General features: G+C 39.6%; 2 protein-coding genes across 5 annotated transcripts in view; one reads left to right on the top strand and one right to left on the bottom strand.

Annotated features, from left to right (window-relative positions):
* Positions 1-8,260, top strand: part of bcap31 (B cell receptor associated protein 31) — a 17,196-nt gene extending 8,936 nt beyond the window's left edge. For all 4 annotated transcript variants that reach the window (XM_051425264.1, XM_051425263.1, XM_051425262.1 and 1 more), the window contains exons 6-8: positions 5,399-5,525; positions 5,792-5,892; positions 6,920-8,260. In XM_051425264.1, coding sequence (XP_051281224.1) covers positions 5,399-5,525; positions 5,792-5,892; positions 6,920-6,946 — 255 coding nt within the window. In that variant the 3' untranslated portion in view covers positions 6,947-8,260. The remainder of the gene's footprint in view (positions 1-5,398; positions 5,526-5,791; positions 5,893-6,919) is intronic.
* A 3,999-nt stretch (positions 8,261-12,259) lies between these two features.
* Positions 12,260-55,414, bottom strand: slc6a8 (solute carrier family 6 member 8). Its single transcript, XM_051425167.1, has 13 exons — positions 53,648-55,414; positions 40,688-40,819; positions 37,071-37,338; positions 33,940-34,072; positions 27,812-27,946; positions 26,825-26,928; positions 25,922-26,046; positions 23,957-24,069; positions 22,999-23,136; positions 22,719-22,821; positions 21,828-21,928; positions 21,022-21,192; positions 12,260-19,922 (listed from the first exon to the last, which is right to left on the bottom strand). Exons 1-13 carry the CDS (start codon positions 53,976-53,978, stop codon positions 19,788-19,790), a joined length of 1,989 nt encoding a protein of 662 aa, XP_051281127.1. The 5' UTR covers positions 53,979-55,414; the 3' UTR covers positions 12,260-19,787.
* Positions 55,415-72,089: the final 16,675 nt, after the last annotated feature.

The following is a 72,089-nucleotide window of genomic DNA, read 5'->3' as shown; positions in this document are numbered from 1 at the left end:
CCCAGTAACTGTTGATGTGTTAAATGTTGTGTACACACTACAGTTGGACAATATACTAACATTTTTCATCCGGCCACCGTTCGTCCTGTGATTGGCGATGTATTTGCTTGTGGTGGTACTACCACCCCCCGTGTTGTGGACTCTGTGTTGTGGACTCTGTGTTGTGGACTCTGTGTTGTGGACTCTGTGTTGTGGACTCTGTGTTGTGGACTCTGTGTTGTGGACTCTGTGTTGGACTCTGTGTTGGACTCTGTGTTGGACTCTGTGTTAACCTTTGACCCTCAACCCTACATAGAGACACATAGAGATCAGTCCACAGGCAGCAGAGGAACAGAGCTGCACTACAACCCGTTCACTCTCTGCTGATAAAAAGTGAAATAAATGTTTTAAATGCATCAGAATCTTAGTTATAGAACCTTTTGAAATGTTTTAGAAGTTATTTAATTTTGTAATATGACCTCACTTTGGAGGTCGATTGGCGCTTGCAGAAAGTCGTTGCACAACCACCATGGAAATTACTCCGAGGGATTAAAGCTTATGAGCAAGAAGAACAGCGTGTTATAAATGTGTGTTTTGGCGAAGTTTCAGATCACCCGAACATTTTATCTTAAAAAATTAAAGCTAAAATATGTCTGCAAGCTCTGAGAATCCACTGTTACCAGCAATGTGTCCGCAGGAAATAGTTCCTCAGCTTGAACATGCAAACCACTGTTTACACACACACACACACACACACACACACCCCACACCCTGTCTTTGTGGTTTGGATGGTGATGCAACCTGATAACATCCTTCTGTATAAACGTCAGAAATTATGCCCGCTCACTCATCCAACTGCTGTTTGTTAATATGCAGATCACATTCCTTCTGTTGGGAAAACCAGTACAGAAATACAGAAATGTGTGACTTTCAGAATAAAAGCAGTGGGGATGAGACAGTGGTAAATGCCTTTTGTCAGTTATATCCACTGAATGAAAGCTCGGATTAATAAATGTAATAAATAAAACTAACAGGAGAAATAAAAAGAGAGATTGAATCAGGGGCCGCTGTCATCCTTCTATCCAACATCGTTACTGAGCAACTAAAACCTGCAGATTACCAGCAGTAGCTTAACTGCACGATTTGTCTGGAGAAAAGAAAAAAGCGTCTTCAGCGCAGCCGACCTTTCAACTGGAGGTCGTTACATCCTGTGGAGGCGATTGGTTAACTCTTGTCACATGACCTGTGCTGCATTCTGAGGAACAACTCAACATCTGAGCAGCTCCTAATGTGCTGAGAGAAATGACCCCATTTCATCCTGTGTGTGTGTGTGTGTGTGTGTGTGTTATGAATCCGTCTGGAGCCTCGAAGGTCAGTTATGAGCATGTGGAGCTGCAGAGTTCCTGCATGAACACACACGTGACTCTGATAGTCGTCTCTATTTTTGACAGGATGGTTTAATTTCACTGGAGACACTGAAGGTGACACGTGTGTGCGTGTGTGTGTGTGTGTGTGTGTACGCGTGTGTGTACGCGTGTGTGTACGCGTGTGTGTGTACGCGTGTGTGTGTACGCGTGTGTGTCCGTTCACATGTCAACAGACTGTGTTACATGTTACTGTGAAGGCCAACATGATCCTCCTGCTGACGTCTTTCTCATAATGTACGTCACATTTTTGAGCCACAGAAGTCATAAAAATGCAACAAACTAAAACAGATTTGAACCAGAAATCAATTAATGGATTGATCCTGTAATGGTTGTCTGCCAGAAGCTGTCATACATTGACTGTTTACCATCCTCTGTTTAGATCTTGGTGCTTTTTAACTCTAGATTTGAACCGGATGAAGGATTTTAGTCATTGGAAGTTATCATATATATCTTGCAGCGGGGATCCATCCCCCCTTTAATGCATTAGCGTCAATCTAGGCAAAGATCTAACAAAAATAAAATCACCATAAATCGAGTCCAGAGAAAATTTAAGCTTTTGATATTAATATAATCTACTTCAAAATGTAATGCCTAGTACTAGTAGGAGTAGGTTTATTATTTTTCCACCTAATAGTATATGTATTTGCTTTTACACCTGTATTGTACTCATATCTAATGACATTCACAAAAACATCCGACCTAAAGGCTTCACAGCTCAATATTTCATGCAGTACCTTTTTGACGGTCGTGCTTTTATTTTGAAAATGTCACCAAACCAACCATAGATATATATATATATATATATATATATTATATAAAAAAAAAATATACTGAAACAATATCATTTCATCACCAGAAATATACTTTTGTAACATTCAATATCATAAAACACATTATCACCTGTGAAATATTATCCCTTGCTGTTTGTTTTTTTTCATTTCTTTTGTTCAAACGCCCATAAGCAGCACAAAAGTCCGCCATCTTTAGAGCTGATCTGAATGCGGGAAAACTAATTTGGCGCTTCAGATCCCCGCTCCAAGATGGCGGCGGTTTTGACGTATGCTTACAAGCCCAAGGCGACATCTAGTCAGTGTATATATCTATGGGAAGTTATAAGCTGACCTGTAATGAACCTGAGACACTTCGTTGTATAAACTGTTAAATGTGTCCGTACTGGGCCCACTGGTCAGTTATATGACTGTTTGTTTGTGCTTTCCTATTTTGTCAAGAAAAAATGGAAAATGATTTCTCAGAAACAGTAGGAACCCAGTCTCATGCATACAACCTGCATGAGACGCACACTCAGAGATCCACGTGCAGTGTCACTGATAGAGAACAAGGACTCAAATAAAAGCCCCGCGCCGCGGTTGTTATCCAAAAACAAAAATATTATTTCATTCAGATGTAGAAAAAACATTTGTGACCATTATTCAAATAGTTGATATATAATTGATTAAAGCAGCAGTGGATTATACTTATAACAAATATTTTTGTCATATTTGCTGAAACTTATCATCTGTATATACTGAAATGTATTGAAGGTTTATATTAGGGCTGTCCCAGAATAAGAGTTATAGTAATCAATAGTTAAAGCCAATAGTGGACTAGTCATCATGTTTCTGATATCACTGTATTGATTAGAACCTGTTAACCAGCAGTAATGATTGTGAATCAGAACAAGCAGTAACACAGTGTAACATCACACAGTCTGGTTGTTCAATAACTTCCAACTTCACTGAAACTGATCAGACTGATCGATACGATGGATGATGGATAACATTAACAGTTACTGATAATTAACTAGCTACAAACTGGCTCCTCTTCCTCCTCTTCCTCTCCTGTCGCTGCCTGAACCCACCGAGTCTTCATCCCCTGAGTCAGAGTCCTGGTCGGAGCCGCTGGACATCAGCCGGCCTCCGTCGGTCCGCCCCGCTCCGGTTCTGTGGCTCATTCGGGCCCCGCTCCGGTTCTGTGGCTCATTCGGGCCCCGCTCCCCGGCAGTATCCCCCCCCCGTCCTTGCAGCTTCCAGTCCGGGTACAGACAGCTAATAGGACCGCTAACTAGCTAACAGCAGCTAGTACAGTTAGCATATGTAGCAGTGCAGCGATCAGAGACTTCCTGTGTTACAAGAGAAAAGGTCCCTGTTGCAACAATCCTCTGATAACAAGTCAAATATTTGGGGAAGCCCTAGAAAAGCTTAAGGAAGCTTTAAAATACGTGGTGACGCCTCAGTAAAGTCTGTGTTGGAGACATTATTTATATTTGATACCTTGTTAATTAGTTGAGTAACTTTATATACACAGTGTGTGCTGTAATGTGACGTGTTTCATATTGCACAGCCTTATTCTGATGCATCAGTGCTCTCGCTCACATGCTCATTTGCATATACGTTACCATGGCTACAAGATCCTACTTTATACTTAATACTTTTTTAACAAATCTTACCTACCGCAGCTTTAATCATTTTCACTCTAGATACTGAACAGAGAGACGCAGAGGATAGAGATTGGATGGTCGTTTTAGGTTGACTGAAGCACTTTCTGTTAATCGACCATATTGATTAATTGTTGCATGTTCTGATCAGAGTGCACAGTAACTGACTGTGTGGGAGCAACAGATCAGAAAGCGTTGCGGAGGCATTGATGGAGCTCTGTGGTCAGTGGCTGCTGTGTTGTTCTGGCTCAGTGAGGCTCCTTGTGGCCTCTCTGAACCGAGACCTCGTGCTGCTGGATTCAGTTCAGAGCAGTAAAATCAGGTTTTATGGCCGAGCCTGCCCAGTCAAAGGTCTGGAGCTCAGCACCTGTTTCACTCCGTCACAACTCTATAGCAGCTAAAGTTAGTTTACCTGCTTCAGTCCGATGACTTCTTTTATTTTCTGACTTTGTTTCCTGATATCTGAGCGGTTTCAGCCTCATCCTGACTTCACTATGTGGATAGAGATTTAACATCATTTAATATTGGTGATTTAATAAAAAACAGGATTTTAATTTTTTCAGACCTTCAGGAAAAGTTTTTACTATAAAGCCAGAAATCTCTTTCATCTTCGGTCACACCTCAGTATGTTTCTGTTTCAGTATCTTAACTGAGCACAGAGTGATAACTGACTTTCAGATGAATTATTCCCAAAAATGTCTCCATGTTTAAACTCTCCACATCTACCTTTGCTTCATAGTGACACTGACATAGACAGGTGTGAATACCAAGCGCTCCTCCTCTCTCTCTCTCTCACACACACACTCACACACACACACACACACACACACACACACACACACACACACACACACACGTTTGGTATGAACACCTGTTGGTCTCTGAGTGGGCGGAGCCAACCCAGCCAGAAACCAACTTCAGCAGCAGCCTCACAGGAGTTTAAATGAGGGCTGCAGGATACAGTAAAAACATCATATTGTTTTTGTTTTAGTAGATATTTTGATGTGATTAATGTGGGAATGATGATTTGCATAGAGAACAAGATTTGTCACATTTTACCTTCATCACAACACCATCATTGACCAAAACCCAGCAGATAAACGTAAAACACCAGAACCGTCTCTTAGTGTTTCCAACAATCACCAACTCTGGTTTGGTGGAAATAAATCCTTAATTCACCGACGTAGATGATAAAAACAGCAGTTTCAGTCGGAGCAGACCGGCTATGGAAACAAACCACAGAGAGGCTGCGATACAACACAGGCAGAGGGAGAGAGACACCATGTGACTCTGTGTCTTTATATAGAGAATATAATGTTAGCTGATATATTAATGTTTCTATACAGCCTGTAAAGTTTTAGTGAAATATTCCATTTTTTTTTTTATGGCTGAACTGATATTTATGTTCTGCATCATTTCACACACATTGTTCTCCTGAATCCAGGAAGATTTCTTTCAGATCTATACTGAAACTTTAAATGAGTTTCTGTGGATTTAGTTTGGACAAACATGAGTTAACAAAGTGAAATATTAACACGCTGTTGTTGGTTTTCAACAGAAACTCCGTGACGCCGGTGTCGAGGTGCCAGAGGCCGGGAAGAAGGGAGCCGGACCGCAGGAGGAGAACAAGAATCTGAAAGAGGAGGTGAAGACTCTGAAGGAGGAGCTGGACACCACCAAGAAAGGTAGAGGAGGAGGAGGAGGAGGAGGAGGGGGGAGGAGGTTCAGCTCCTCTACGAGCCAGAGCCTCTGTTCCTAAATCCTGGTTCAGAACTAAAGGTGGTCTGTGTATGTAAAAGTAAAATACTCTGATAACAGTAAGTAGTCACAGTATGTTTTAGTCTCATAACAATGAATATTATAACTGTGTGTGTGTGTGTGTGTGTGTGTGCGGCCAAGCAGGAATGTAACACACTGTACAGCCGTTATATTCCCGCTCTGTGTCCTGCAGCTCTGCAGAAGTCCGACAGTGACGTTCGTGCGATGAAGAAACAGGCGGAGAATCTGACGGTGGAGTACGACAGACTGCTGGAGGAGCACAGCAAACTGCTGGTAACAGACAGACAGATACAGACAGACAGTCCCTCTGTAATACCTGTAATAAAGCAGCTGTATATGAACTGAAGCAGCCTTATAGAATGATGGCTCTGCATTAATCTGAGATCTACTCTCAGAAAAGGAGTTTGTGAGGTTTTTGGATGAAAATGAACATTTGTAGAGTCGGAATTGTTGATGGATATTAAATCATCCTTCCTTGCCTTGCTCACCCTCTAGTGTGAATAAACTGCAGGTTACATGGATGTTAAATTATCGTTAATCTTACAACCATGAGAAGCAGGTAATTGTCATATCGTGCGTCCCTAAAACTCGAGATGTCCTCCGCTGTGACTGACCACACAGAATGTGGGTTCCGCCGCTGCCCGTCTGTCGGGTCGAGCTGTGTAGTCTGAAATGTGATCAGCAGATTATATTTGTTTGGTTTGGGCCGCTTTAAAAATTTCTTTTTTAAATTCCAAAAGGATAAGGGGGGGAGAAAAGTTTATTGTAGTGAACTAAAACTAAACGAGGTGTGAAATGGAAAGAAAATGAGTCTTAAACACTAAGTGAAACAATAACGTGTACTTATACAGGAAGCGTCTTTAGTTTTTGTCCGTGTGGTCAAATTTGTCAACACGACATCAAGAGGTGATGGTTCATCTGTTCATTGAGACTGAGTCAATATGTTTGTACTGTAACATCTGCTCTACAACTAACTGAATATAACAAACTAAATTAACTTTCTCAGCTCCTGGCTAATCCACAAATGGGTAAAGAGGTGGAGCTGAATGAAGCCTGGTTACTGAAACCACCTGTCACTCAAAGCGGCGACGCCCCTAATTATTCATAACTTTAATCCTTAATATCATTTGAATTCTCCTAGAGACCAGAAGGCTGTAAACATGTTTATTTCTGCTGTAAAGACCTTTAAATATGAGGCCTTATGGAGACTCACTGCTGGAGCCTCTAGTGGCCGTTAGAGGAACTGCAGAGGTTATCAATAATATATGTGTGTGTTTCCCGCCCTGTTCTCTGTCTGCAGGCCACCAGCGACAAGAAATCCGACTAAGAATGACGAAGACTGTTTCCAGCTCATCTCCATCTTCTTCATCTTTTTCATCTTTCCCGTCCCGCTCGGCGACGGCGATGTCACTTCCTCTCTTTCAGATTAGCCGACCTCACCGGGCTGCGATTGGTTTATTTCATGTGGTTTAAAAATGTCCGACCGTTGGAGCTTCATCGGGAGGAAACTGTCAACTGAGGAGGTTTCTGTTCTCTGATCTGATCATTCCCCGTTTACTGAACCTGGACCTCGGTCCTGGTTCCTGCAGCAACAGATTCATTCCAAAATCAGAGGTCCAATGTCCTTTAAGACTCCCGCACATTATTGCACATTGTGGATTCGGATCGGTTAAAAACGTCTCGGCTTTGTTTGAGGAATCATCTTGTTAAATTTGAGGTTATAAATGTGTCTAAAACTGACTGTATTTTGAAATGAAACCGATGATGGATGAATGTGAACCGACCGAATGTGATTGATCGGCGTTGCACAGGTCACTCTGTACGAGCAAAACAAAAGCTGTTCATGTTGTTTACACTCAAATATTCGCACTCATACAGGAAGATAAAGACCTTTGTGTCTTTAATAAACTGAAGCATGTCCACATTTGTGTCAAATATCTTCTTTTCTCCTTGTTTTGGTTGCGATTTCTGCTCCGGTTCCTCGGTTAAAAGCTTTCTTTTAAAGGGTTAATGTGTGTTGTTGTTTTGTGACTTTGAGACTGAGATTTCCTCTCTGATGAAAACGTCTGCGGTGTCCAACCTGCTTCAAACTGTCGTCATATTAAGTTGTTTTAGATCAGTTGCAGAACGAGGATGGGTCGCACCGGCTGGTCTTTACTAATCCTGGTCCTAACGGAGTCAGTCTTTCTTAAGATCAGTCTGTAGAATGAACTTTGTCGGTTGCAACAACCAAACTTAAACCTTGTCTTAACTACACCGGTATTAGCGACTACGGCTATTGCTTAGCAGCGTGTGTTGCTTTGTTGATAATTTGCACCAAATCATTTGTAATTTGCAGCAACGTTATCATGGAGGATCAAAGAAAAGACAATTTCTCACACATTGAGATAATAAAATGAATAAGAATAAGTTGAATACGTTTTTTTTTTTTTAAATAAATCACACCAAATTACGACCGACTTAAGACCAGATGTAAACCCTGTTGGTGCAACCGACCCTGGATGTTTTTTCGAGGTTTGAGCGTCTGTTGTTTCCTAGAGAGTAAAAATCTCCGTCTGAAAGCGTTCACTGTGTTGTTGTCGGGTGGAAGCCATGAGTGTGAACCTGCAGCTGTGGATTAAAATGTGATTGAATGCCTTTATCTGTTGTTGTTTTTCTTGAAGTGGAGATTCTGAGTCATTTGTACCAAACTCAAGTCAGATTTTAGTAAAAAGTAGATGAGAATGAATGTAAACATGTTTTAAAAAGGGAACAGATGAAATAGTTTGTGAGGCAAACAGTAATAAAACATTAACGTTCACATGATGACTTATTATTTACTCATCATGCTGTTGTCTCGGAGGCCTTCCAGAGGCACCGAAACTTCACTCTGGGAAATTTGATCGCCTAACTTTTGGATTTCCTCCTGATTAAAGTCGACGCCAGCCCCTACGGCTCTAGCTTCCCTCTGTGACAATCAGCTTGTAGTTCTTTGATTAATTAAATTCAATGTTTTCTTTGGAAGCTGCAGCACTAAAACACTCAGACTGTCCTTCAGGCTGATCAGTTGCCACAGGTCCAGAAAGGAGTGGAAAGTTCCTTGGATAAAAACGTTCTTCCTTTCCGTCACTCTCTGCGTAGGTGTCTGGGGTATTTCTGAGTGATAATGAAGTAATAATTATGGTCGGAAAGCCCATTTTTCTTCTGAGTAAACATCCAAATGTTTCACTTTATGTGGAGTTTTTCTGCAAATATGACAAAAAGTTCTCACTTTAAATAAAAAGTCATAATCCAAGGTTTTCTTTTAATTAAGGAAAACCCTTAAAGTCTGTGTGTGCTACTGTACTGGTTAGACTGGTATATGTGAATTATTGGAATTGAAATAATTTGTCAATTTGTGGCTTAAATTGTATTATTACAAAAGAGAGGCTGACAGTCTGTATTCCTAACTGACTACTGTTCCATGAATCTGTCAATTTGTTGATTAGAAGAGTTTTTTTGGTCCAGTAGATGGTGGAAAGCGATCACGGAAACAAAGATATTCAGTTTACTGTCAGAGAGGACGAAAGAAACCAGCAATATTCACATTATAGAAGCTAAATCAGAGAATTTCTTAAACTCAATGGAGAAAAGCATCCACACTAAAATCTGTGCAAACATTTTATTTATTTTCTAAGCTTTTCCTTCTTTGCCTTGATGAATGTCTTTGAAAGCTTTCAATGTGTGTTATTCCACAGCCATTTGTAACCTTTGTAGCGCCCCCTAGTGGTCGAACTGAATGAAACTATATCTTGTGAGTTTTGTGATGATCGGCCCAATGGTTGCTAACTTACGTTTGTTTATTTGCTGAGCTAAGCCCCCTCTGAGGCTCACCGGTCAATATCTTCAATGCTGAATCAGATATTGTATAGCCGTATGCAACTATTGATCGGTTCCGTCCAAGCAGGCGGACCGACTGTTAAGGAGGAGATGGCAAAAATGGGTTTTAGGAAAAATTCTAAATGACGGAAAAAGTCTAAAAATGGAAAATGATTCTTTAAAAAGGGAAAAAATTGTATTTAAATGTTTACATCCTGACGGCTGGACGAACAGCAACAACAAGGAGTTTGGTCTAGACCTGCCCTATTTGAAAGTAAGTAGTAAATAACTTCTGTTGTGAATTGGCGCTATACAAATAAAATTGAAATTGAAATTGAAAATTGAACAACCAACTGGACCTGGAGATAAGATTGTTTAGGCTGTTAGTGACGAAAGTTCAATCAAATATTTAATTGGTTTTAAATGTATCAGTTCTGTGTGTATTTCTTAAAACTGCTGAACTGAACTTTTGTACACTACATTTATCTGACAACTTCAGTTACTTTAAAACAAAAAACCACAGCTGAAACAATACGGCGAAGATTAAATATCAGCTGGTGTATCAGTAGTTTTTACTGCAGTAAAGGATCTCAACACTTCTTCCACACTGCACATTACACACATCCGTCCGTCTGTCTGTCTTGTGTCTAAACATAGCGTCCCACCTTCGACTCCTCTCGGTCTTAATAAGGCAGCTGTCGGTCTAAACGGTCGTTTGGCATTAGAAACCGGTTTGAGCCGCACTGCCGAGCCTCTGGATCAGCTTTCACAGCCGACCCAAGTGCCTTGTGTCTAAAACCGCTGACAGGAGAACGTCTCGGGCCAGGAACTTTTTTTAAGCCTCCAGTATTTCTGTCTTTTGCTTCCTGGAAGTTCAGACCGGTTGCAGAGAGCTGCTGGACTAGCTGGACTAAAAAAAAGTCTAAGAAAAGCAGGAGTTTGGGTCCAAAGTTCCCCAACTGTAACTCTAGAACCAGGGAACATCAGATCCTGGGAACATAAGAGTGGCGTCCTGGGATCGACATACTCACATTAAGGCAAAAATACAATTTAAAATCTTCTAAAAAGTTTCATCACATTTGCTCCCTGGATCTTCCAGATACTGCCCCCTCGGTGCAACCGCTGTTTGCTGCAGATGTTTTAAGACAGGAGCCTCAAACTGCCAGCCCTCCAGCCCCCTCCCTCCGTCCCACGACATAATGTCAAAAATATAATATAATTTGGCCCACAAGATGATTATTTTTTTTTATAGTAGTTTTATTTAAATTTTTGCACAAAATAAGTCAAACAAGTTCCAAGGTGCCTGCAGGTGTTTGAAAATGGTTGATATGAAGAGAGCAAGTTTCATTCGTTGTATCTTTGAGAACAACATATATAAAATGATGATATAAAAATGTATAGAAACTGCTGCTGTATGATCTTAGTAAGCACTTTCTTCTTGTACTTGCAGTGGCCCCCAAGCCAATTTGAGTTTGAGACTCCTGTTTTAAGAGATTTAGCTCTGAACATTCACACTGTACGTGAGGCCGGATCCTGTCTGAGCTCCCGTTCAGTCTTTTAGCTCATAATGCAAACTGACTCTCTCGCTTTCAGTTCACCTGAAATTTTCCTTTGTTTAGCTGAGCTCCAGTTAAGTTTACTCAAAATAAAGATAAAGTGAGCTCACTTTATCTTTGTTTGACCCAACGAAACCAGGGTTTTCATTTTCTACAGGACCTTAAGTTTTCTCCTCAAGCTTAATTTCATTTTAGCTGAGGTTGTTGCATTCACTGCACTGAAAGAAATTTCGTCGTCGTAAACCTGCAGTTTCCATGGAGACTGTCTGTTTGCTTATGATACCTGGTGTGAAGACAACTTGTCTGATTCACAAGATGTAGAACAAATGAAAATAACTTACTTATAACTCAATAACTAACTTTTAGCTTATGTTTTTTTTATTTTTTATTTAATTATTTATTATATTTATTTGTGAGTCCTGATTTTTGTCCTTTATCGTTAATATTCAATATGTTTGAGTTGTTTGTTGTTTTTATGTCTTTTACTGCAAACCAAATCTGCCACCAGTACAAACCAAGTAACCTAACCTAATGGCTCTAAAAATTATAATTTATTGCTTTAACAGGAATTATTCCTGACTAAATGTACTCTTTATTTAATTAAATAGATTAAGATGGAGTCCGAGGTAGCTTTAGTTTTTGTCCTTACTTTGGTGGCTGAGGTCTTTTGTGCAACTCTTTAACTAACTTTGAGAATTTCCTTAAGTGTAAGACCAAATAAGTAGAAAACCTTTAATACTTAAGTAAACATCTTTAGGAAACCTTAAGGAAAAGACTTAAGGTGTTTTGTGCAACTGGCCCCAGACCTTTTTCATAAAACGTACTACAGAGTTCAAACATCAGGGAAAAGATTGCATATTTCTATATAGTTATTATTAATTCCACCAGGTCCGATTTCCATTGAAATCAATGAATGAAGGTTTTTTATTGCCTGTTTGCACCGTGGGTCCGTTTTCTTCTTATTCTTTGAATTATCGATTGCTGTTGGGAATTTCAAGAAATATAACAAAAAAAATTTTGAAATTCACAACCAATCCAAACTTTAAGAGGAGGAGGAAAAGCAGTTGATTGAAATGTTTTTTTTTTTCAGGCTACATACCGACTGCATGGACTCTGCAGTGTTAAAAATCTTAACTAGTTTTAGTAAAGATACAAATACAACTTTACCTAAAACTCCTAAAAACTTTAATTTGAATGATTAATGGAAAATTCAGAAAACAACCCAGTAACCACGGAGACAGATCAGCTGTTTGTCATGACGTTAGTTTTATTGCCGTTGGTTTAGTTGGTGGTGGATGAGCACAGTGATTACAGTGACTTACAGCATGGAGACCCTCGCAGGGGTCAAAGGTCAATGAAACACAGGTGACATCATCAGGACACAAAGTTAACTCTTTCATCATGGAGTTTTTGGCTGGTGAATCGTTAACGTCGAGCCCCGAGTGTCGTTACTACCGTTAAAACAGCTATTAAGCTACTTATCACCTAATCGATTGTCTAATCTACAGTTATGGATGGAAGACTGTGGTTTACAGGAAGTCACACAGAGACACACAGTTACAATAAAATGGCCGACACTGGGATGAATGAAGTCGCCATGTATCTCAGTTTGGGCTGGAAACAGACGGGACTGAACTTTAAAACCGACCCGAAAAAATCTTAGTTTCAGCACCAAAGTCAGAGAGGACATGAAGTCAATTATTTTTGTTTCTGGAAACTCATACAGCCTGGACAGGAAATAGATGAAATGATAAAAATAAAAACTCTCTACAGAATCTCTTTATGAGGTATTAGTTGTTGAAAATTTGGATTAGATTCATCTAGTTTTATATTTTCAGTTTTGTGAGATGGTTTTTACTTCCAGATTTAAGCGTCTTTTTTCTAATTTCTAAGAGGATTTTTGGACGTTTATTTGCAATGATCATCAACAGTAATAATATCCCTGTGAAGTGAAAGTAGCACTGAAGATAACAATATGTGAATCATGTTAATGTATTTAAATTTGAGTTTTAACTCAGAGAAGAAATGCCATTTCTGACTGTGGACTACACGTTTGCAGATGATACTGTACTTTATATTAGATATTATATTGTACTGAAAACATTTTTAGGTACATTTGCAACTAAATGTTTCAGCTGTATCTTGTTTTTTTTGGCTCTCTCATAGAAGGATGACTCTGATTGGACGATTGTTTTTCCAACTGAGTAACCACCCGTCAATGAGCACAACACCAGATGATTCACTCTACGAATCACGGAGAAAATAGTCAGAGGTCAACTGTCTGAGTTTATGAGATGCTTGTGAGAGTTTTTGTTTTATCATGACCTAATTTTTCATCCACTTATTTCAACACAAACCTCGGCTCTGTATGTTTTAGCATGCACGGTTTCCAGCCCAAACATGATGGGTTACCCACTGGAGGAGAGCGCCCCCTGCTGGTTCCACTGCTGCCACACCTGACCTCTGGTCAGCTTCCCAAAAAAACCTGAAGGTAAGAAAGTTTTTTTTATATGATGTAAGACTTTGATTGTTTTTCAGGAGCACCAGTGACCAATAAAGCCAGCCTGTTGTGTCAAGAAAAGGAAATAATTTTTCTCATGATCACAAGAAACCAAAAAACAAACGATCCCTTTAAGCTTCTGTACTTTTTGGAGGTTAAAAAATACTTTGGCAATGGGTTTGGCTATAAAAATCATTGAAATTATCTTTTTTTTAAAAAGAATCTACAGTAAAATGAAATAAACTTCAAAACGGCCAAACTTAAAAAACGCAGTTGTGAGTGAAAACCACTCTGTGCTGGTCTGAGAACAGCAGGAGGTTTTGGAGAATCAGACTTCAGATGGTTTTTGGGAAAGAGGCGCTCTCTGCTGAAGGAAACCGTCCGATGGTGAAGTTTGTTGGACAGAATTGAAGATCAGATTCTTACAGTTTTACCCGCAGACTGAACAATGTGATTGTTCATTAAATGTAATTTACAGTTCACAATTCTGAATCAAAGATTCTGTCACAACAAGAGGTTTTTTTTTGGCTGAAGAGCACAAAGACAGAATGACATGAAACAACATCAGATTTTTGTAATGTACATTTTCATTTTTTCAAGTTGTTTTTTCATATTTTCTTTTGCCTTCAGTGGCTGTAGATTTCTTTTTTCACCCTCTGACCCTCCCAGGCTCCCGTCCACAGATGAGATTAAAAAAACAATGATACGACTTTGCTTTAAAAAATAAACAATTCTACGTTTCTAATGTCATTTTGTTTGTTATAAAAAACTGCCTCAGGTTAGTTTTATTAGTGAAAATGAGTTATTAGTGGCACTTGAGTCACATGTGACCTCTACAACAACATTTGATCTCTAATCTCACTAGTTTCGATAAACAGTAGTAATAATCTCTGCATGCCAACACTTTAAATCAGAGTCTCCAGACCAGCCAATTAGCATCAGCTCCACTGCGGGGGGACCAATTAATGGCTTTAGGTTGATTTTCAAAATTTCAAAGACAGAAAAGAGTTAAATTTTTATAATAAAGGATGTTAGGTGCAATCGATCATATTTTACTGTAAAAGTGTAACTTTACTCATTCAGTTTGGGTTTAATTACCTTTAACAACTGCGGCTGACATGAGGCGTCAGATTTATCAGATTTTTTAGAAAGGTTTTCAGGATCACAATTTATATGTCGACAACGTCAGAAACCATGAAAACATCGTCCTGTGATGTTGAAATATTTTGGAGCTTTTGGCTGGTCTGGTGCTTCCTGGTGAGTGTTGATGGTTTTGGCTGGAAACCTGGATTCATGTTGAAACCAGAGAGTTTGGTTTTTTGGTCGGTTTTCATCCTCACATTTTTTCTTTAATTGACTCGAATTCCGTTTTTATTTTGCCGCTTTTGAAATAAACATTATAAGGAGACAGAATGGCTGACTGAACTGACTTGCTACTCCTTTATAGTGTCTGGAAGCTCCCACTGGCTGCTCTGATATGTAGTTCTTTCCTCCTGCTGTAATGTCTGTCCAGGTGGACCGACTCACCTTATTGAGGTAGCTGTTCTACTGCATACTGTTCAGATGGTAGTGAGCGGTTTATTCTCCACTTAACTTCCCAGACAGAGGGTGCCTGGTTAGCTCAGTCGGTAGAGCTGGTGACCCATGTACGGAGTTGCTGCAGCGGCCCAGGTTCGAGTCTGACCTGTGGCCCTTTGCTGCGTGTCATCCCCTCTCTCTCTGCCACCCTTTCTATCTTCAGCTGTCACTATACAATAAAGGCAATAAAAGGCCAAAAAAATAACTTTAAAAAAAAAAACTTCTCAGACAGAGCAGCCGTCATCACACACTCATTATTTAAAATGGCAGTCGGCAGTTATTAAGTCCTAAAATGTTTTTATCTTCACTTTTAAACATACCCATACATACATACCCATCTGCCTGAATGTAGAATATGTGGAAAATAATTCACTATCATATTTTTGTTTCTGCTTTGAAATAATATTGAGTGTTTGAGCCGTGGGGGGGTCTGAAGGAAAAACTGATATTCAGTAAATCACACAGAGAGAAAAAAAATCTAAAATCTTCTAAAGCTAAAACTCGTCAATATTCAGCACTTTGAAAATTAGAAATCAAAAGAGTAAAGAAAAAAGATTCCCTTTCGTAGTGTGTTCAGAGTCACACGAAGCCTCGACAGCCTTAACATCACTGCATCGCAGCAAACCCGCCAGAATAAAAGCCCCGCCCCTCGCTGCTCGTTCACATTAGCCGGTCAAACACCACTTAAAGGCCTTGCAGCACCAACGCATGTCAGTACATTTTAAATTCATTATCATTATCAATATAGAGCCAAACAAACTTTACTCTCTCAAACAAATCCATTACAGTTTTGGTTTTTATTTGTAGAATTTTGCCAGTTTTTTTATTGTCAGATTTTCAGTTTGTTATATTTGCATTGGTGTTGAAGAACCTTTAAAGCTGCAACACTAAACAGGCTGGGGAGGGAAATATTTCCAGAAACACTTCCCATAATCCCCCCTGCTGGCAGCCGCTGATGAGACATTTGCATAAAAAGCTAAAAGAAGTTTGTTTTGAAAGTCTGAATGAGACGTGAGGTAGCCTGAAGCTCGAGGTGGTAGCTTCATACGCTGCGTTGCTCGTGTTTGACGGCTAAACGTGAACAATCAGCCAGAAATCATCATCACATTTACATACTGCATCAAATATAGATAACACACATATTCAATATATATATCTTTCATACTGTATGTATCAGCAAAATAAAAGCCTCCACAAAATAAATCTCTGATTCATTTTACAATATGTAAAACAAAACACGATTTCTAACACGAGTCTTTTTAAAAGTGCTAGCAACATTATTGTACAACAATGTGCAAATGTATGTAGTTTTAGTATATTTTACATTCTAATCATTATGTTTCCCCGTGATAGGTGGATGGTGAGTGGTTGCTAGGAGACAGAGTTGTAGACACGCCCCCGCAGAACTCTCACTGGTGGGATATTAAACCAGAGCCGTACACAGGATGTCCTGTAGGGCTCTGGGTTTGGCTAGTCAACCGTACGGGCTCTAGAGTTAAGACAACGACGTAAGGCAACGCTTGGCAACAAGCTGAGTCCTCCGGCTCTCATCTCTCCACCGACTCATCTGAATGCCGCTAAAAATACGGATTCACTCTTAAAGTCATTTCAATGCTTTCTTAAAATCAGTCAGGCTGCTAAAAAAACTGGTGTCAGCACACTAACAGCGACTGTAGAGCCTTAAGGTTCGATTTGGCCAGAGAGCAAAAAGAATCATAATATAAATCACTGTTTATATTTAATTTTTTTGTGAAGTAAAAATACTCCTTAAATATGATTGATCTCTAATATGAAATAATTTTTTCATAATCTGACTGACACTTTGCGCAGGAAGTCAATTAAGGGAACTTGGGATCCATCTTATAATACCATTCAATAATGTTTGCTTTTGACCCACCTTTAAGTTTTAGTTTTTGCCCACCAAGGAAAACGTAAAGTTAACCTTAAAAAGATCCAGTAACCCAGTGAAGCTCTGTTGGTGGTTCTGGACTAAGGTGTGAGGCGTGAGGCCCAACCAGTACTGGGTTTTTTAGGCTGATTTCAATATCTAGATTTGAGAGTTTAGATTAAAATAAATCTTTAAAATGATTTATTGCATTTCAGTATCAGGGTTACTGATGCGTTTCTTTGTACTTCACACAAATTGGTCTATAAATGGATCCACCTGTAGGTCCAAGTTTTAGGGCCAGTTATTCAGTTAAAGATGAGTTTCATTAAGATTAATCCTTAATCCGTAATTATTATCATTATTATTATTATTCAACCCAGAAAACCAGTTCTTATTGTTTTACTGTCAGTTGACCCAATCTACATCAGCATTAGCTAGCTAATTAGTTTTACTAACATATCAGATGTATTTAGCTAGCTAATTATTAATAGCTAACTAGCCAGCCAACTTGCTAGCTAACGATTGACGTAGATTAGCTAGCGTTTTGCCAACATTAGCTAACTTAATATGCGACTATATATATGTCTCTTTTATCTTTTAACCATCTTGTGAATGTGTCTTTTCAGGAGGAAGTTGACCGAGGCTAGCTCAACTATTATTGGATGACAGAGCAAAAAGGGGCGGGACTTAGAAAGGGATAGCATGTAATTCAGTTTCTGGATAAAACGTCTGGCACAAAATATTCAGGCCTAAAACTGAGAACGTGAACGTGATTAAAACAATCAGCATTGACCATCGTTTGAGGAGAGTGCGATGTTCGGAGGGAGGACTTCAGCGTTAATGGGAGCGATGAGACGAGGCAGAGAAGAAGTAGAAGAGTGAACGGGTTGATATTGGCAGCCTGGAGCCCTGGTCTGGGATCAGCCCTGCAGGGCGAGTATATCGCTCCGTTTGGCACTTCAAGTCGAACCGCGGACACAGAACAAAGCCCGACCTTTGACCTGATTCTAACACAGACCTGAACCTCCTCACAAGGAGGTCAGATAGAGAACATGGAGGGGTTAAAGGTCAGATGTGTTTTTCAGCTTTTAATTTGATCTTTTCCCTTTTTTGTAGAGTTGTTCAGAGTACATTTTCAAACTCTGAGTTCAGTTTAATTCTGAACTTTGTCGAATCGGACTTTGATTTCGCAGACTGGAACTACCCAGTCAGTTGGATGCAACGAGGTTGTGATTAATATAGAAGTATTTATTCACTATGAATGGACAAAAAAAGAAGAACAACGACTGAATTCCCAAAACAACAGCAGAAAATAGATCGGAGGTCAGTGGGTCGAAGAACCACATGCTGCTCAGGACTCTGGACTGTTCTAGGATCAGTAGTAGGAGCTGGTGATTCACAGTAACGAGGACAGAAACGAGCTGTGCTGATATGTCGAAACATCCGTTTTCTGTTTGATACCGACTACAGGTTTTACAATTTAGATCAATAACCATCCAAGTGTCACATAAAGTGCTCACAAACAAGCTGAAAAGAAAAAAGTAAAAACTTGTTCAACTTGAGACCAGAGCAGAACCGGGAGAGTCTTACGATGCGTTCAGAGGTCAGTTCGGCCTCCTGGCAGCATGGTGCATTCGTTGACCGCTGGTTGTTCCAAAGCAAAAACTTTTTTTACACTTCAGTCCTGTGGCCAAACTCTTAGTTTGGTCACGTGATGATACAGAACAGAACTCAGACACCCTCTCAAGTGTCTTGACAACTAAACTGAAATTACTAATTCCAGGAACTGAACCCTGGGACGCCACCTTGCTTCTTTTCTTACATTTGACCAAAGGACTGAAGAAGTAGAAGACCATCTTTGGCTATTTTTAAACCCTGTTATGACGCAAATTACCTCTGGTAATTTTTTGGGGGGTCAGTCTGTCTGTCTACAACTCTGTCTTAATAAACAGCCATTACACACACACAGCCCATTAAAGTGTCTTAAAGTTTACATTTTTACCCACAGGTTTAAACTCTGAGCTCAAATATCACAAAATTGCAGCTAAAAGAAAAAGCTTGAGCAGCAAGCGACAGTCCCAGTGCTGTATGATGATGAGATAATCACAGGCAGTGCGTGCGTAATGGCAGTCTATCGGGTCTGTGTATGTTTGCTTGTCCAATTCGCCCACCACAAGACAAGATTGCATTGATACCCTTCGTCCAAGTTGGAGGAAGCTTGACGTCCAGCAGCGTCTTTGTTTTTGAACACAGTGAGACTCCATCAGGAAGAACATCTCTCCAGCTTTCTTCAGCCCCTCCAGGGTTTGACTAGTGTGAAAGATTTCTGCATTTCGTCCTTTAAATAGTCAAGGAGAATTCATATTTACATTTTCTTTATGAGAACCAGAGGAATTGAAGCCCTTTGCGGTTAAAGAACTCTGCTGGTTTTAATCACAAATTTGTGTCAGAATCTGGAAAAAAAGGAAGCATTTTGTTGTTGCCATAATTATAAAAACCCTCCTGAAGGGGCTGCCTCACTATCTGACTCCTTCAGTCCTTTACAGGTGTGAAAAATCTTCGTAGCTTTGGTCTGCCTGGTGGCGTTCGGAGGAGCTGAGGAGATCAGTGGATGCACGGTTAATCCGAGGAGACAACCAATGAATGGATCTGAGGAAGCCAGCTGATTGATCATTTCTAGAGTCCGTTCTGAGGTCTGGTACCGGGTGGAGGTAAATATGAAGGTTGGGTGTGTGGTGGTGAGGTGTCGGCCATCTTGTCATAGGTGGGACGGATGGAGATGAAGATGCTGTGATTAGTGGAGTCCCGCCTACATGACGCTCTCAAAGATGATGACCTTGTTGTCGTCAGTGCCAGGGGACAACGAGGTTAGGGACTTGATGTCAGGGGCCATGTACTCCAGGTGATGGACCCCCCACACTGGATTGGTCAGGTGGGCCCAGCGCTGTAACACATAACAGGAAACATTAAAGGACCTACAGATGAGATCCACCTGCCTTCATTAAAGCTGCCCTGTGGCTAAACGTTGAGCTACACGTCACCAAACTACCGGGTGTGAATCTTTCAGGATCTCACGACTCAATTTTGATTCTTAGATCACAATTTGATTCAAAAGCCTCACTTATTGAATGAGTCATGTCGAGTTCCTTCTTCCCCGAGAGATTGTAGAATCCAAAGTGCACCCAAACACTTCACTTCGATGGAGACCAGACTGGCTGATTTTTTTGCTGCTCCAGTTTAGCTAGGCTACTGACTATGAGAGCGAACGTTAGCAGCAACAAACTAGCCAGTAGCTACACTGCTTGCTGCAAAACTATATTTTCCCATTCCTACAAACTACTAGCAATTTTGATCTCACTGGAACAAGTTGCCCTTGATAGCATAAATAATATGAAAAAATCACACATTTAAATGCCTAAAAATATTGTAACATGCATCGCCATTTTTTAGAAAAGCTGCTGTGAAATCAGAGATTTTAGGCCGCAACTATCCCCCAAAAAAAGCCTGTCACATCCTGGATGAACTGGTTAAATACACAAGATTTTGTTCCCACCCATATTCTGCAAAGACGCGTCCAACAATACGTCTGATTGGTTGGTTGGTTGGTTTCGGCTTGAGGAGTGGTTACGTGATTAGAGTTATTCAAGTTATAAAACGAATAAAAACTACGTTTTTCTGTATATTTATGTTTTATTTTACATTTATGTATAAATGTATTTTTAGCATTTAGGCTAACACAATTCATAGCTTATCCTTAACTGTTGCTAAAATACCATATTTAGAAAGTCTTTTAAAGTCACCTTTTGTTTGCATTCATTCATTATTAAAGTTATATATTGTTGTGGCTCAAACACTGTGGCCGGTTGTCTTCCTCAGTCCATTATCATCACTGAGAAATGTTTCACCTTTATCCTAAATAAATCAAGTGTTTTCCTCATTTACTTGTATGTGTACATAAGAAGTTTGTAAAATGTTGTGTAGCTTATTTTTAAGATGTTAGTGTTTAGTTTCACTGTCTATGTCTACTGTTGGTGAGTGCTGACCTCTTTGAAGGTTCCCTTGGCTCTGAAGAGTTTGTACAGAAGGCTGACGGGGATGCAGAGCATGGAGGACAGAGCCAGACACCAGCCAATCACCTCGCCCCACCACGGGTACACGTACACGTTGTTGTAGGTCAGCGGTTTGTAGTTCACCAGGTGGAACAGGAAGATGCCCTGCAGAGGAGTAAAGAGGAGGCCAACGTCATGGAAAATGTCTTCAACGGGACTAAAACACCACAACTGGCACGTGTCCACTCCGAGTTGAGTTAATGAATAATATTGCGTCTACACTTCTTAGTATTAGTATGTTGGAGAGAGTTAAAAAATGACTTGTTGTATTAATGTTGTGATTTTTGGATGTTTCCCCACTAATGCAGCTTTCTTTGAATCACCTGTGTGACTCAGACAATCTTCATTGTACCTTTGAAACTACAAAATGTTCAAAGCATTCATGCTCTGTGTACATTTGATATATTACTACTATGTTGTTAAACTGTAATTACATTTGTTGAAGCAATATGACTTGTTAGGACTTGGAATTTGACTCAGGACTCAAGTGCAAAGACTTAAGACTTATTTGGAACTTGTAAACAATTACTTGGTTCCACCTCCAGCAGAATGTAAATGTATTAAATTAAGTGGTTAATAATGTTGTAATTCTTTCTGAATTTCTCATTAAAGATTGTGTTTGTTGAATGTTTCTTGAGGAAGCTAGCGCTGTACGCTAATTACTGAGACAATGTGATGGACAGTGAAGAGTTCAGAAAGCGGTGGTGTGTCTGAGGGTTTCAGGACTGGTGTTGTCTTACCATGCAGACACATGGAGTTATAAAGGACCAGCACCACTTCATCCAGGGGAATGGCCGGTAGCCAATCATACGAGCTATATCATCCATGAAGCGGTCAGCACCTGAGTCATCAATCAACAACAAACAGATGAAAATGCTGAAGCAACATATTTTAACTTCTACTGACGTGTATGTTCTGAAAAACATTGACATGCAAACTACTAGATTTCCCCCTGGGATTATTAAAGTATTTCTGATTATGATTCTGATTCTGATTTACTATGACTTACTATACTATTTACATTTTTTATGACATACCTTATCTATGACGCAGTTAAGTACAACAACAGTTTGTCCATAACATATGATGGCTTACTGTACTTACTACACTCTACTATGACATTTTTATGACATACTTATCTATGGCTTTTCATGCTTTGACATACTGCCTTATAGCACACTCTCCTATGACACAATATAATGACCCTTTTTCAATTGCATACCTTACTATGAAATTATATACTATGACTCATACCATGACATTTTTTCTATGACATACTGTACTATGACATATTAATTACAACATACTTTCCTATGGCATATGTTCCTGACATGTACAATACTTTGGCATACTGTACTATAACATACTTTGCTAAGATAAATGTATACTATGACACACTCTATTGTGACAAACAGTTTGTACTATGAGACAATATACTGAAACAGACTGAACTGTGACCTTCTCTACTGTAACATCATGTAACAAAAGTATTCACACACCTATTCTGAGATCGGACACTTCACTGATACACTTCACTATGTCACAGCATGCAAATACCTCGCTGTGAAACACTACACTGTGTGTGTGTGTGTGTGTGTGTGTGTGTGTGTGTGTGTGTGTGTGTGGCCTACCGTAGACCCAGGCAACTACTATGCATTCCCAGAATGCTTGCCACAACAGAGTCATTCCACTGGCCGAATAGTAGTCAAACAATTGGAAGACGTACATCCCTCCCTGCAGAGACAGAGACAGCTCAGTGTTTGACTTCCTGCAGCACAAAGTCAGTTTAACACTAAACTGATCAGTTGACCTTTATTGTTTTCTCTTCTCTTAAGTTCAGTCAGAAGTTCCATCTCAGAGAGGACAGTTTTTAAAACAGTATGATTTTTACATTTACAGTGTTGAGCTGACCTGTGTCACCATGGAGAGGTCAATAATGAAGCACAGTAAACAGCATATCGCCACCGCGATCTCCCTTTTGTAGCGATGGTGGTTATTTCCAGGAAACAGATCCAGAATTCCAGTCACAAAACCCTCCACCCCGACAAACTGCAGACACACAGAGAGACAGACAGTTAGTCTATCTGCACAATACAAAGACTGGATATTCAATTTTTCAATTCAATTCAATTTTATTTGTATAGCGCCAATTCATAACAGAAGTTATCTCAGGACACTTTTCAAATAGAGCAGGTCTAGACCGAACTCTTCAACATAATTTACAGAGACCCAACAGTACCACCATGAGCAAGCACTTGGCGACAAGGGCAAGGAAACACTGCCTGTTAAAAGGCAGAAACCTAGGACAGATCCTCCGGCTCTAGGTGGGTGGTCGTCTGTCTCGATTCACTGCAGACAGATCAGATATAACTTTATTCATGCCCTGGGTGGAGCTCCTGTCAATGTAAAGTACCTGTAGTGCACTTTAGATGATTATTGATCATTATATACATGAGATAATGAACATTAATATATCAGCAAACAGCTGTTCTGTATATACAGACAGAGTCACATGGTGTCTCTCTCCCTCTGCCTGTGTTGTATCGCAGCCTCTCTGTGGTTTGTTTCCATAGCCGGTCTGCTCCGACTGAAACTGCTGTTTTTATCATCTACGTCGGTGAATTAAGGATTTATTTCCACCAAACCAGAGTTGGTGATTGTTGGAAACACTAACAGAGACGCTTTTAATGAGTTTTATTTATTTTCTGTTACGATGTTATGATGATCTGAGGTAAAACGAGTGTTTTAACTATGGAGTCTGGTGGAGAGTGTTTCTCTCTCTGTAGTGAATCTCTTATATAACCTTAAACCCAGGCTCCCAGGAAGGAAGCAGTGCACGTAATATTACTGCATTCTATATGTTGGTCACCTGACTGTCCAGTCCCAGCAGCAGCAGCATGAAGAAGAAGAGTGCCGCCCAGAGAGGAGCAACCGGCATCAAACTGACTGCCATCGGATACGCAATGAAGGCCAGACCTGGACCTAAAACACACACACACACACACACACACACACACACACACACACACACACACACACACACACACACACACAATGCTTACTATACAACTACAACACTGCATTTTAGAATCTCTGCTCTAGTCAACAAAAGGTAACTTTTCTCATTTTTTCCCATATTTGCAGTTTTAGAAATTTTAATGACTTAATCATGTTTAAACAAAGATTGAAAGAATTAATAAAGAGGTGATTTTGACGAGGTCAAATGTTTCACAGTAAAACATCAGGAAAAGTCAGAAAAAAATAAACAATTTTAAAACCTATATATTTGTTTTTTCTTTTAAATGTCTTGTGAAAACTCAACAGTAGATTTATTTAACTGCATTAAGAAAATATTAAATATACAATCTGTGATACAAATGTATCTGGTTAAATATGTCCTTTAAAGCCTCACTGTAATATATAATTAATAGGTTTGTTTTCATTAGTGTTTAATCAGCTGAAGATGTTTTTATCTACAGAGGGAGCGGGTCCTCTTCTGGTGGAGTCAGCCATGTTGAACCGCCATGTTTCTACAGTAGCCCAGAACAGACAAACCAAACACTGACCGTAGTTTCTTCTACACACTCAGAAGGCTGAGCTGTATTCAGTTGGTTTCAATCTGCAGCTTTACCACTAGATGGCACTAAATCCTGCAAACTGGTCCTTTAATCTTTAAAGTGGTACCTTTGTCTGATCCAATCAGCTGCTTTTAGTTCAAACAGATTAAAGGTGCATTACAGACATTAACAGCAGAGCTTGGCCCCATGAAAGAAAGATGAGTCACATGTCAGGAGGTGAGAGGGCTTAAATAATCCTTCAGTTAATACCACACACACACACATTGTATACGTGTCTGACAGGATTCAGTAAATTGGATTTGCTTTTGTTCTTTTTGCAGCGAGATTAAAATAAAAAGATTCATGTCCTCAAGCTGCTGGGGCAACGGCGGCCATTTTCACACACACACACACACACACACACACACACACACACACACACACACACACACACACACACACACACACACACACACACACTCACACACACACACACACACATTTTTAATCTGCATTAGGTGCAGTCAGAAGTATGTTGATGCTATTCTTTGAAAAGTCTGTCTGATGTACAAGACGTTCTTCTTTCACCTCATCATAATAATACATCACTATCATAATAATACCTCACTATCATAATAATACCTCACTATCATAATAATACCTCAGTATCATAATAATACCTCAGTATCATAATAATACCTCACTATCATAATAATACCTCAGTGTCGTAGTAATACCTCACTATGATAGTAAATAATAATAAAACCTTCAGTGTGTGTGAATGAGAGGAGAAACAGAGAGCGTACAGTGAGACTTCCTTCTGTGGACAAACTAAATATAACTGAGTGTGTTTGTGATGTCAAGTCATGTGCTTCAGAGCTATTAATACACACACATACAGTCGGTTAGTGACTATACACACACACACACACACACACACACACACACACACACACACACACACACACACAGTCCTTCAGTCTTCATATGAAAACACAAGTAATAGTAGAAATATCACAGTGTACAAATACTCTAATAAGTATTAAAAAAAGTATTAAAAAAAGTATTAATGGCAGAATGTGATTGTAGTGTAAAGCACTTTGAGTGTTCAATTAAACACTATGGAAACATATCCATTGATATTATATCACAGTGAGCTTTAGAGGACCAGAAGAGCTTTGGATATCCAGTGTGAGTGAGTCTCTAACTGACCTGTGAAGGTATTTACTCTCTCCAGTAGCAGAATATGAGGAACAGCTGCTGTTTGTATGTTTTACCTGACTCAGCAACCTGTGAGATGTCAACGCCCTGCTCTGCAGCCATGAAGCCCAGAATAGAAAACACAACGAAACCAGCAAAGAAACTGGTCCCGCTGTTTATTAGAGCCAAGACGAAGGCGTCTCTGCAGGAGAGAGAGCAGGAAAAAGAAAAAAATCACATTTATTTCACATTATTGTGCAGATAATATGATTAATTCCCCCAACTTCTAATGATCTTAAAGCTTCCCCAACCTAGTGGGTATTATCCTCTCACCTCCACTTTATATACTCCATTGTTAATATTAATGTATGACTCATATAGTTTAGTTGCGCACTTAACAGACAGAGATAATGAGTAATCAGCCCACAGTGCCCAGTGAAGTGAATACTGGTCTCAACGGATCCTGTTGGATACCATTTCAAACCTCCACTTCTTTCTGAGCTGGCTTTTGTTTGGGTTGCTATTTTTGTGAGGCCCAGTTTCAGTTTCCAGCCACTGTAGGGAGGATGTTTTACTGCTTCGATGACAGTGTGAAGGTTAGGAAGTGGTCTAAAGGTCAAGGGTTCAGGGGTTCAGGGGTTCAGGGGTGAGAGAATGCATTATGTCACTGGTTCTCAAACTATGGTTCATGTACCACTGATGGTATGCGGAGGAATCTCTGAAACTATTGTTTGTTATTATTATTTGTCTTTGTCAAATTTACGTGAGCTGTAATGAAGGCCACACCCCCTCAGTTGGATGTGCCTAGCCATCTCGGAGCTGATCAATAGTTGCATAAGGCTAATTGATATCTCATTTAGTTTTCAGCATATTGGCCAATGAGCTTCAGAGGGGGCGTGGCTCAGCACATAAACAGCTGTTACTCACAGGATATGTCCATATAAGGACCTGTAAGTGTAAAAAAGACGTGTGTGTCGTACTTGTAGCAGTCGTTGTTGAAGCGGTTGTAGCTGCCCAGAGCGGTCAGAGCTCCCAGCCCGATGGCGTAGGAGAAGAAGATCTGCGTGCCGGCGTCGATCCACACCTGGAAGGAGGTCAGAGGTCAAAGGTCACAGGTGTTTGATGTGCGTCCGTCTACATTTTGTGTGAAACTAACCAATGGGCACTCAGGAAACAGCTGAGGACCTACCCATCACCTTTATTCTTTATTATACATTTATATAATATTTTATTCACATATTCCACCATTTCTGTGAATCTAAGACTTTAATAAACTCATTTTAAGAACCAGAACAATTGGTCTACATGTTTTCAGGAGAGATTTGAAGACTTTTTCAGCATTAGGGTCAAATTGTCTCTTCACACAGAGCTCTGGGACAGATAGTAGCTGAGGGGTTTCTGCACGTTTTGATATAAAACACATCAGATCATGTTCTGCAAGTCCCCTTATCAGAAATCAGAAATACTTCAATAATCCCAGGGGGAAATTATTTTTGTTATAAACTCCAGATATACAAACAACATATATTAAGAACAAAATATAAATATATATATATATATATATATAAGATCAAATGTACAGTAATAGGTCTAAATAATAATAATAGTAATGAGGTTTAAAGGTCAATTTTAGAAAAAGCCATCAGACCCCAAAGAGTTAAAGCAGCAGTGTGTAAGATTTAGTGAAATCTAGTGGTGAAGTTGCAGACTGCAACCAACTGAATCGTCTTCCCAGCGTGTAGGAGAAACTACGCCCTAGATCCAGTGTTTGGTTTGTCCGTTATGGGCTCCTGTAGAAACATGGCTGACAGAAGAGGAGCCGCTCCCTCTGTAGATACAAACAGCTCATTCTAACACTACGAGTCGAACTGCACTCAGTTTCTGACACAAGCTGACTAATGATGAGTTTTGGATCTAAAGGTTGTGTAAAAAGGTTTAATCAGAAATAAACGTGAGCACATCGGTACCTGAGCTTCCCCCAGTTTGGACCAATCAGGTTTGATGTAGTACATGATGCCGTCGTAGGCTCCAGGAAGTGTGACTCCTCTGACCAGCAGGATGATGAGAACCACGTAGGGGAAGGTCGCCGTGAAGTACACAATCTGAAACACACACAGAGGAGCAGCGAGGATACGTCAGTAGACTGCTGAGGAACTTTATACTAAAATATTCTACTTTTTACTATTTGGTACCTTTACAGATTCAGATACATTGATCCCACACTGTGTACATTTTAACCCAGTATGTATTTATAGTGTATATTTGTTGTTGTTGTTGTTGTTGTTGTTGCATATATTGTATACATAGATTTGAACAGATATTCTGTCCAGTGTGGAGGAGGAGGGACCGACAGCTGCTGGAGCCCGAGGAGCTCTGCAGGAGACAGCCCATAAACAGTCCCACCCTAGAGTTTATACACTGTTTAATGATTATAGATTATTGATTGAATCAGCTCCATATAGAACATAGCTCTAGAGTTTATACACTGTTTAATGATTATAGATTATTGATTGAATCAGCTCCATATAGACGATAACTCTAGAGTTTATACACTCTCATATTTTTGACCGTAACCTTACACCCATAACCCCTCACAGTGGTCCTTTAACTGAGAACTCCATATGTGAGAATCAGAAGAAAACAAACATGAACCTGAGACTGCACTCACACATACACACACACACACACACACACACACACACACACACATACACACACAGGAATGTGGACTTTCAGCACCATGGAGAGCATCTGGTCCCAGGTGGAGTCGAGTTTCAGTCAAATCACAGCGGGGACATTTTTCTACAATAATCTCACACACACACACACACAAACACACTCACGCACACACACACACACACACACACAACGCACGCACACACACACACACACACACACACACACACACACACACACACACACACTGAGGTGTTCAAGGTCAGTGTCATAAAACTATAAAAGAACATTTGAATTATTGATATTTTAATGAGTCTAATAAAAAAATTGAAAAGATGTTTCACTCAAATATTTTTTAAATGTTAGAACAAAGTTTTATTTTTCAGTTCTCATATATATACTCTTTAATCTCATTTTATTGTTGTATTGTATTTTATTCTTCATTCTCTTTTATTGGCCTGATTTTATTTCATTGCAGTGCTGAAATGATTTACAGTAAATTCGTTTTTTCCAGTATGAAAAACTTGAATAATGTTCATTATTATAATTATTAGTCGTAGTATTATTTTTATTTAAATGTGACTTTAAGTAATCTTACTTATTAATTAATCATTTACTCAGCTGGCTGTGCTTACATTATGGACAATAATTAATAATTAGGATCCTACATAAAAAAGAGTATAAACTTATGTTTGATTTTTCTTTTTATTATTTTTTTAACTGTATTTTCTTTTTATAGAACCATCTGTCGGGCCAACTTTGGGACATCCCTGGTTTATAGTCTAATAATGACTCTAGAGTGTGAGAATAAAGCGAGCAGCTCCATGAATGGACTCTCTCTCTCTCTCTCACACAGTGTGTCTCAGCCTCTCTCGCCCTCAGCTTTCAGCCTCCTGCTGACGATGAACAATAAAACTGTTTCTGTTGGTACTGAGAGCCGTGTGAACTCTGCTGGATCCTACTGAGACCCCAAACACACACACACACACACACACACACACACACACACACACACACACACACACACACACACACACACACACACACACACACACACACACACACACACACACAGGTTGGACGTTGGGTTTGTGGTACGAAGATGAGACTCAAACTTTCCAGTTCATAAGTGAAGATGTGATGATGGCAGTTGCCTGCAGCCACTGATCAGAATTTAAGTTGAGCAGCTGTTTCTAGTCAGTGTGAGTGAGTGCAGTGAGTGTGTATGTTGAGGGTGAGTGCAGTGAGTGAGCAGTAAGTCTGTAAATTAATGAGGGTTCGTTCACACAAATCACAAAAAGTAAAACTAGATAAACTAGATGTTGCAACCATGTTCGGGCCCTTGCAGTCAGCAGCCGTCAGGGCATTCTGCGGTCAAGTCATGCTTACATCCTGTTTCCAGTGGGTGGTGCTGTGACTGAATATTAGCATGTAGAGGTGTTCAGGGCGGGACTCTTATACGCCCTTAAAGACGCAGAGTGACAAATAGCACAACTTTTAATCATAAAGGTCTTTTGATTGCACTGACCAAACCTGAAGTTGATACAGTCAACTCATTGACTCATTTCATGTGGCAGCCAACAAAAATTTGATTATTTTAGCAGAAAAATAATATTTTTTTATTTTTCAATACAGCTTCAGAGCGGCTGCGCTTGGGCCGTTTGTATACCTCCGCTAACCAGTTGGTTACATACACGATGTCCAGACTCATATAATATATGTGGTGAAGACTTTAAAGAAACTATATTAAAATGTATAACATTCATTTTTTGTCTAAATGGAAGTTATTATTACTATATTGATGATTCATATCTATAAATAACGACCCTAATTAGTTACATTACCTTTGCTGTCTGAAATCCAACAATACAATCACATCCTTGGATTCATTTTTTGGATATCTGTATTTAGTTTTTGTTTTGTTTCTTGCATTAGCTGTATGTATCCTATCAATGGCCTCCTGCTGGCAAAGTCATCACATCTAAAAGAGTTTGGTCAAGACCTGCTCTATTTGAAAAGTGTCCTGAGATAACTTCTGTTATGAATTGGCGCTATACAAATAAAATTGAATTGAATTGAATCTGGTTTGGAAGATGAAACTCTTACATTCAGCAGCTGGAAATATTCTATTACTTTGACTTTAACAAACAAAACTGGATTTTTAATCATCAAAAGTATGAATTTTGGCCGCGATTACCAATTTTGTGGAAGTTTTTGGATTAGCAGAAAAGTAATATAACTAGAAGTGTAACTAATTACTGTTGGCAGGGAGTGATAAGTAAAGTAATGAAATTACTTTAGTAACGAGTAACGAGTAATAATAATTTGTAATAATAAATTTTATTAACAGCTGCAGACACTTTTCTTATTTTCATGAGGATCCAAATACTGAAGAACAATGAGATTAATGCGTTTCTATGAGATCAGTTAGAGAGAGGATGTCTCACTCTGTTGGAGTTGTCAGAGCTACAGATTAAATGTACAGTGGTGTTACAGAGTGGAGCGTCTTCCCGCACAAACAATCTTTGTCAGAGAGTGTTTGAACACATTTACATTATAATTACATTAATTACTGACAGCTGATATGAGCTGCTGCTGACGTTCAACGGCTGAATGTTCTGTTTACTGATAATTAATCAATATTAATCAATCTGCGTATTTGCTGATGAGGCTTTAATGCAGTTTAACTACAGAGTACACATACAGTACAAGTATACGAGTATTTCTCTCACTCAGTCACGTCCCACTGCAGTCAAGCTGCCCTCCTGCAGGACGACCAATCACAATCCGCCACCTCACGGCCCCCACTGTCCCTCCCCACCCAACCCCCCCGTCGTAGTCATGGCAACCCTCAGCCTGCCATGTGACAGCAGTGTGTATGAGTGTCGTCATCACGAGCCAATGACACACACACACACATACACACACACAGTGAATCACAGCTATAGTCTCATTTGAAGATTGTAGTTTTAAAGGAACAGTCCCACATTTATGGAAACCTTCCAAATGACGACACTTTTTCTTCTCCTGGTTTTATTTGAGTAGACACCAGCTGCAGCAGAAAACATTAAAATAAAAAGAGAGAAGAAGAAGAAGCCAGGACAAACTAACGACCTTGCTACTGTTTGACTTATGTTGTCCTTTTTATTGACGTTATCTAGCTGTATGGAAGCTGATCAATCAGCTGTGTGCAGTGACCTCTGACCTTCAGCAGTGTTATATAATTGACTGTAATGAACCCAGCTGTTAGCAGCAGGATGTCTCCTCTTGTATAAAAAACATTTGGGGACAGAGACATGTTCACACACTGTTGTTGTGGGGACTCAAATGCCATCTGGGGACCTGATGGTCACTATAACCTTTAACACTAGGCCAGGAGGTGGTCTGCCCAAATTAAAACAGTAAGTCTAATATCAATATATCTATCAATAAATCTATCAATACATAAATATAGCATTATTATTGAGGTTATTTACAGTTTCCTTTCATTCCAGGTCGTTCTTATCATGCTGATGTTTGTTCAAGTGTTTATTTTTATCATCAGTTTGGTTTTAATTTGTTATTTGAAGATATAAAAAGCGTTTTGTGGACACGTACCTTTAGTGTCACCTGTTTGTGCTCTTGAATTAAATACCTTATGGAGACCTTATTACACACTCACCTCCTATCAGATCCCCACAAGGTGAACATTTAGTTAAACTCACTACAAGTAACTATCATTTTGTGTTGATTCTGGCTCCCACTGTGGACCAAAGTGGTAGTGTTTCAACCTCTTTGTTTGATTGATTTCAATGGGAATCCGACTGCAGTAATAACTATATAGAAATATCCAATCTTCTCTCTGATGTTTATGTAGCTAATATAAAGACATCAGTATTGAACTGAGACTGTAGTATATTTAAGGGTTTTATTAACCCTTTCACAGACTCCCCTTTTGTGCAGGCGAACTGAAGCAATTTTCATTTTTGATTGTTAGAATGAATTTGATGATTTTTTTATGAATTTGGACATGAAATTTCCCAGGATTCATTTCACTTTTGGACTGGGAAGTTGAAGTTAGCGAGATGTCATATTTTTAGGTTGTGATTGACAGTGATGGGAATAACGGCGTTATAAATAACAGCGTTACTAACGGTGTTACTTTTTTCAGAAACGAGTAATCTAATTGATTACTCTTCCCATCTTAATAACGCCGTTACCCTTACTGCCAAAAAATGCGGCGCGTTACTATAATTGAAGCTGTTTTTTTCATCAGACCAATTAGATCTCTGAGCCTAGAGGCAAATACTTTTTTTTACTGTTCTTCCTTGGTTAGTGGGCAGTGCACGAGACAAGCGCATAAATGATGACGATTGGCTGAGGTTGAGTAAAATTTCATGGTAAGCCAATCAGAGGTAGAGTTGGGTGGGTGTTTGAAAGCACACATAGTCGGACACACAACGAAAAACACAATCGAGTCAGTCAACGAGAGACCGGTATGGCGAGTTGTGTTGCATCTTATTACATTTGCACTAAAAAGAGTGTATATATTGTCTGAATACATTTTTGGTACATTGCTTAAAGAACATAATTTAATTAAGATGTATTTGTTGGCTGGCTGCAGCCTCTTGAAGTGAGATTGTCAATGGCCAGAGAAAGAGATTTATTTTTATGGAGATGTATTTTTTATTTCTTATGTATTACCTTTTATTTTATAGTTTATATTCGGATTCCTTAGTTTTGCTATACATTGTACTTTTCAGTTAGATTGAAAGCACCTCATATTGTTACACTGTTCTACTTTTTCGAGGAAGAAAATACTTGAAGTACAGTATATCTGCCAATTGTCTGAAGTTTTTTTTGTTTTATTTGCACTACAAAGAGTGTATATATTTGTTATTTATTTTTGGTACAGTGCTTAACAAGCATAATTGAATTTTGCCCAGTTGTGGCCTGTTGAGGGGCAATAAATATCAAAAGTTCCAAAACATCTATTGTGTTATTTGTATGGATCCACTATATAAACATAATATCTACATACATGGCATTTGATTGGAGGCTAGTCTCACTTTGTCAGCAACATTAAAATAGATTAGATTTGTGTCCATTGTTTCTGTTAATAATGGATTGTATTAAGAGTCCATTTCATTATAATATTCAGATTCATCATAAATAATTGAACATGTATTTTAAGTTCCGTTAAAGAGGGGTGGAGGTGGGGTCACATTTGAGCATTTAAAAATTTACTTGAAAGTAATGCAATAGTTACTTTCTAAAGTAACTAGTTACTTTTATCATTTGTAACTGAGTAACTAATTTAGTTACTTTTTGGAAGAAGTAACTAGTAACTCTAACTAACTTGCCCAACACTGGTGATTGATGATAAAAGTGTAACTGTAATACAAGCATTCAAAACATATCAGCAAAAGATGTATGTTACCTTCCCAGTGGATTTGACTCCCTTCCAGACGCAGAAGTACACCATGACCCAGACGGCCATCAGACACAGAATGAGCTCCCAGTTAAACTCTCCCGTTTCTTCCAGACCAGAAGAGATGTTCAGCACCTTGTTCCTGCACAGAGAGACAAGGACGTTTACACCGACCCAACATCAGGTTCACACAGCAGAAACACAGTTCATCAGGTTGAAGAAAACAGAATCTACAACAGTTTAAAAATTATTTGACATGTTAGCTTAGCATAAAAACCTGAAGCAGGGGAAAACAGCTAGCCTGGCTCTGTCTACCAGCTCCTCTAAATCTCATTGATTAACATGTTGTATGTATTTTATTTAAGGGATATTTATTTAGTTTCTTTCTTTCTTTTTTCAAATGTAACATTTTTAGAATCTGAAACTGGGATTTTTTGACATAAGTACCTCACTTTAAAAAGCGGTTGCCCTCTGCTTCCATAATATCTGACACACACATTAAACATTTCCCCAAATCTTAATGTGCCTTACAGTTGTTTAAGGTTAATAGTTACAGAACACATATACTAGTAAACACTATCAATGAGAACCTATTAACAAAATATATTTTTATATATCAGGCAAAATAAAGTAACTTCTTTGTAAGTTGCTAGGGCTGCCCCCTGCTAGTCGCCTAAACCAAGAAGAGTCTTAGTGACACTTTCCATCAGTCTGATAGTCTCAGAGAAACCAAACCAACGTTAAACTGCATTTAGGAGCTGCTCCTTGTCACCGGGACCAAAGTATCAGAGGATTGTTGCAACACAGACCTTCTCTTGTGTAACACAGGAAGTCTCTGACTGTTGCATATGATAACCGCACTGACTAGTTTTTACAAAGTGGGGGCTGCCAGTGGGTACGAGGGGGGCCTCAGGAAATTGGAGGAAAGATGAAGAAAATCTAAAGCGTCAACAAAACCAACAATAACATCAGTAATATTCTAATTATATTATTATTTATTCATTATTTTCTGAGCGGCAGCGCTTTAGTCACTGTGTGCACGTCCGTGGTTCAAAAATGGGAAGAGAAAGAAAGGTTAGAGCGACAAAAAAAGGAGATAAAAAGAGGATTATAATGCGTTACTGAGTCACTAACTCTTTCATAATCACCTGTCCTGACCTCCTCCCTCCTCTCGTCTGGGACGGAGAGCTGCTGACCTGACTCTAACTTCAAACACTAATGAGCTCTGTCACCTCATGAACATTTTCACCTTGTTAACTGCTCATTGTGTTAATAATCTGCCACAACACCAAGGCCTCACTGCAGCAGGGAGGTCCTGCTCAGAGAAACTGCCTGACTGTAACAGGCTCATACAAAGCAATCAAAGCAAACACACACCAAAATCTACAGTAGAAATATAATTGATTAAACTTATGTAAAAGAGGTAAAATAACCTCTGGAGCACCAGTGGCCATTAGAGGAACTACAGCTTCTGCACTCAGCTGTGAAGGTTTCTTGTCAAACTTCTCTTGTTGTGACAACAAAACTCACTAAGTAACAAACAGGGATTAGTCTGGTTTCTAAAACTGAGACAACCCAGATGATGAGACCATGCCTGGGTCCAGACCATCAAGTTGACTGATCGGTCCAATCAGCAGTCCAATCAGTGTCACGTTACAAAAAAGGTGACAAAAACAAGAAATGTCCAGGTGATTATACACTAATGAAAACATACCTATGAATATTATATTACATTTCTGACAATAGATCCTCCTTAATGTTACATACTGGAGCTTTAAAAGTACCAATTACTTTGAAATCCAAACAGCTTTGAAGGCATTTATTAAAGTGTGTAAAATGATCAATAACTGAACCTCCCAACTGGATTTGTGAAGAGTCGCTCATCTACCAACTTGCCATTTTTGAGGAAATGGTTTGGGAGAAGCAAATAAGAGTGGAGGCAATGTCAGACAGAAGATAGAAATGGTAACAAGTTCAAGAACCACATCGAGACACAAACCAGCATCAGTGTGTCCCTCAACTGTCTGACTTCCTGTCTGTAGATCTCAGCTCCAAAACCACTGGTTTAAAAAAGGTTCAGTAACCTCCTAAAACATCTGGTCAACAAGGTGTCCATAATCAGACTGGCTTTATTCCATTCACTGCTGCCACGTGGACTCTGTTGATGTTTTTGGTTTAGTGAAGAATGCAGCAAGTTGACAGTTAGCTGGGCTGAATACACACAAGCATATTTCAGATAGGATCAAGAGATTTACACCAGGAGGAGGTTTTAAGCTGCTGCGGCAACAAAACATAATCTGCAACAACAACAACAATAATGACTGAACTGTAACACAAAGGCCACATGTTCAGTCTGCTGAACATATTGCCACAATTAGATGCATGAATTTAATTCAATTTAAAACACATTTAAACAATAAAAATGAAAGCTATTTACAAGCTAAAATAAAAAGGTTTTCTCTATTTCTGTGTAAAGTATACAGTGTAAAATATTAAACCTAAAAGTAGCCAGTATGGGCCTGTCTAGTATCAACTGGGAGGTTAATCAAGGTCTGTGTCTCATAATAAAAGAAGACCCTTGGGACAACCAGTAGGCTAGTCCCTGATGTCCTGAGGGTTATAGGTGGTTCCTATAGGTAAGCGTATTATACCTCTTTTCCACCAAGTCAGTTTGAGGACTGGTTCAGAGCAAGCAAGTTTGATCTCAAGGCACCACCAGCCCCTGTTGTAAGTGGTACCTGGTTCTGTAGTGTTGGTGCCTTGCTGAAACCAGTTTCCCTGGCCGAGACTTAGTTCTTTGGCTGTTGAAATGCAAAGAACTGGTTAAAGATTAAGCACCAGCAGTCCTCAAACTGCCTTGGTGGAAAAGGGGTAGAGTTGAAGCTAGCCCAGAACAGCACTAGTTGGCTGAGGTTCTGACTGAGGCTTGATCAGATGTTATTAAGGAGAACCAACGCAGCCAACATAACCAACTAACCAAACGTGACTATCCCAAAATGATCTGAACTCATCAAACCATCGATTCAGTTCAACCCAACATCACCTGTCTGATCTGAGCAAACAGTCCACCACAACCCAAAGAGAAACAACCAACATTCAACTCGACACAGTAACCAAAACCCAATCAGAGAAGAACTCACTCCCAGAACTCGATGATGGGTGATCGTGCATTTGCCAGATCAGCACAGGTCATGTTGCCACTAATGGTGGTGTTGGCGAGGCTGCCGTTGTTGCAGTCCTGGTGGTGGAAGAACTCCATGCAGCTGGGTGTGTTCCATTCGTTGTCACAGGTAGACCAGGGGAGTGTGGCGTTGAAAGACTTGATTAGGTAGTAGAAGCCCCAGGCCAGTACCATGATGTAGTAGGTGTTACAGAAAAACACAATGACCATGGAGGCATAACCCAGACCTGAGGAAGAGGAGTAGGAGGAGATTTTATTTATATATTTTTATATATCAATACCCAGAATCACAAACTTTTTACATGACTAAAAGAATGAGAGAGAACAAGAAGAGAGAGGACAACATTTAAACACAAAAACTAAAGGCAGCTTTGAACTGACTCTCAGTTCATTTAGAATATTAGAACCAGAGGAGCTGAGAGGTTTGACTCATATGACAAATATGATGGATAATTCAAAGCTTCATAGTCAAAAAGAGTCTGCTGCATACTGAAAGCCACTGTAGTGATCTGAGGACAGACGTAAAAGCCGTCCCACAGCGGGACATTACAATAATCCATTTTACAGGTTATAACAAAATGTACGAGTGTGATTGGCAGCCTCTTATTTAAACATAAGTCGGCATGTATGATTCTCGTTTCAGCTTTTGTTTTAAGACACGAATCAAGATGAGAAATACTTCTGTTTGGACATTATTTTGTAAAATATGATGGCTCATCCACCAATACCTATCTTTAATACACTGTATTGGACTGTCGATAGAGCTTAGATCATTTATGGACAGAAAAGTTATAGTTGTGTATTATCTGCATAATAAATGAACACACAATTGTAATGAAGGTTGTGTATAATGTGTCCGAGTTAAAACATACAGAATTTATTGTCTCACATTTCCTATGTAGTGAATTTTTTTATGTAATGTGTAATGTTCATTTTTTACATTATTTACTAATTTTATGAACATTTTCTTTTGAGTAAAGTACGAAAAACTGACAATGACACACGAACCGACTAATAATCAATTATGAATCATCATTATTATATTAAACACAGAACACCAGGAGCGGAGCACAGCGACTTCGAGCTGTTCCACTTCCTGTTTGTAAACAGGGTCAAAATTGTAAATTTATGAGTTTATGAGCTGCAGGAACTTTCTGAATGAACTTGAACTCCTGAACACCTACAGTACCTGTGAGGTAAAAAAAAGACTCATGTTATCAGCACCATGTGCTTTTGTTACAGTAGATTGACAATAAAGTTTGTCCTTGAAAGATCTCCTCCACACTGACCCTGTTAAACCTGAAAACAACGATTGTGTGAAAACAAGTTTTCAGGTCACTTTCATAACAGTGTACGACTTTACTACAACTAAATCTCTAAAACAAAGATTCTTCTGTTAAACCTCTGATCCTCCTGATCTCTGTCACTGTGGTTTAATAAAGCTCAACTGACCTGTTTAGGAAAAGTACAGCAGTATAGCTCCACACAGTAAAACTACATGTAATGCAGTACAATATCTCTGATTCTATGTGACATTATTAGATTGTTAATACTGATGCATCAGTGTTAGAACAGCATTTTATAGTTGGAGCTGCTCCAGGTGGAGCTAGTTTGAACTACTTTATAACAGTTAGCTAGTTCAGTCCACTGGTTCCCATCACAGCCACATTTTAACATTCTTCTGTTCAAAAAACTACTGAAAAATACGAACCAAATTGGTTAAAAAGTTACAGTTTTTAATTAATTTACTATTTGAAAATGATTGAAGACAACCAGACCATAATATCTCAGCTGGCAGCCAGTATGAAAACACTTTCTCATGCAGGAACCACAAATTAATCTAAATTAATGTGTTAAATTTAACAGCACTTGACACCAAACTGGGGTGGCCAGGCATCCCTAAGTTTTCATTCGTACAGTCTCTGACTAACTGATGTGTTTTCCAAAAACAATGTTTTCAGGTGTGACAGGTATGGATGGAGGGCCAAAGAAGAAAGAACATGTCCATATGTTGCCAACTTAGTGTGGACAGGGGCGGGTCTAGAAGGTGGCAGCAGCCAAGTTTGGTGTCAAATTTAACTTTTGTTTAGAATAATTTTTAAAATAACATGATAAAAAACAGAAATTAATTGAATGAACATTGTAAAAAGATGTATTTGTAAATAAAACAATGTATTGATATCTAATGCAAACTTTAGATATTTCTGTTCTATTAATGTGCCACACACATTTGGGGGCTTTTCCAAAGCAGATATTGATATAATTGATTGTGATTAAATCAGCCCCCCTCTACACAACCCATCAGTATTTCTCAAGCTCTGCCCCTGAGTGGGAATGGACTCTAAATGTGATTTAATTTATGCAAAATGAGATGTTTATATTCCTGCTCTCTAGAGGATGACCCTTATACATTTTAATGACTCTAATGATCTTTCCTCCAGCGCCACCCTCAGGACAAACTGCACATGTTCAGCTGCAGGTGAGAGTCTGAGAGCAGATAAATCATCGGGGTGTTGTCACACTGAATGAATGTGAAGGTGGAGCTCTGTCAACACCACCTGAAGGTTAAAGGTTAGGAAGGTCTGTGTAGTAAGCTAATAATATAGTCATAAAGAGTCATGTGGTCACCTGTAAAGATCTAACAACTGATAAAGTATAGTGTAGTAAAGCTAACAAAGGCAGAAAAGAATCAGGCGGCATGAAAGAAAGGTATTAATCAGTGTGTGTGCGTGTGTGTGTGTGTGTGTTGCTGGTAGTTTTCCAGCCGTGTCTGCAGGCACGTACAGCTGGATCACAGATTATCACCTCCAGATAAACCTCCACAGAAAGCTGAATGTGTGTTTGCAGACTGACGTGTCCACTCAAACTGCTTACTGCATGGATTTATACTGCTGTGGTTTTTCAGGTCATCAATGCAACCACCGATTCATTATATCGAGTGTCGTAGTGAGAGCTAACTGCTTTCACTATCTCATCCTCCATTGTAGAAATGTATATGTGTATATATATGAATATTTAAATCCATACAACTGCTCATCAATCTGTGTGCTGAACCTATCTATGACATTGTGGAGAAGGTTATTTAACTCCTCCGAGCTGACGCCATCTTTAGACTGCTGTTCGAGTTGGAGGACAAAAGCAGACAACCATGAAATTAAATTGTAAAGATGCAACTTACAGGTTCCGTGTGCAACTTTAGGAAAACTGTTGTTATTATTGACACCAGTGGTCATTAAGTGAAGCTAACGTTAGCCAACTAGCTACACTCCAGTTACGCTGCAAATAAGCCAGATCAGTCCCGGGAGTCTTAGCTAGCATAACGTAGCACCCTCATCCTACATAGAGACACATAGAGATCAGTCCACAGGCAGCAGAGGAACAAAGCTACACTACAACCTGTTCACTCACAATCTTGAAGCTTTAATGCCTCACAGGGTAGGAGATCTGTCTGCTCGGCTCGATGTCATTGCGATATATTGCAGATAAATGATAGTGGGTGAAGTTAAAGGCTCAGTGTGATCTATGTAAAGCGGCCACAACTCACACAGACACAATTACATTTGTGGCGTACTGCACCTTTAAAGAGTGGAGCGATGTTCCAGACGTTGATGCTGCCAGCCTTCATGAACTGTCCCAGAGCGATCTCCAGGAAGAAGATCGGGATTCCCCCGACGAAGACGATCAGCAGGTAGGGGATCAGGAAGACGCCTGCAGGAGGAGACGGGTTGAAGGATGAGTTCAAGGCTTTAATAAAACACTGCATGAATAAATAAACCAGCAGGAAACGAGACAGCGAGTGGGAGTTTCCTCGTTGTTTGTTTGAGCTCATATTGGAAAGAAAATTCGAAATGAAAGAAAAATGATGAAAGATTTAAATGCTTAACACATCTCCCTTCAGACTGGTGTAAAGAAAACAACGGAAATACACATATAGTGTTTATTATTCTTCACTTTGTGTCTGTAGATTTCACTGAAAGTTAGCATTAGATAACGAATCATCTGCACATTTAAACATAACATTTCAATAAACTTGTAATACAAAAATAATTGTCTTAATGTCAGTGATCAACTGGGGACGTTTCTGATATCTGTTAAATATTGACCCTGTTCTCCTCTAGTGAATCTTACAATACAGACAAAGTGATTTTTTTCTCAAACTCTGAGCCAGAAATCTTCAGCAGCTCTTACAGACACCAAGCTTCCAGTTTTATTCCTCTCTGTATTCTGAAGGGTGTTACTGAGGGCTTTGTTTATATATCATTCACAGCCTGATTTATAGCACATTTTTTTAAAAAATGGAGAAAAATGATATTTTATAACTGTTGAAAGGCAGCAATGTTGGCTTTATTTCTGGAAATGTATGTAAATTAGTGCATTTTTTATTAAATGCCTGATTTGTATATTTAAATATACAATTAGAGAAACTTTGTAATACAATAAATAATTGTCTTAATCTAAATAATCAACTGGGGAAGTTTCATGCTGATTTCTGTCAGTTAAATGTTATTTTTTCAGTTAAAAAGAGTCTGATCTCTTTATTCATAATACTTCAAGAGGAATATTTAGATGCATTAAAGGCGCACTTTGATACATAATAAATAAATAATAGTGGTCAAGTGCTGTCTTACATAATGTGTGCTTGATTAGATAAATTTATATAACTGCAACCAAAATTCGAGTTGAGTCACCAGAAATACTTTTACAGGAAGAAAAACCTGATTTTAGTACAGATATACTCAGAAATGATTTGTAGCCAATAGAAACTGAGAAATAAATGAACAATGAATCTTTAAATCACTCATACGATGCCAAACCTGTTTATACGAGTGTTTTTTGCATTCTGAGGTGATGCGTTAACTGCCTGGAAATAATCAATCTGGAAACTGATGATTGATCAGTTTACGAGTTTTTCCCATTTACTTTACAGAATATTTCTGTATTTTTTAAATACACAGAAATACTAATAAAATTACAAAAAAAAGCCTGCAAATTTAAATGTCTAATGTAAAATAACATGAAAAATCTGTAACTCCAAATAATCGTAGAATTACTGCTGATTTAAAGAAAATTCAACATAAAAAGATTAAAATATGTTTGCAAATCTATAATTTTTTTCAGATATTTGCTGTTTACTTAAAAGATTAAAATGTTAAATTCAAGTTTAATACTGTTAATACATTTATATAAAAAAGTAAAATCAGTGACATTAACAGTAAAGTAAAAAAGTATTAGTTGTGTAATTTTAATGTATTAGTTAGTTAACTGACAGATATGTTGTATAATGATGGAAGTTGAATAAATGTTGTTTATCAGTGTATAAGGTAAACTGTCCAAATACAGTTGTTATCAGTGTAAACAGCAATAATTACTGTAATCTCACAGATAATGACTTTAATTACAGTTCTATAACTTTTAACATTCACATTAAAATAATAACAATCCAATAATAACAGCACTCTGCTGGAAATGTAAGTCTGATTATTGTATTATAGCAGAGTTCACCTGGGTTTATAGATCATTGTTTACACTGTAAATATCTTTAATTAAACATTAAAAAGACAAACAATTACACAAGAGTTTATGTAAAATTAAAGCTAAAACTGTATTTTAATAATAGAAAATATTTTTTTATTACGAGTCAGTTATTTTCTGTTATTTACTGTATTTCTTGGTTGTCCAGCTGCTGGAATATTAATGTTCTTACAATGCAGGATGTGTAGTTAATAACTTAAATCATTAATAAACAACGGTTTGGTCCTTTAACGCTGCCTGTGTTCAGTAAGTCAGAGACTCTGGTTGTAATTTGGGTCTCATGTTTATTTCAGCAGCATCACGACGAGAGCTTTATGTAACTGAACAGGAAGTGAATCTTTATCTCCTCTCGCTGTCTCTGAGAGGACGAACACTCCTCCTCATCTTTCTTCCTCTCTGTTCATATCTAATGTCTGAACGACGTTCTTCCTCTTTGTCTCACAGTTAAATGTTGGGAAGGCAAAAATAAAAGACTCTTGTTCATTAAAGGAGAAACAATCATTTCCCTCGTGATACATTTCTATCTTTATAGTTTATATATAAAAATATATGACTGCTTATAAGTTTTCATTCTTAGTGGTTCTGAAGATGATGTCAGCTGTTATTGGTATTAAATTAACTGTTTTTATGTAGGAAAGATGAATTTACATGAGAGTCACACATTAAACCACAGAAATGTTTATTTTTAAAAGAAACAAATAAATGTTTTGTCTTCACACATTAAGCAGCATAAATTAGTTAAAAGTTAGTACTAGTTAATTCTGAATTTAAAGCTGAACAAATGACACAGCTGCTTTGTAATGATCCATAACTCGTGTTCTTATGACACAGTAACTTCTGACACTGTCTCTAATGAATGAATGAATACTCGTCATCTTCTCCTTCACTCTGAACTGGGGCGAGAGACATGAATGAACAATTAGTAATGCTCTCTCTCTCTTTCTGTCGTTGGTATTTTAATTGGTGTGATGGAGGGTCCAAACACACACACACACACACACACACAACAGGGGGTAACTGGGTCACAGTGCCAACGGGAACTGGTATGAATGGAATCAAACTGGAGTGATACTGGGAGAGAGAGGGGGGGGAGGGGGTGATGTGAGCCAGGAGTTACATAACAGTGGCTGCCATTACACAGTGAGAGAGACGAACTCCAACAGTATACCACAGTTTAATCTACAATCTGTAATATTCCCTCATTAAACCGTGTATAAAGTGTATACAGTGGGTCCTATATGGAGCTGAGTCAGTCAATAATCAATAATCAGAAGCTGTCATACACTGACTGTTTACCATCCACTGTTTAGATCTTGGTGCTTTTTAACTCTAGATTTGAACCGGATGAAGGATTTTAGTCATCGGACGTCTGGATCTTAAGTTATCAGAGAAACAAGCTGAGCTAACGTTAGCAGCAGCTCGGCTCGCAGCCCCTCCGGGACGTCCTTTGTCTGTCCAACAGCGTGGGAGAAGCAGTGATTGTTAAGGTGGAACTGCTTTATTCAGTGTGTTTAAGGTGGAACTGCTTTATTCAGTGTGTTTAGTGGTTTTAATCAGCGGGTCTGTTTGTGTTGGAGAGGAGGAGACCTCTGTGGATCATTGGGCTCCCGGTAGAAACCTCCTGAACCATGAACACTGAAGGAATCCTAACCGGGAGAAGCTGACTGCAATGACACCAATGGTGGTGAAGACAACAACTCCCATGATCCCACGCTGCTTCACCACCTCATCAAACCTCCTGTTGCTGTTATTGATGGGATGTCAGAGGCCCCCCAGTGGCAGAAAGTACAGATTGTACATTTAAATCCTCGTATTCTCATTCAGGGAGTTCTTGCTGTCGTCACAACAACAAAACTGGACATGATGCTACATACAAGCTACGAGCTAAGCTAAGGCAGCATTACAAATAATACATATATTACACCTCTAATTAAAGTGCAGGTCACCATAGCAACAGGACTGATGCTCCAGGTTTCATCAGCAGTAATTTAAACTAAATGACGATGTAGATGGAGGCTCCTCTTAAATATAATCAGCCAATCAGAATCCAGTATTCTCTGTGTCACACACACACACACACACACACACACACACACACACACACACACACACACACACACACACACACACACACACACACACACAGACACACACACACACACACACACACACACACACACACACACACACACACACACAGTAACACACACACACACACACACACAGACACACACACACACACACACACACACACACACACACACACACACACACACACACACACACACACAGACCGCCGGCTGAATGACTCAATAAAGCTACGCAGGTTAGCATTAGCCTGCTGCTGCTCTGATGTGTTAGCCTAGCATGAAAACACATGAGAGCTGCTGGTGAGTCACACTGCAAAGCGGGGGGGGTAATGTCAGCAGCTCAATAACAATCCCCTACACACACACACACACACACACACACACACACACACACACACACACACACACACACACACACACACACACACACACACACACACACACACACACTCAGAGCTAAGTGGTGTAATGCTGTTAGCTCGGCAGTAACTGAGTGTTGATGAGATTACAGAGTAGTATGGCTTCAGTGTGTGTGTGTGTGTGTGTGTGTGTGTGTGTGTGTGTTTACTGTGTGTGTGTGTGTGTGTGTGTGTGTGTGTGTGTGTGTTTGTGTGTTGTGTCCTGTGTGTGTGTGTGTCGTGGGGGTGTGTGTGTGTGTGTTGTTTGTGTGTGTGTGTTTGTGTGTGTGTGTGTGTGTGTGTGTGTGTGTGTGTTACTGTGTGTGTGTGTGTGTGTGTGTGTCTGTGTGTGTGTGTGTGTGTCTGTGTGTGTGTGAGTGTGTGTGTTTGTGTGTGTGTGAGTGTCTGTGTGAGTGTGTGTGTGTGTGTGTGTGTTAGATTCTTGTGCACATGCTGAACTTAACTAAAGTTTGAAATATTTTCAACCACCGACCAAACACACTCATCAGACAGAAACTCATCCGTTCATACACATTCACACATTCACACATTCACACAGCGATGAACAGCATCAGAAGCAGTTCGAGGTTCAGTCTCTTGCTCAAGGACACTTCGACATGCAGCAGGAGGAGCCGGGAATCAAACCACCGACCTTCTGATGAGTGGACGAGGCGCTCTGAGCCACAGGAGTGAGGATCTGTGTCACTGTCTGTTTAGCATGATATTATTTGTAGTACTCCAAAGCACCACTAGAGGAACACGTACCCCGTCTGAGAAACACTTTCATTGAATAATGTAAGTGATATATGTGTACACGTACACGTTCACGTACACGTACACGTACACGTACACGTGAATCTGGCTGGACTATAAAAGCTATAATTGGTCAGATAAGGAGCCGGCTCTTGTTGGTGAGCTGAGCCAAATGATCTGGCTCACTAAAGAGAACCAGAATTCCCATCCTGTTGTCCTCCGACTGTCCACTCATCAGTCCAGCTGAGACGAGAGCTAAAAGTGTTGATGCTCTCATTAGAGACACTGTCAGTTAATTAATGTGCTCTCAGACCAACGAGTTTAACAATGCCTGCAGACTGCACTCAGGGCGGGAAACGTACTGCCAACTACATTTTTGGGTAAAATAAATGATTTCGTTTATATTTGAAGTTAAAATCGTTGACGTCGACGCTGCAACTGAACATCAGTCGAACATAAGAACAGAAGTATCAATCAGAAAGTATCTGGACACTAAGAAGGACTGTCCTCTGAACCGTGAGAAAGAAAAAGTATAAAGTACAAACAACGTCTAAAACTTCTAGAAGTGAAGGACGGACGTATCAACGAGGAACCGGACCGAGAGCGAGACAGGCAGGAGCAGGTGAGACAGGTAGAACACCACTCTGTGCTGAGCGGTGTCACTAACATGTCCAACATGTGGTGAGTTCAGAGCTGAAAGTGAGACAGAACCAGAAATAGAGCCGCTGCTGCAGTTAGCGCGCTAAGCTGCAACGCTACAGTGCGTTAGCTAAGCTGGCTAATCCGGGTAAGTCACTGGGCTAAATACTGACAGGCTGACAGGGCTAATGACAGAGCACGAGCTTCATCACCACCATCATCATCATCATCATCACCATCATCACGCCCCACACCACCATCATCATCATCATCACCATCATCACAGGCTAATACCACTCATCACCACCACCATCATCATCATCACCATCATCATCATCACCATCATCATCATCATCATCACCATCATCACCATCATCATCATCATCACCACCATCATCATCATCATCATCATCATCATCACCACCATCATCATCATCATCATCATCATCACCATCATCATCATCATCATCATCATCATCATCACCAAACCCACCACACCACCATCATCATCATCATCATCATCATCATCATCATCATCATCACCATCATCATCACCATCATCATCACCATCATCATCATCATCACCATCATCATCATCTTCATCATCATCACCACCATCATCATCATCATCATCACCATCATCACAGGGCTAATGACAGAGCACGAGCTTCATCATCACCACCATCATCATCATCATCACCATCATCACAGGGCTAATGACAGAGCACGAGCTTCATCATCACCACCATCATCATCATCATCATCATCATCATCATCATCATCACCACCATCATCATCATCATCATCATCATCATCACCATCATCATCATCATCACCATCATCACCATCATCATCATCATCATCATCATCACCATCATCATCATCATCATCATCATCATCACCACCATCATCATCATCACAGGGCTAATGACAGAGCACGAGCTTCATCACCACCATCATCATCATCATCATCACCATCATCATCATCACCACCATCATCATCATCATCACCATCATCATCACCACCACCACCACCATCATCATCATCACCATCATCATCATCATCATCACCACCATCATCATCATCATCACCATCATCACCATCATCATCATCATCATCACCATCATCATCACCATCATCATCATCATCATCATCATCACCATCATCATCATCATCATCATCATCATCATCATCATTGGAATCACACGAGATAAACAACCAAAATGATCTTTTCTGTATTTGTAGTGATGAAACATACAAACATGATAAAGCTGGTTTAGTATCAGCAGCATGGTTAGTGTTAGTGTTAGAGTCCTCACAGACTGGGTCAATGAATGAAGACCTGGTTGAATGTAGATTTAAAGAACGGCTGCAGTGAGCAGTACGGTTGCTGTCCTGGACTGCAGGTAACATATTTGGCTCGCCTCGTTCTGATCTGCTGCCTCAGTCACCTTCCTGCCAAATGCTAACTTAGCTTAGCTTCTGGTGGCAGCCTGCAGGTCGACTGGCCCACATACCTGAATAGAAAGAACGATTAGCTCACCTGTGCTAAACATGACTCAGCAGCTCAGGGTCAACGAACTCCAGCTGGAGGCTTCGAAACACTGACAGCTTTTTATTATTATTGTTGTTGTTGTTGTTGTTATTTATTGTTATTATTATCAGACAGTCAATGGTTGTGTAATATAATCCAGTGGTTTTCAATCCGGGGTCCAGGGACCAACAGGAGTCCTGAGAGGGTCGTAGGAGATCAGCAGCAAAAGGACGAACAGAATATTTTCATTTTTACAGTACAGCCGTTATTATTGATTGTAACTTATATTGATCCCAGTTTGATCATTAACTGTAAAGACTTTATTACATTCAATAATTCGTTAAGACAAAATGCTTACAAATTGGGGGTCTAATGAGCGACTATCCAAACATCACCAAACTACGAAAGATTTCAGTCTCACTGGAACAATGACCCGATCCGATCTTTGGTTTTAGAGACAACAGAAATAAACAGACAGTTAATTCGGCAACTCAGGTAAAGACTACATTAACCCCTACTGCTCCCCGGGCGCCTATGGCTGCTCCTAATGTATATATATATATAATGTTTAATGTATACATATAATGTCTAATGTGTATATATAATGTCTAATGTGTATATATAATGTTTAATGTGTATATATAATGTCTAATGTGTATATATGTGTATATATATATAATGTCTAATGTGTATATATAATGTTTAATGTATATATAATGTCTAATGTGTATATATAATGTTTAATGTGTATATATAATGTCTAATGTGTATATATAATGTTTAATGTGTATATATAATGTTTAATGTATATATATAATGTTTAATGTGTATATATAATGTTTAATGTATATATATAATGTTTAATGTGTATATATAATGTGTATATATATAATGTCTAATGTGTATATATAATGTCTAATGTGTATATATGTGTATATATATATAATGTCTAATGTGTATATATAATGTTTAATGTATATATAATGTTTAATGTGTATATATAATGTTTAATGTATATATATAATGTTTAATGTGTATATATAATGTGTATATATATAATGTCTAATGTGTATATATGATGTTTAATGTGTATATATAATGTTTAATGTGTACATATAATGTCTAATGTGTATATATAATGTTTAATGTGTATATATAATGTTTAATGTGTATATATAATGTTTAATGTGTATATATAATGTCTAATGTGTATATATGTGTATATATATAATGTCTAATGTCTATATATAATGTCTAATGTGTATATATAATGTTTAATGTATATAAAATGTTTAATGTATATAAAATGTTTAGTGTATATATATATATAATGTTTAATGTATATATAATGTTTAATGTATATATATAATGTTTAATGTGTATATATATAATGTTTAATGTGTATATAATGTTTAATGTGTATATAATGTTTAATGTATATATATAATGTTTAATGTATATATATAATGTTTAATGTGTATATAATGTTTAATGTATATATATAATGTTTAATGTGTATATATATAATGTTTAATGTGTATATAATGTTTAATGTATATATATAATGTTTAATGTATATATATAATGTTTAATGTGTATATATAATGTTTAATGTATATATATAATGTTTAATGTGTATATATAATGTCTGTAAATTCTGTACATACTGTGAAATGACAATAAGGACTGTTATTTGTATCTTCATCAGGACCTTCTTTATAGCTCCTACCCTTTGCGACTGAAGCCTAAACGCCCCTCACCCACCTACTCTCCTCTCTCTGTGTGGGGACCCTAACCCCCTAACCCTAACCCTAACCCTGTCTGTAGCCCTCTCAGACAGAAAGCAGCAGTGAATTGTTCCTTTAATGCAGCAACACAACAAAGACACACATTTTATATTCTGTATTCAGTCCACATTCCGCTCACTGAAGAATCCTGTTAATAATAATAATAATAATAATAATAGTTGTTGTTGTGGATCAGACTGTGGATCAGACTGTGACCCGGGTCAACAGATCATTGATCACTAATGGTCTTCAACCAGTTTACTGTCAGTCATCTGCAGAGAGGAAACAGGAAGTGCACACAGAAACAACGACCGCCGTGTTCAACCACAGAGTCTATTTTATTTCTCGTATGTGACACTTCCTTCCTCAGTCTCACTCTGACTCTAGAACCCCCCCCAGAAGGTCTGCTGGGACCTCCTCCAGGACTCCTGTAACCCATCAAAGACCTTTCTGACCAATGTGATGGGCTGGCAGGGGTCATACAGTGTATGAACACAGAGGAAGAGGAGGAGGAGACGAGGAAGACGAGGAAGAGGAGGAAGAGAGGAGCAGGAGGAGCAGTGAGGTCTGTCAACAGGATTAAAAGATTACAGGCCACTCTGTTTAATCTCTGGTCCACGTGGTGACGGGATGATGATGTCACACTTGGCAGCCAGTCAGACACACACACACACACACACAGATATACAAACACACACAAACACACACACACACTGTCCCTTGACCTTTGACCCTGACCCTAATAATAGCTCTGAACATAATCACTGACTCTAATTTCAGCCTTGACCTTTGACCCAAGCAGAGGTTCGTTGCCGTGGAGACGTGCAGTAGAGCATGAACTCCTGATCAGATCAATCAGATCAATCAGCTGTTTACCTGCAGGACTGATCAATACTGAGCCAACTACAGGCAAATAGTTCCCTGGAGTTTATACACTGTTATTGATAATAGATTATTGATTGAATCAGCTCCATATAGAACATAGCTCTAGAGTTTATACACTGTTATTGATTATAGATTATTGATTAAATCAGCTCCATATAGAACATAGCTCTAGAGTTTATACACTGTTATTGATTATAGATTATTGATTAAATCAGCTCCATATAGAACATAGCTCTAGAGTTTATACACTGTTATTGATTATAGATTATTGATTGAATCAGCTCCATATAGAACTGTGGTTACAGTTGACAGATATAAATGTTTCTGACACACTCACTGTGTGTTTTCACCTGCTGATGAACAGTCGTGACCTTTGACCTCTCAGCTGCTGGTTCACAACATGTGTGTTGTACACACTTCCCTCCTTCTGTGTCACGTCCTCCTCCCTACAGAGTCACTCAGATTTATTATCCTGCAGTGTTACTACTGCAGTCACCCTACCAAGGACAGGCCACACACACACACGCACACACACACGCACGCACGCACACACGCACACACACACACACGCACGCACACACACACACACACACACACACACACACACACACACACACACACACACACACAGTGCCTGGACTTCTATCCAGAACATTTTGTCTTTATTTAACTCTGAAAACACATTTTCTCCCTCCAACAACGAACTAATGTTAAATGCTAATGTGGTCCAGAAACACCAGAATGCTCCTTTAAAGAGTGAGTTTGATAAATCAGGTGCGAAGAGCTGAGTCGGACTGAAGGAGGTGACCTTTACAGACTGACACAGAGTCAGTTACCAGGACATCAGTGTGTGTCTGTAATGTGAGAACTGAACCTTTCCTCTTGGTTCTCTGTGATTTAACTCAAGTCTGACCTTCTCCTCCTCCTCCTCCTCCTCCTCCTGCCTCTGTGTGAACATCCAGACCTTTCCCATCTCCTCTCCGTCCAGCTGAAACTGGTCGACTGTGTGAACGAGACCTTTTCAGGTAAGCAGTTATTTTCTGTTTCTTTTATTGCCTTTAATTGATAATGACAGCTGTAGAGGGGAGAGAGGGGTTTCATCAATCACAGCCACACAGAGCGTGGAGCGATACGTCACCGAACTGCAAGAGATCTGTCATGCCTTCGATTTTTAATGAATTATGCAACAAAATATTTTTTTATTTTCACTTTCTCCTGCAACCAATTGCAAAAAAATGCCTAAAAAACTTTGCAACATGCATTCGACTTTATAGAAGGCAATACATTCAGATTTCAGACACTTTATGTACGAAGGACTTTTACATGTAAAAGAGTGTTTGTTCATTATGGTATTGTAAAGGAGCTGAATACTTTAGTTTTAGACCATGTGAGAGAGCTCTCAGTGAGTCAATGATCCACAGCAGAAACAAGTTTTAATCATAAAACTGCAGTTAAATATTAAAAACAAACTTCTTCCCTCAACTGTTAACTATTCACGTGTTTATGACAAAGTCCTGCATCTTATATCCTGTAACTCTCTTTGTTTGTTTGTTTCTTGTAGTTTTACATTATTGCTATTTTATATCCTCTTCCGCTTTTCACTGTTTAGTCTCCTGTTTGTTGTTCTCATTGTTTGTTTATTAGAATTTTATGAGAGATTTGTGCGCAGTGTGAAGGTTAAATGCTCTGTGGTACAACAAATGTAAAATTGGGGTGAAATTAGATATTAGAGCTGAAAAATTACCTTTTAGTCTAAATTCAATATAAGCTGTACCAATTGGAGTTAGATGTACAAAGTTAAGATATATATAGAGAGAGAGATAGATATAGGATGGAGCTGGAAGCTAAGGAAAGCTGAACAGGGCAGTAAATAGACTTCTTATTATAACGTAAGTAAGAATGAACAGATGGGAACCATCAAGTAGCATTTTAAAAAAAGGATATAGGATGATATAAAAGTCCATCATACAAAGAGAGTTTTGACAGTCAGCATTCATACAGAGGCGTCAGACTGTGAGTCATAAAACTCAATGAACCTGAGAGACAAGATAACACACACACACACACACACACACACACACACACACACAAAGAGAGAGTCTGGTAAAAGCCATCAGTGCAAGTAACAGTATCTCTTCTCTCCCTCTCTCTCTTCCTGCTGCTGTGACTCCATACAATCTCTCATTCAGTATTCCTGCAGTTAGCGTTGGTACAATGTCATTTTAAATAAAGTTTTATTCAGAAACAGTCTACAGTCATCAGAAAAGGACGCGTGAGGTTTGGATTAAAGAGCCAAGACCTCTGAGCCAGATCAGCCCCAAGAGGAGAGGAAGAGACCCGGGACAGGTTGGCCCAGCTAGGATTTACTGTTATAGAGACCTGCTCCCTCAACAACCCGGATCAACATTCGACCAGTGGACTGTGTTCGGAGCCGACCGAGCACAGGACGAGAGGAGGCGGAGTCTGTGTTTACAGCGATGATGCTCGGTGCTCAAACGCAGTGAAACTGAATGGACACTGTTTGTTTTGTAACAGGGGTGAGCAGTAGAAATTACTGAGAATATACTTTAAAATACACAATAAAACCAATGTGCCGAAATAGCCAAATTAAAACGTGTGTAAAAAAAGATCAAATAGATCAAATGTGACTGCAGAGCCACAAATATTCACAAATATTCACAAAATCAGAAAGAACTGCCAACGATGCACAAGACAACATTCCTGATATTCCCGAGGCTGAGACGAGGATTTCTGCTCATGAAGTGAACACTGAGTTACGATCAGACCAGCTCACTGAACTCTTTAAGAAAACACACTAAGGTAATGGCTAATAGGAGAGGGGGCGTGGCTTCAGCCAGGGAAGGGGCGTGGTGACAGCTGATATGTTGTCCAGGTGTGTGTGTGTGTTGCGCCTCACCTCCTCCGTTCTTGTAGCACAGGTATGGGAACCTCCACACGTTGCCGAGTCCGACAGCGAAGCCCACGCAGGACATGATGAAGTCCATCTGCCGAGTCCACGTCTCCCGCTCCTGGTATCCTGGCCCCGCCCCCGTCACCACGCCCGCTTTCTTGTCCGGTCCAGCGCAAGCACTGCCGGACCCCGCCACCGCTAGCGGGACGAGGCTACCGTTAGCGGCTCCGGGGGAGTAACCGCCGCCGCCGCCATTAGACAGGAGGAGGGGGTTCTTCTTGGTCTCCTCCAGGAGAACCAGAGAGCAGGAGGAGGCTGGCAGGGCCTGTTTCTCCATCACTCACAGTCAGAACCAGTCAGAAACCAGTCAGGAACCAGTTAGAAACCAGTCAGAAACCAGTCAGGAACCAGTTAGAAACCAGTCAGAAACCAGTCAGGAACCAGTTAGAAACCAGTTAGAAACCAGTCAGGAACCAGTCAGAAACCAGTTAGAAACCAGTCAGAAACCAGTCAGGAACCAGTCAGAAACCAGTTAGAAACCAGTCAGAAACCAGTCAGGAACCAGTCAGAAACCAGTCAGGAACCAGTCAGGAACCAGTCAGAAACCAGTCAGGAACCAGTTAGAAACCAGTCAGAGCAGAGGTCAGCACTAGTTGCAATAAGCAGTCAGATTTTTCCTTTAATTTTCCAGATTTTTGTCTCTTTAGAAACTTTTAAATCCCAGAATCTCCTTCTCACCTTGTGTTCAGCTCCTCTCAGAGTCCCAACAACCAGTCAGTCACCAGTCAGAAACCAGTCAGTCACCAGTCAGAAACCAGTCAGAAACCAGTCAGTCACCAGTTTCCACCCAGTCAGAAACAGATGAGTCAGTCAGTCAGCAGCAGGTCCAGCTCTGTCCCGTTCAGCTTTAAGATCTCTGCTGCCTCCGTTATCCTTGCTCTGCTTCAGTAATAATACATGTGATTATTATTATTATTATTATTATTATTATTGTCCTCTGCGAGCTGATCGTGGATCAGCCGGAGCCGGTTGATCCAGAATCTGTTGTTTTATTTAATAATCCAATTTTATCCGGATGAATTAATTAATAAATAAAAAATAGGACACAAATTCAAAATGTCTAGTAATAATCTGGAGACATTTCTTTCTCGAATCGAAAATAAGAGAGAAGATTGTAAAATAAAAAAAGGTGTGAAAATAAAAACTAAAGGGAATTTCACCGACGATCTGACGGCGACCTTCAAAAACAATCCACGAAACACTTGAATGTGAGTCTGAAGAATCGCATGGGAACAGAGAGTCACGGAGGAGACGGCGGCCTGCTGGAAGACGGAGGGGACGGAGAGCACGGAGACACGGTCAGCGGGAGTCTGCCGGTGGACACCGAGCGGCGCACAGCTATCAGTCCCGGCGGCGGGCGGCGGGCGGGCGGTGCAGCCTGCAGAGGAATTGTTGCTCCATCAGAGGAGAGAGAGAGAGAGCTGAACGTCCAGTCGGCTGTCAAATGTCCCGGTAGAGCCGATCCGAGGTATTTAAAGTCCTCCTGCTGCCTGTCTGTCTGCCTGCCTGTCTGTCTGTCCGACCGGCGGCTTTAAAAGGAGAAGCGGCTGCTGAGGGTGACGTCACGCACACGGCCACGCCCCCTCCTCTCTCTCTGTGTGGACGTCATCACGGTCACTCCTCCATCTCCAAACCTTCACGAGCCACCCCTCCTCCTTTCTCCATCTCTGACGTCACAGGGGTCTCCCTCCATCCAGCCTTAATGCACGCGCACGCGCACACACACACACCATGCACGCATGCGTACACACCTCTGATTACTGTGCAATATTCACTATTATTCATTATACATAAGTCATTTATTCTATTATAATGTACACAAGTCATACTCTTTATACTTGTTTCATTTTACATTGTCTTTTGTTAAATATTGTTATATAATGCATCATTGTCCCGTTCTATATTATTATTTCTATTTCTTTAATACCTTGAGCAAATGTAACAAACACATTTTCCACCAGGGATCAATAAAGTATTTCACACACACACACACACACACACAGGTTTGTGCAGCTATCCTTGTTAGGACTTCATTCAGCCTATACTGTAAAAACATGTCTGTGGATTGTACAGTAAAAAAGCCATCAAACAATGACAGTATAAGTAGGTTGGATAAGTTTCTGTAAAACACTGTGATATCTTACAGCCAAACTGGTATTTAAACAGCATTTTAAAGGAATTTATTTTTTATCTATTGCACAGAAAACCACTGTCATGGTGGGGCACGGGCCACCCCTGAAATCTGATTGGCCACCCCAAGTGCAGAAGTGGGAAGTAACAAACATTTTTATCCTTTTTTACATAAATATATATATTTTACTGAACTTTCTACTTCTTACATTTTCAAAACAGGCTTGTTACTTTAGTTTTAAAGCCTTTTAGGGGAACTATCTTAATGTTTCCCCCATCTTCTCCTACTACTGTATCAAAGTGTCATCCAGCCCATCCTCATATACTGCTCCTCCTGTTTCTGCAACATGCTGTCACCATCACAGCGGCCAAGATAGTCGGACTCCCCACACCCAATCTCACAGAACTAAACAACGGGGCCATCTCACACATTGCAGCCACAATAGAACTGGACATTACACACCCACTCAACCAGTATCTCACCCCACTGCCTTCTGGACGGAGGTACCGAACATTGAGGTGCAAGAAACCTCGCTATGGGAAAAGCCTTATCCCTTCAGCTATTGCTGCTTTAAACAAAGGGGCGCGCTGAGTGTGTAACATCATATATTATTTACTTGTTTGTTAGTTTTTCTTTGTGGATTTGTTTATTGTGGATAGCGTGTTTCTTTGTTGAGTGTATGGTGTTACCTGCAGGTGCAGTGATGTGGACATGAATTTCCCCCTTGGAGGACAATAAATTGAATTAAATATATTATTCATATTTTGCATCATTGCACAACTTTCCAACATCAAGGTCGGTGCACATCACTCATGAAAGACATTAACATGATGAAAACATAGAAAACAACAAAACAGACAAGAATGAGACTCAGTTAGGTTTGCACAGAAACAGCCAGTAGAAATGTCCTTCAGAGAAACTAACAGTACTTTTTAACTTTTACTTTAGTAAAACTACTTTTAATGTATTTTCTTTAGCAGTATTTGTACTTCTGCTTGAGTAAACAATGTGTGTACTTTTGTCACTTTGCGTGTCGGGAATTGTCCAAGTCAGGCAACATTTTGGCTATTAAAAAAACTGTCCATTTTCAAACAGATCCCCTGAACTCTGAGCTCAAGATATCTGAATGAAAATGGAGTCTCCCCTTTGCAGACACTTTATGATAATCCCATGCAGTTGTTTGGATGCAGTATAAATGTGTTATTTTAGTGTATTTTAATATTTCTTCATACTGGGCTCCATAATATTCCTGTTGGAATTGGAGAAATTGGGAGTGATGGAAAGCTGAGACACAAACTTCATGTCCCCCTCGGTCAAAAGTGTCTGGAAACGTCCCTGCTGCCACCTCCTGGTGACACGCACACATAAACACAAACGTAACACTTTATTTTTATTCCGTGAAGACCCCCCACGCTGACTGCATGGGTTGGTGTTTGTTGCCTTTGTTGGTTTGGTTAGTGACGTTTAGGCATGAGGAGAGAGTAGTGGATCACTGCGTCTCGGTGTAAAACCACAGCTAGCTTAAAGCTGAGAAAAAAAAAAATTGGGTTACGGTTATGTTGTGGTTAGGGTTGCACAGAATTACAGTACTGGCACCATTTTTTCCTAACCAGGACCTAACAAATTATGTTTTGCCACACTAGGACCGGTCTTTGTCCCCATGAGGACTACTGGTCCTGACAAGGTCAGTATGTATAAAAGTTAAGGTCCCCAATAGGTAACAAAAATGAGAATGAACAAACACAGATTTACTTATGTCACTTCTGGGGACATTACATATTACATTCATTTCCTGTAGACTAACCATAACCATAACGTAAACAACATGACTTATTTTGTGGGCGGAGCCTACCTGGTGGCAAACAGGGACAGCTCTGCCGTAGGTAGCGGTCTTAAGTTAGCTTCAAGCATCGGTCGGATCACAATAATGAGAAAAACTATTCAGAAGTCAACAGGGGGAGTGTAAAGCCACTGTATGTGACATCATGTTCAGTATTTAAGACGGGAAAGCGTCCCAGAGTGGCGAAGATGAAGAGAATTGACACAGCAGACACACTGTCTGCAATGCATTGCTACTCAGTAAATGTTAAATGTTATATGGACCTGTACTTGTATAGTGACTTTCTAGTCTTTTGACCACTCAAAGCGCTTTTATACTACGTGCCACATTCACCCTTTCACACACATTCACTCAGTGATGGCTAAAGTCAACTAAGTCCAAACTAAGTCATTCATTCACATTCAGACACTGATGACGCAGCATCTAGAGAGATTTGGGGTTCAGTATCTCGCTCAAGGAGCCAGGGATCGAACCTACAACCTTCTGATTAGTGGACGGCCGTCTGAGTATCCCTCAGTTCACAGGATTATAGCACAGGAGACATTCACACAACCTATGTCTCACTCATTCTGGAAAACCTCCCGACTGCGAACACCAGCAGTGTCACAATAGAAAACAGCGACTGGTCTGCTAATTATCCAAGTTTGGAGTTTGCTTTTGGTGACTTTCAGTGTGCAGACTTTCTGAGGCAGGAGGTCGGAGAGTGCAGGTTAAACTGCATTAAACTTTATCTTGCTGTTCCCTTTAAAAAATTAATTAGCAAAAAAAATTAACCGCAACAGTCCTGCAAATCAGCAAAAACAGTGACAGGACATACACAAGACCAGACGTTGAAATAAACAGTGAATGCTGTAAAACAGATTCAAATCATATTTAGAACGTCTTACTATATCTTTAATGTTCTTACACCATGTAAGAGTATGTTCCTGCCTCACATCACTCTTGGCTAGTAGAAAGCTATTGTTAGCATATACATAAGTATATAAAATACATAAGTTACTATCATGGATCACGTTAGCTGGGGAAGCTAACGTTAGCCAACTCACATATCCACTCAGACAGTATTTTGCTAGTGATTACTTTAGCCTGCAGGCAGTCATTTGCAGATACTTTAGGGTTGAGAGATTACTCAGCTGAAGCAAGAATCTTATCAACTTCATTAAAGTACATGAAATATTAGGAACATAAACATGTGACTCTTTGAATACAGTTTGTCTTTATCAAGTATATTAATGTTTTATTATTTTATTATTATATTATGATGAGGACCTTAAGATTGTGACCAATTTCTAATCATCAAGTTACACGTGTTATTATTGTCCACCTGCCAATATATAGTTCATGTTTTAATGTTTTTATTGTTGGTAATAATTCTCCACATATGGTTTCAAATTGAGTTCAACATATTTTATCTTCTCCATGTTCAGATTATAAGTGTAGTACCTGTGATTTACCTTGAATTATACAAATCATGGATCAAAATTAAATTTCACTCCCAACAACGCTGATAAAGAATATTATATAGCAAAAAACTCTTCAGACTTTCACAACAAACCCAACAATTTGATCCGTGATCAATTATTTTATATCAACCAGTCAATACAGCTGATCACACAGCTGCTTATCATAAGACGCTGTAAATGAGAACCAATTTAATTCATTAAAACAGGGATTTAGATCAGAGATCACTCTCTGTCAGACCTTCAACTTGAGCAGGGTGGACGAACAAGAACCAGGAGGACATTACACCAGCTTCCAGTTACTTTATCGGGACAATTATCTGTCCCTATCAGGAAGTTGCAACCGCAACAATGAACAAATATTCTAGTTAACATTAACTATGTGAGCGTGTCAGTGATTTAAATAATGAATGAAGACACTGCTGTGCCTCGTTCATACACGCAACGTCTCTAATGGGAGGACGCTTCCTCCTATTTCACCCTCCCGCAACCCAGCCACTGTTAATCATAATGTTACATTTCATAATTATTTATGCAGTTATAGCTATGACACCTGCATCAACATCTGCTGCCTGTCCCAAACTGTTATGTTACTGATGAAGTCAACTCCTGCTGCAGCCGACTGATATCGAGTGCTGGCAGTTGATTCTTGCAGAAACCTTCAAAGTAAAACGACAGACAAAATAGTGTCTGTGATGTTTCATGATGTTCAGTTTTAATCGTACTACTTAGACTTGTTCTCTGCCAAACTATGGTAATTTACTTTATTATCTGTTATGGCCACATTTTGTGATTGGCTTAAGTTTGGTGAAAAAAAAAGAATTTCGGAAATAAAACAATGTACTGATTTCTAATGATATTAGATAGATATTTCTATGTATTGCTTTATTAATGTGCCACATTGTTTTTGAGTTTAAATATCTTTCTGGCTTTTCCAAGCACATATTGTGATTGTTTGAGATTAAATCAACAGATATTTTTATAGCTTCACCCCTTCCTGGTAGGTTGCATTTGATTTATTGTTCCTGTACTTTAGATGTTTTCACAATCAACTTATTGATTTTAAGTTTTAAAGTTTTGTCAACTTTCCAATATATTGTGTGGCACTTCAGCTATACATGATGCCAACTGTTACTAATTTATTTTACACAATACAGATGTAAATAAGTGAATGTTTGTTTAGAGATGTATGAAGCTGGGGGTGAAAGGAGAACAACATGAAGCGAGGAAGGTTTAGTCATACCGGCAAGAACTTCAATCTACTTTCTACTTTCTACTTTCACCGTTGAAAAAAGCTGTTTTCTGTCATTTTCAGTCGTCCTTATCATGCTAATGTTTGTTCAAGTGTTCATCAGTTTGGTTTTAGTTATTTGAAGACATAAAAAGGGGTTTCACTTCATTATTGAGAGCTTAGTCCTGCTCGCTATTGAGTCGGCCGGGCCTATGGGCGGGACCTCGATACTGCTGCGCAGACCCAGATCACTACTGCACAGACTCTGGCTCTGATATTCTGGCTTCATTCTTGTGCAGTGGGAGGAAGTGGAGAAGTCCTGACCCCTCTGTGACCTCCGGAGGGGAGGCAGCCTCACCCATGTGACAGCAGACTGACTGAGAGGGAGGAGAAACCTGAGAAACTCCTGAACACTCCTCACCATTGACACTGTGGAAGAACCGTTCAGTCGAAACAGGAACTGCAGTTTAACTTGTATTGTGCTGATTATTATTAATCCATTGATTGATTGATCTGAAAATAGTGAGAAATGTTCAAAGTGACACCTTCACAAACAGCCCAAAGCGTTCAAATCTTCACAATAAAATGATTTAATGTCAATAGACTAATTGATTAATAGACTGATGGTTCCAGCTGTACATGTATAAACTGTGGTCTAGTTTGATTTTAACACAACTTCCAAATTTTAACGTAACTGTCAGATAAATGAAATGGAGTAAAAAGTACAACTACCTCAAATTTGTACTAGGGTAAACTAAACCAAACACCTGGAGTAAATGTACTCACATTCAACCATCGCTGCTACAATCAGAAATCACTGTTTGGTACATAAACACATTAAATAATCAGTAAGTGTTTCCTGTTGGCTGAGATGTAAAAGTTTGTTCAGGCTGTTAAAGCCCACCTGTCAGACAGACAGACAGACAGACAGACAGATGGGCAGACTGACAGAGTCAAACAGACAGACAGACAGACGATAAAACAGTGTCAGTGGTTTGTCGTTTGGTCTGACTAATACGTGGAAGTGACTGACAGGCCTTAATATGTTGCATTGTGTGGAGGAAACCTGACATGGGATCAAGATTAGTACCTGGCAGTGTGCAGATGGTCCTGACTAATACCTGGCAGTGCTTTGAACAGATGAAGACTTTGGGCTCCTTGTTGTTTCTCTTCTTCAGGTGTTTTCTTGCAGTTTCAGGAGTTTCTCAGACAGAGAACAGCTCAGTCTGATGATATCAACATTTACATTCATATCTCCTAAAAATCCACTAACTCACTGCGATAAAACTGGAAAGTTTTTGTGAATAAAAATAAAGTTTTTAGGCTGTAATTTGTGTTTTTTATTGTTTCCTGATTTGACGTGATCACATGTTAAATCTGCTTCTGGTTTGTTTCTCATGTTTGGCTGCAGGTTGCGCCTCTTCTTTCTTCTTTCAGCTCTTCAGGATGGAAACCAGTGAAGCTCTGAAAGAGTCACAGTCTCCCCCTGGTGGCTCCACCAGCAAACTACAACAAAGATTTATTTCTTACCCCAAAACACTGGAGTTTAATCTGAGCTGCTGAGAAATCAACAAGAATAAACAGAATCTGAAATCATATCAATAAAAGATTAACGGTGAGGCCAAAATTATTATAAACTGTGAGCCAAAAGTTCATTGTGCTTAATGTGAATTATTAATTGTCTTCTCTTGAATATAAAAATGAGAATATATGAATTATTGGGAGTGATGAGACCTCAGAGGAATCATGGAGAATTAGATTTGACAGTTTTGTTAAAGTTACAGAATAAAAACATTTATTAAAACGTTTCCAGTTTTCCAGCTGAGGTTTTGGTGATTTTAACATTCTGCTTGTTGATGATTCTGGTTCTGATAAAATCCTCTGATTCTTATTATTGGAGTCAGAAACTGAAGCAGAAATATGCTGAAAGCAGAAACCTCCTTTATTCTCAGCACATTCAGGCTGCCATAACAACTCACTGATGATAAATGAGGCATGAATGAAAATAAGTTTGTTAGTTCAGTTTATTGAGCTTTCAGCATTATCACAGGTTCATGAAGACAATTGTACAGAAGCCCTGAAAGACAAGTGGATTTCTTGTGGTCTTTTTTATAAGTTTTAAATTTGTATTTATCTTTGAAAATCAGTGAAAATGTTTTGTTTTAAACATCATTTTCCCAGTTTGCATTTTTCACCTGTTTTCACAAGTTGATAAACTTACTAAAATGATTTAAATGTTTTCCCACTTGTTTTCAAAGATAAAGAAAATCAGTTGCCCTCAGGGCTTCCGTACTATTGTCATTAGACACATTTAATTATTTTGTTGTTACAATAAAATGTCACATACAAACAGACCTCAACATGTAAAATTAAAATTAATAAAGAGAAAGATAACAGATTTAAAATAAATATAAAAAATAATAACAGCTTGTATCTGAGCTAAATACTAATATTTGAAAGAAACATAGTTTGGATGTTTTGTTGAATTTATCACATGGGAGCACATTTTTGTTTACAAAATAAAAGAATAAGATGAAAACTTAGTCTTGAAAATAAAAATAAAAATCCCCCAAAAAATCCCACCGATGCTGACAGGAGAGGGCAGGGGCTTGTTCCTCCTGAAGTCCACCACCACCTCCTTTGTCTTTGCGACGTTCAGCTGCAGGTGGTTCTCCCCACACCACTTCACAAAGCAATCAACCAGGTCCCTGTACTCAGCCTCCCTTCTGCCCTCGAGATACCCCACAATAGCCGTGTCATCAGAGTATTTAGGCAGATGACACGACTCAGTGCAGTACTTAAAGTCTGCAGTGTAGGTGGTGAAGAGGAAGGGAGACAGTACAGTTCCCTGGGGGGCCCCGATGTTACTAATCAGACGGTCAGACACACAGTTCTTCAGTCTCACAAACTGTGGTCTGCCCGTCAGATAGTCATCTACACGTGATGAGGCGAGCACTCACCTGCATGTTCTCCAGTTTGGCCTTCAGCAGTCTGGGCTGGATGGTGTTGAAGGCGCTGGAGAAGTTGAAGAACATGATGCGGACTGAGGTGTTGGGTCTGTCCAGGGAGGAATAGGCCTTCTGCAACAGGTAAATGATTGCATCATCAACCCCCCACGGGGCTAAAAAGTCACAAGTGCGAGTTGTGTTTTTTGGCTGACTTTATGAAATTTACTGCTAAAGAAAGTAAACAGAGACACAAAGAGGGAGAGAGAAACAGAAAGGGTTGGGGTGGGGTGTGTGAGAGACTCAGATCAGAGTGGGCATGCATGAGTGGTAAAGAAGGGAAATCAAGGTGAGCAGATTAAAGTAGTTTGCGAGTTAAGTATTGAATTAAGTAAATAAGAAAACAATCCAGCCTAGAAGAAGAACAAGTACAGGGTAATGTAGCTTATTCTTTTAAATATTTTCATTAAACACCCCCTCAGCCGCTGCCTCAGGTAAACTGTCATCCTGTGGGAAACACTGAACACATCTTGTCCTGCAGATCTTCTTCAAATTGTGAGTTTTGGAAGGTGGTGAAAAAGTTGGTTTTGAGCCTTGTACTATAACTCTCATGCATCCTGCTGTAAACATATGAATGAATTTCCAATAGAATAGAACATAATTATACATGATTTTTCTTTTTGTTGATATCTGCATTATATATCAGCCATCAGCAGCCCTGGTCTCTAAATATCGGCATCAGCCAGCGAAAAATCCATATTGGTCGACCACTACTAATTAGCTCATCAGTCTCAGTACATTAAACAGCTTAAAAACCTGCTAATATCAACATTGGACAGTCTAGATGAGTCCTCTCATTTCACTACCTCTGCTAACAAAACACTGTCTGCCCTTCAGGTTTTAAACTACAGTCTTCAGTGCATGTTGGGATTTACAACACTAGTTGAGATTTCAGATGGACTTTATAAACTTTTCATTGATAGTTTTTTTTATATTGTTAATAAAAATATTCACAAGATTCTCTAAATCTTTTTTTTAGCTCTCATATTTTTTCTTCTCTTTCAGCAGACGGTGGTCTGCAGGAGGTTTTAGGGGATTTTAAGATCAGTCTGAGGAGGAGATGTGAATGTGTGACTGAAGGAACTGATGAAACAGGAAGTGGAACCCTCCTCAACAGGATCTACACTGAGCTCTACATCACAGAGGGACAGAGTGAAGACGTTAATACCCAACATGAGGTGAGACAGCTTGAGACAGCTTCCAAGATGGAGAGCCTCCATGAGACTCCAATCAGGTGCCACGACATCTTCAAAGCCTTACCTGACCAACAGAGACACATCAGAGTGGTTCTCACGAACGGCGTCGCTGGGCAAGGCTTTACTGACGTCCAGAAGGAGGAGTACTTCAGGAGGAGAGTCAGTGATGAAGATCTGTCCAACAGAATCATCTCACACATCAAGACCTCCAGGAGCCTCCACATCATGTGTCTAATCCCAGTCTTCTGCTGGATCACTGCTACAGTTCTGGACCACATGTTGACCACAGACCAGAGAGGACAGCTGCCCAAGACCCTGACTGACATGTACTCACACTTCCTGCTGGTTCAGAAAAAGAGGAAGAAGCAGAATTATGATGAGGGACATGAGATGAGTCCACAGGAACTGATGCAGGCTGACAGAGAAGTTCTTCTGAAGCTGGGGAGGCTGGCATTTGAACAGCTGGAGAAAGGAAACGTCATGTTCTACCAAGAAGACCTGGAGCAGTGTGGTCTTGATGTCACAGAGGCCTCGGTGTACTCAGGAGTTTGTACAGAGATCTTCAAAAGAGAGAGTGTGATCTTCCAGAAAACAGTCTACTGCTTTGTTCATCTCAGCATTCAGGAGTTTCTGGCTGCAGTCTACATGTTCCACTGTCACACCAACAGGAACACAGACGTACGGGAGGGTTTCCTGGGAAAAGAATGGAGAGACAGGGACTCAGACCCAAAGTCTTTAAAGAATATTTTCTTTGGAAACGACCCATCTCTGGATGTCTTCCTGAGCAGAGTCAGAGAGAAATCCCTCAAAAGTCAAAATGGCCATCTGGACCTGTTTGTTCGCTTCCTTCATGGCCTCTCTCTGGAGTCCAACCAGAGACTCTTAGGAGGTCTGCTGGGTCAGACAAAGAACCATACAAAAGTAATCCAGAGAGCCATCAACAACCTGAAGAAGATGAACAGTGCTGATATCTCTCCTGACAGAAGCATCAACATCTTCCACTGTCTGATGGAGATGAACGACCACTCAGTCCATCAGGAGATCCAAGAGTTCCTGAAGTCAGAGAACAGATCAGAGAAGGAACTCTCTGTGATCCACTGCTCAGCTCTGGCCTACATGCTGCAGATGTCAGAGGAGGTTCTGGATGAGTTGGACCTGAGGAAGTACAACACATCAGAGGAGGGACGACAGAGACTGATTCCAGCTGTGAGGAACTGCAGAAAGACTCAGTAAGTCCACGTTATTAACATTACATATTAGTTTAGTTTAATAGTTTAGTTTTTCTAGTATAAACGATTACATTATAATTATTAAGGTAACGTTCCACTTGTTCATTGAAAACATTAAATATTATTTGTCATCTGTCACAGATGTTTTAGAGCTGATTCAAATGAATGAATCCAGTTATTTTATTTATTTCTATTAATTACATTTTTGAGTATTCACTGTTTATGTTCCTTTGGGTGATGGAGGCAACATGAAATCAGGTAAAACACCTGAAGGACTTTAGAGGTTGAGGTTTTATTACAGTATATTTTGAACATATAACAGAATTAAGCAGTTATCAGTAAATGCAGTAAAGTTATTTTTATTATTCCCAAAAGAGATTTATGTGATAGAGAAGGACTTTCATACAATTATCTTTACCAGTTTCATTTGTAATGGTTTTAAAGCGATTTCATAGTGAGTTTGGAGGATTAGAGGGGACAACAAACCTTCTTGTTAAAGAAAATGGACCCAAAAAAACCCTCAGCTAGAATTAAAGATTCTACTTTTATATTGTTTAAATAACATGAGACTTATTTCAACTGTTTCTCAACTATTATATTCATTCTGTATGTCAGTATAGTCTGTATATCAGGGACAGGTGAAGGTTTTGAGATCTGATCTGAGTTCTGGTTTAGTGTGATCCACCAGAGCACACACACTGAGAACAGACTTTACAGTGAAGGAGGAGACATCTTGTGTCCAGCAGGAAAACTGAAATGAACTAAATGTGAATATTCATAGATTGTGGAATTTTTAAAGAGGTAGAACATTCATGCATTGTTTTGTTTTATTTCCTAAACTGAACAAACAGTAAATAAATAAATAAATAAATAATATCTGCCAGAGGGGGGTTACTATGTCCTGACAATGTAGGGTGCCCAAACTTTTTCACATTCCTCAATAATGTTATTTGATTTGCTTTGATTTCAAGGATTTAAGAATGTTTGATTGTTGTTCCCGACAAGGTTGAAGAATGAAATGTAGATATAGTTCCCTTTATGCTACCTCCAAAAACTAAATAAAAAAATATCAGTAAGTCATAAAAAATACAAAAAAACTATTGAAATAATAACAATGATTATTTTGCATCATGAATAGTTTTTCAATCCAACTGCCTCATTATCCTGAGGGAAGAAGCTGCTCTGTAGTCTGGTGGTACGACAGCAGAAGCTTCTGAACGTCTTCCCAGACAGCAGCAGGTTGAACAGGCTGTGGCTGGGTTGGTGCTGTCCTTTAGTGTTCTTTGGGCTCTGCAGGACCCTCACCTCACCAATATTACTGATGCTGGGCAGTGAGTAGAGTAGAGCTGAGTACCAATGATCTGCTGGGTGGTTTTAATCTCCCTGCTGTCCTTTAATCTTCCTGTCCTGGGTCGTGGACATCACATGATGCCAGTTTGTGATGTTTCCAGTCAGGATACTTTCTGTCTCTCCTCTGTAGAAGTTAACAAGAGCACAGGCTGGCCTAGGCTACAGCCTAGGGGCCCCACGTGTGCAGGGGCCCCGGATTGGCCAGACTATTTTTAATTATTTTAATTTACTACACCGGAAAAAAAACTTGCCTTCTATTGGGGCCCCTTAGAAACATTAAAAAAGTCGCTGATTGGGTAGATATGGGACACATTGACCCAATCAGCTGCCATCATGTGGCCGGGTTCATAAGTTGTGTTGTCAAATGATACGTCATTCACTGTTACTAGACAGAATAGCGGCAAAATGTCAGAAAGGAAATGTGATAGCGGAGCACAAAAAAGAACAGCACAACGATTGAAAGAACAGTGTGACCAAGATCTACTTAAAATTCCTAAACTGACAGGATTTTTCAAGGTTGTAGAATCTTTATCTGTTCGTGACAGCGGGCTAAAGGCTAACGTTAATGTTGGCGCCGTTGATACTGCAACAGAAGCTGTAGCTACAGCTAGCTTTAGCCAGGACAAAGACAGCGGCCAAGTTGACCGCGAGAGACAGAGGGGCTGACACATTAAATGAAACACTGGTATGTTGTCCCACTAACAACCCGGGAATTAGCCATGATGCCCCAGCCACCACGCCCACGGACCCCTCTGTGACAGCCTCACCCGTTGCTGCGGAGAGTGCACAAGAGGCCGCCGATCCCACTACCCATAGCTCGGATCCTGCATGCTGGGATACAATTGATGAAGACATAAGGACATACTGGGTTAAAATGAGACCTGAAACTTGTCAGAACAAGATATTGCTGCCTCAGAAAGACAGCACAAACACCAAAAACGGTACTTTTCCAAAACCCCGTTTAAAAGGAAACTGGCAAATGGTGAAACTGTGCCGAGAGAATAGTTGCTCTATTCCCCCTCAAAAGGTACTGTGTTTTGTTTTGCATGTGAATTATTTGGGAGCTGTGATATTGCAGCTATAGTGACTGGAAAAATGCTGCCGTCCGCTTAGCTGAACACGAAGGATCGGAGCACTACAGAAAGGCTATGGTAGCTTATGTTATGCGCTGTGCTTATGCTGAAAATATAGATTCAAAACTGAAAAAACAATATTCGCAGTGAATGTGAATATTGGACTGAGGTTTTAAAGAGGGTAGTTGCTGTGGGGAAGTTTTTAGCAGAGCGAGGACTGCCTGTCAGGGGACACAGAGACATTTTTGGGCAACCCAAAAATGGGAAATTTATGGGTGTGCTGGAAGTAATCAGCGAGTTTGACCCGTTCTTAAAAGCGCATATAGAAAAATATGGCAACGCAGGCAAGGGAACACCATCATACCTCTCATCAGCAACATGTTTGGAATTCATTGAACTGATGGGAGAGCGGGTCCTCACAGAGATAATCAGTCAGATAAAAGTTGCAAAATACTTCTCTTTGGTCGAGTGGGTACCGTGCGCTGCACACACACTAAGTTTAGTGGGGGTTAACTGTGTTAACTGTTGCGTTGAGACGGAGGAATATTTCAATTTTGTACAGACACTTTTTAATTTTTCTTCAAATTCCGCATCCTGCTGGCAGACAATTACACCGGGTCTACAGCCCAATGACCACAGAATAGAGTCTTTCAGACACTAGATGGTCAGCACACGTGCAAGCAACAAAAGCTCTGAACCAGAACTACGCCAGAATTCAAGAGTCACTGCAAAAGTTAAGTGATGACACAAACCAAAATCTAACCACTCGAAATGAAGCCAGGGCACATGAAAATGGAAAAACTAGAGAATGCCTTTCTGTGTGATATGTGGAACAACATACTACAACGTTTTCACAAGACCAGCACTGCTCTACAGGCAGTTGAACTGGATTTATGTAATGCTGTTACTCTGATCAGCTCATTGAGGGATTATTTGGCCAGCCTACGGGATGATTTTGACAAGTTTGAGAGTGACGCAAAAAATATGTCTCCAACTGTGTCTCAGCACTACAAAGTGGACACACAGAGGCACAGAAAAAGAAAAGAACAAGCAGATGAAAGTGCTGAACCTGAGTGTGAACGACCAGGCCGAGAAAAGTTCCAAGCAGTTTTATCACTGTCATAGACCGTCTCGTAGCGGAACTGGATCGGAGGTTTCTGTCCTACAAAGACTTACAGCAGACATTTGGATTTCTGAACAAGATTCCAACCATCTCTATTCAAGATCTTCATACAGGAGCGGCTAATCTGCAGGTGGAAGATTTTGTGGACGAAATGAAAATTCAGAGAATTCATTAAAAAAAACGAGGACACCTCAGCAAGGTCACTCTTGCAATTTCTAAGAGGAAGGAAACTACAGTCAGTGTTTCCAAATGTTGATATTGCCCTCTGACTATTTATGACTTTGCCTGTAACCAATGCCAGCTGGGAGCGTTCTTTTCCCAAACTGGGACTAGTTAAAAACAGACTGAGATCCACAATGACCCAGAACAGACTGAATCTCTGATGTCCATTGCAAGTGATATTCTGTGCAAACTGGATTTTACCAGCCTCATTAAAGACTTCTCTGTCAGAAAAACGAGGAATAAAAACTTCTAAAAAGGTACAAATATGATTGGGCTGTTATTGTGTGCTGTTGACGCTGCTGTGTCTATTGTATTTTTATTTGTTGTTATTGTATTGCACAGTGGTCCGATTTGTGTTTCAGTCAGGACATTGTAATTATTCCTCAGTAGCAGGCATATTCCAATGTTGGCCTGCCTGTTGGTTTAGAAATCTAAAAGTAGTTAGCAGTTAGCAGATGCTCTGTGAAGGCCTTTTTCTGTGGGATCGTTGTTTATAGTAAAGGCTGTGTCAACGTGTGTGTGCGTGTGTGCTAGTGCGGCCAAGTGTGCGCCCGTGTGTCGCGTAAAATCCCAAGCGTGTGGGCGGCCCACACAAACAGTAGCCTAGGGGCCCATGACCACCTTAATCCACCAAGAATTAAAATTTCTTAAGTTTCCTTAAGAAACGCAGTTGTTGTTGTGCCTTCTTAACCAGGGAGGAGATGTAACATGACCATGACAGGTTGTCTGTGATGTTGATGCCCAGGAACATAAAACTGCTCCGCCACAGCCTCAGTGTCCTAAAATCAACAATCAGATTCTTGGTTAGGACTGGGCGATAAAACGATAACGATATCTATCGCGATAGACACGTGATCAATATCAATAGAAAATAGGTTCGATAGAATGTTCGATAATTTCACTTGAACTCCGTTAGAGAAAAATAGGAAGAAAACCCAGAGCCAGAACTGCAAGTCCTTCTGGGGGATGTAGGCAGAGGAGGGGTTTTAGCCTCTCGACCTATCACAGCCCAGCTAGGCCAGGTTGGTGGCATCAACCTGTATCGTGTCAACACAATACAGGTTGGAAACTGATTTCTTAAACGAGTGGGAACCTGAAATGTTCAGTGAAAGCAAATGAATATTCATTCCTACTGACTGCAGGAAGACAATCAGAACAAACGCCACAGAAAGACTCAAACAGTTTCTCACAGTGTGAAATCAAAGTTGTTGTTGGAGAGGTTGAGACAAAACCTGCCAACATTCAGGTTCCAAAATACAGGAAGTTTTTAATGTTAACTTTATTATTGATGAGAATAAATGTCATATTGGACTTCAGAAGGTATCAATCAATCAGCTGTTTATTCACTGTAAGAAGAAACTCTTCATATATGATGATTTATTTGACAGTGAAATCAGTTTCAGCTTGTTTCTCGTATTTCATCCTGCTGCCACTTTCTCATTTCTCCAGTTTCTGAGTGAACACATGGCTCAGAGTTTCCATGAAGGACCGCACGTTCTCCCGTCAAGTTTTTCATTTATGAATCCCAAAGTTAGCTTGGAAGGTGGCATTGTTGGCCTTCTTCTGTGCGTACGCAGCGTTTATAAATGAGTCCTGAGCAAGGAGTTCAGTCACTGAGGTCAATGGAGATTTAATTCTCCACCTCCTGTGATGTTCATCCTGTCTGACTGGAGCTTTATTCTGGTTCAACTGGGAACGAATTGATTTCTGTTCAGTCAGTGTGAGAAATGAAAAGAAACTTCCAGTTTGTGTTTCATTTCAGAGATCTTCAGTTAGTCAGAAACTGTTTCATTAATCTGTGTAACTGTTTAGTTTGTATGCAGAGGACAGTTTTCAGTCTGAACATTGATCAACAGAATGATCTTTAAGGTTCTTATGAGAACAGACTCCACTTTAATGTGTCAGAACATTTACAGTTTAATCAGAAAATCTTCACTTTATGTTAAAGCTTAATGACACAAAGTGTTCTGACGAGAAAATACAAAGAATACATCGTTTTATATCAAAAATTCACAACAGCTGAGGAGGAGACTTTCACAATAAAAGGTCACTTCAGGTTGATTTTCCCTTTAAATGAAATTCAGTTGTGAGCAGGTTGCTTTCGCTGCCTTGCTCTGAGGCACTTTAGTGTTACACACTTTCTCCTTTAACACAAATATTCACTAAATAGTGTGAAAGTGTTACACATACCTTTTGGTTTAATAATAAATATGGGCTTTTATTTTGAAATGTATGAACATGTATTAAAAACAAATACAATAAAATAAACAAAGATAAAACATAAAAATACTCAAATCAAAGAAAATCAAGATGGAAATACAAAAAAAAAAGGGGGTAATACAATAACACATAGTTGTAGTGTGGAGCCCAGAAATACTCTCAGGGAAACACAAGTATATTTTTCTTCTTCATGTCCCCTGAGGGCCTCCGTACTTATATATATATATATATATATATACACACACCGGTGTATGTATATATTATAATAATAATATGTGTATTTAATAGTGCTGCGGTGTCAGACTGTT

The sequence above is a fragment of the Dicentrarchus labrax genome, unplaced genomic scaffold, assembly GCF_905237075.1.
Source record: "Dicentrarchus labrax unplaced genomic scaffold, dlabrax2021, whole genome shotgun sequence".
In the NCBI taxonomy this organism is placed as follows: domain Eukaryota; kingdom Metazoa; phylum Chordata; class Actinopteri; family Moronidae; genus Dicentrarchus; species Dicentrarchus labrax.
Note: the sequence above shows the minus strand (reverse complement) of the source record. Positions and strands in the feature narration are given on the sequence as shown.

Coding starts and splice junctions, on each gene's coding strand:
- slc6a8 (XM_051425167.1), bottom strand. CDS start 53,978: ATGGAGAAACAGGCCCTGCCAGCCTCCTCCTGCTCTCTGGTTCTCCTG. Junction 34,073..37,070: donor CCCATCATCGAGTTCTGGGA/GTGAGTTCTTCT, acceptor CTCTCTGTGCAG/GAACAAGGTGCTGAACATCT. Junction 24,070..25,921: donor CTCACAGGTTGCTGAGTCAG/GTAAAACATACA, acceptor TGTGTGTTTTAG/GTCCAGGTCTGGCCTTCATT.